This window comes from Capsicum annuum, chromosome 4 (genome assembly GCF_002878395.1).
Source record: "Capsicum annuum cultivar UCD-10X-F1 chromosome 4, UCD10Xv1.1, whole genome shotgun sequence".
Lineage (NCBI taxonomy): Eukaryota > Viridiplantae > Streptophyta > Magnoliopsida > Solanales > Solanaceae > Capsicum > Capsicum annuum.
Genome location: NC_061114.1, coordinates 150,484,679 through 150,556,767, shown reverse-complemented (window position 1 = coordinate 150,556,767; position 72,089 = coordinate 150,484,679).

Sequence of the window (72,089 nt, the reverse complement as noted above, 5' to 3'; positions counted from 1 at the left end):
CCATAATTCTAAACATAAGATAATTATCCATAATAAAGCAATCATAAACAAAGGAATCAAAATCATACCTCAAATCCAGTACTAGTCTAGTAATCAGCCTATCACGAACTAACTATAATAATAACACAATTCAGTAACCTGTTATCCCAAAAATCCAATACCTAAATCAAGCCCCAGAACCTGGAAGGTCCAATCAGCATACAACAAACTAAAATCAATACTCATCATCTACCTATACAACCCCCATAAGGCTGATAGATACAGGTGTATATTGGTGATAGAAAATGCGCATGCAAAAATGAATGTGGAGTATAATCAAACTACCATTACTGAAAAAAGTACCATAATATAACCTAGTGTATACACCTTCTTCATCTCGACGACTTGCAAAGGAAGGACTTACGACAACCTCTCTTCTTCAGAACAATGCCTCATAGACGAAAGGGCCTCTAGGAGGTTTGGGAGTACCAGTATACATTGACCTGGTCTCAATCTAGGATTTCCAATAACCATTATCATTATCAAACTACTTTTCCAGTACTAAATATATATATATATATAAGAGAGAGATACGTATATAGATACAAATATAGATAGATATATATAAATGCATAGGCTAGAATTATGGCTAAAAGATGTGAGTTCGAAATCCATTGCCCGTGGTAATCGAGACTAAAGCATCATAAAAGTGTAGAAAGGGTTGGGATTTCTCTCAACTAGGGTAAATAGTAAAAAGATAATCATGGGCCAGAATCTACCTCAATCAAATCTCTAAAACATTATTTTTAGTCTTAAAGACTCATAATTTATTCATTAAGATGGTATGATTCCCATTATTGAAGAATCCATTTTAAAGTTAAAAGTGGGATAAATCTCTTTTCAGGAAAAACAAGAGTAAAACCATATTTTAATTGGAATCATACCATTCACTATTTTAGTTAGCATGAACATACTGAATCTTTGCATACCATCACCAGTGTCTAAATAATATAATTATAAGCATCCAAAAGACTATAACCACGTCTTTTATAAGAATAAAATGCTTCCTAGAGTCTAACCAATATTGTAATCATAGTGGCCTGCCCAATAATATATATATCTGACATAACCATAACATCATAATCTAGACTAATGCTTCATTAGTCTTAACTATGTCTAATATTCTAGCAACCTAGGGTAATAAGATCCTAGAAGAACAATAAGTATTTCACCTTAAGGGTTAATCTCCCTTCTATCCCCAAAACTCATAAATTAGCTTATGTCATGGTGCTATACCCAATACTATATCCTAATATCCCTATCCAAATAAAAGTAGGAAGAAGCCTACCTCGATACAGAATCACAGTCCTTAAATCGCCTATAAATAGTTCATCTTCTCTCCATGATCCAAAAATATTGCCATGCTATCAAAATAATAATCTAATTATTGTTAGGAGTAAAACAAGACTCATATTTATATATTAAGGGTTGGGTCAAATTTTGGGTCAAGAATGGGACTATAGGGCCAGCAAATGAAATCCAAAATTGAATCGTCATGTGGTCCCTTGAAGGATAAGAAATGTGTGCTTAAAATTTGAGCACAAATGGAGCATAAATTGGGTTCAAATCAACCTTTAAATTTTATAAATTCAATACCTAATTTCTAAGAATTTACCATGAATTAGAATGGAAATTGAAGGTATAATTAATAGAAAATGACCAAGGAGCATTAGGCTAGCTTACCTTAGCTTATATGGGTGATTTCCACTTTTTCCTTTCTTTGAGCTCTCAATTTGGTGTTAAAATGGTGGAAGATATTATGGAAAATCAGGTGGGGAAAAGAGGATACAAAGACTACAAATGCCACTTAAGCGACCCATGGGCGTTAAAGTACAATTGACCACTAAAGTGCCAAAGAGACCCATGGGGAAAAGAGGATAAAAAGGCCATTGACCTCTTAAATAGACCACGACCATTAGGACAGGGCTGCTAAAGCAACCCATAGGCACTAAAGCGCTAAGAGATAAAGTGGCCGAATAGGCGCTTAAGCGGACCTATCAAGTGTTATGCACCAATTCTTACCAAGTCCAATACCAACTTCGACCAGGTGCTCTGGATATGTTCATAAACCCATGCACATAGAAAAACTATGCAATCGTACCAAATTCAATGTTTGGGACTCACTGAAACTATCAAAACTTTCATTCGAGATTATTTTGACTAAATATATGACCCACACCTTGTAATGACCCTTCTAGTCATTTTCCATATTTTCACTTATCTTTATTATTAGGGCTTCTTTGTAGCTACTCTAAGTTATTTATGACTTATTGGGTTGACCGTTTGATTACCAAGCAGTTCATTTGGTTTTTAAAACCATTTCCCTATATGGATGTCTTTACTAGTTCCAAATGGCTACCAAGTAAAAACATTCATAAAACAATCTCAAATAAAAATTTTACTAGACTAATAGATCTAAAATATAGATTTTAGGCTAGATTGACCTTTGGTTTGGGTTCCAATACACCTGACCTCATTTCGACCTATTGGTCGAAAAGTTGAAAATTGAAAAGCATAGATATAGGACCCATATTTGGTTGAAACAACCTCAGATTGAAAATCCAACTTTGCCAATGCATCTAGAACGTCTAATTTAGTGGGATTACATAATTTATTTATGAAAATTGGACTCTAAATGAGTCTCTAGACATTGGCCAAAATATTAAAAAACTTTATGTTTTAGTTATCATCTATGATTGATGAGGATAGCACAATTGCGATGCACACCCTATGGTGATCGTCCTTGTGTGATTGCGGACCATTGAGGACGATAGCTGCATCTCCTTTCCTAGGGGTCAATAAATATACCCATGGTTATCTTTTAGGCCATTTTTCCTTTTCCATTAAGAGCTGAAAACCCTAAATAGGTATGATAACTCAAAATTAAATATTGTGGATGCCTTGGGACCTTTTCTAACATCTATTATCATGATTATCATTTGATTTAAGGTAAGATTGCATCAAATTCGTAGTGAATTTCATTAGCTTAGACCCACAACCCCAATATAGCTTAGGGCTTAATTTTAGCCCCAAATTAGCCTTGTTTTTACACATTTCTATAGGGTTAGGATTCCTTGTTCATGTATAAACATTGGGTTGACCTCGGAAATGCATTTTCATAAATGGGAACCACTTGGGGTTTTAGGGGTTATTTTTAGACCGAAAGTACAATAGTGCATCATGGGTATCGTGAGACTCGTAATGATGAGCAATTACCATTTTGATAGTGTTATGTCATTTGGGGATTTTGAAGTATAGATAGACATGGGGTGAATGATGTAAACTTACGTACTTCAGCTTTGAGGTAAGCTTCTGCCTACTCTTCTTAGTAGATGATGTGTGATATATATTGCGTGTGAATATGAATGTTAGGATTGATTATGATTAGAATAACTTAGCCTTGAATATTGAATTTTGGGAATTAGATGAGGGTTTTGACCAACAAGTTGAAATATGTAATACCCTTTTTAGAATTGTGCTGCCTTCTCCCTAGATTGGACTAATTTTTAGCATGGATATTATATAATGCTTGGTTTGGGATATGTTTTAAGTGTGGAATCATAGTTAGCATAATTAACCTTGGTTGGTCTAGTCTTGTGATTGTGAAATCATATTTTGGGTTAGAATTGACATAATTACCCATGTTTCTAGATGAAGTCCCTATTTTAGGATTAGTTATGGCTTTACTTCACATCTAGAAGTTGAAATAGATACCTTGTACTAGTATGGTGTATAATTTGCCTTTGTATAAAAATTAAGAATTAGAGGTGGGCTTGTCCGGCATACTTAGGCTGAGACTTGTGTTAGTCTTATGGACTTAGTTGCGAATATTAGGCCTAGTTAAGACTGTTGAACCTTTATAATAAGCCTACCTCGTGACTTGGTAAATTGTGATGATGTCCCCTAAATTATGAGTTATGAGTCATGGGGTAAATTGTGATGTTGTCCCCTAAATTATGAGTTATGAGTCATGGATATTATATTCCTTATGGAAGTGATATTAGGCCTTTAGAGATGTTATTTCCTCCTAGCTATAATATTGTGCGTATAAAGATGATATTCCTTCTAGATATGATATTTGTCCCATAGAGATGCTTATCCCTCTTAAATATGGCAAATGGCCTTTAGAAATGATATTCATCATAGTCATGATATATGACCTATAGATGCGAGGTGCTTATTGATATCATGCCTCCTAGATTTGAGATACCTCCTATTTGTAAGATGATTATAGATATGCTTAATAGACTATAGAGATGTTTGTATCATATTTAGGCTATGACTTATACATACAAGATGTTTTGTTAATATGATTGTTGATATGAATTCCAAAAACATAAGTAGGCCTAAGGTCATGATTATAATGTTATGATTTTTAGGGCACATTGTTGGGCCAAATGCCATATTATGATATTGATTGAATATCCGGAAAGTATTAATCCTTATAAGGATATAGTTGTAGTTCATGAATATATATGTATGTGTGTATGTGTTTACAGACACATGTCTCCAGTATTGGATGGAGGAAGATGTGGTATGATGTTTATGATTTCATCAATTTGAATACTAGTGATGGCATGCATAGATTCGGTACATTTATGGTTGTTGCATCGATGATTGATTCGATTCCAATTAGATTATAATCTTATTATTATTATCACAAACTAAGGGCCAAAGCCCACTTTCTACCTTGAAATGGATTTCTTCACAATAATAACTACCTAACTTAATGAATAAGTTAAATGTGTAAAAGAGGTTAATAATGATGTTTCAAAGATTTTTCAAGATATATTCTGATCTATGATTTGACACTACTATTTACTCCAGTAATGAGATATTCTGACCCTTGCTACATGTTTATTATGATTTAGTCTTGAGTTCACTTTGGGCTATGGACTTGTTGATTTACACTCTTTTAGCTATGTCTAGGGTCCATACACATTAGGTATTTGGTTGTATGGAATAGCATGTTACTCATGTTGTTAATGTTATTGTTATTATCATTATTACAATCATTATTACAGCTAGTTTACGATAGATTGGTCATTGATTCAGTATCGAGATTTTGAGGTACATTTTCAGTCTCTCCTATCGTATGAACTCATTACTATGCATGATTAATTCACGATGAGACAAAAGGATTATAAACCCTGAGTATGATAGCATTATATCTGGATAGGTTTATGCTTTGAGTTAACCTCATATCTATGTATATATATGTATATCTATCTATATATAGCTATGGCATTACCATATATCCCTTCTTTTGTTTATTCATGTTGTATACCCATTTGGGCATGTGTATTTCTATATAATCTTCTTTTCATCCTTTATTTGTATATTGGCCAAGGATACAGGGTATAGTGTTGAGATTCCTAAGTATGGCTAGAATAAGATACTGCACCCTTATTACTTACTTAGCCCTATTACGTTAGTCTATTGGACACGAACAGGATAAGTGTTCTTTATTATCTCTTTAGATGGTTAGATGATTTTTGGACCCTTGGGGTGTAGTTTTCATTTTATTTATATGTTATGTATATCTGCTTTATCTTTGGAGCTCAGCTGGTAGTTGCCTACTAAATACCATTCTTGTGGTACTCATACTACACTTCTATAGCCTACAGATCATAGTACGAGTTATCGTCGTTGATTTGCTCATCATGCAGAGAAACCATAGTTCAGAGATTTAGAGAATGATACTGGCATTCAAAGTATTACTAATGTCTCTCTCATGTATTAGACTAGTGTTATTACCAGAAGTTGCACCCTTAAGCGCAAGATCTGAAGAAGTAGAAATCAGAACCTTATTAGCTCTAGTATAAACACTCGCAGAAGGAAAATGTCGCCGCATATGACCAAGCTGGCCATGGTTGAAGGAAAAGTTCCTCTCCTTATTGCAATAACCACGGTGAGGCTATCCACAGAGTCTACAAGGAGAATAGGGGGCTGACTAAACTTCGTTAGCCCAAGACTAGAACCCCGGGTCATAAACCTACTCTTAGCTTGAAAGTGACGACCACCAAAATACTTAGTATAAGGAGCACTAACATTCAAATCGAAACTCCCTCAATTCCTTTCCTTAGTCCATTGTTTCCTATCTCTCTCACTATCCTATTGATTTGCACCCCACCCTGAATATCGAAACTGTTTGTTTTGCCTCTCCCCCATCTTTGCCTATTTTTTTCTCCCACTAACATGACCATACTGCCATGACAGAGTGGTCACCATTAGGGTCAATAGATGAATAGAACGACAAAACTCAGCATTTGAAATATCTCCTTGGGGCAGTGGAGCATGAATATCATTTGCCCGAGAAGCCTAAGAAGAAATGGTTGGGACTGGCAAAATTTCATATGGGTAATCAGAAGTAGGGATTCTATACTGGGTATGTATTCCATATGTATAACGAGTTCCATTCATATTATCCTCAAGTGGGGCAAAGGAGTTTCCACAAGGATCAGACCTTTAAGGAGGCATGATCTGAAATATGAATAAATAGAATCAGAGGAGATTTCAAGACCTTAAACTCTATAGCCAAAAAATAGATCACAAGAAACGGAAAAATCCCTAAATTCCTCACAGACTATCTATTATAAGTGTGGCGCGCTACATACCCATAAAAGAGACTGTACTTGAGACGGCTTTGTGGATATCCAAAGACCATGAACCTAGGCTCTGATACCAACCTTTTCATGACCCAAACCAGGACCTGACTGTGACGGGTGTCCTAAGTCCAACATGGACCAGGGATCACCCCCTTTTCCTAGTAAAAAAAAAACATAATACAACTAGCAGCGGATGAGTTTCGAACGTATAAAAACATAGTTAAGAAACTAGCTCAGAAAGGGATCTAAGAATTTCAACAACCATCCCAATCCATAGTAATCCACAAGCCTCTAAGAAAACAACATCAATCTAAGTCAAGAGATGCCCCTAACGTTTTCCAAAAGAAATTAAAAGATAGTCAATGACATAGTGAAATTAAAATATAAAATAAATATCTTTCGAAGAATGAAAGCACAATACTTCGATATTACTCACAAGAAATATAGGGATCATCTAACACTGAGCAAAAAGAAGAAGTGTCTTTATTTCTTGTATTACGTGGGGATACAGCATCTGGAGATAGTTAGCGGGGTGAGCGCTAGCATGTAACTCAAGGAAAAGATAAAATAATGTCTTTATCAAGTTAATTCAAAACCATTCAAAAACCATTACACACAATAATATACATATATATATATATATATATAATACATCAGAATAGGGAACAAGGCTTAGCATGAAAGTAAAACATTAGCCTGGACAATATAGTTGTCCCATCATTAATAGCCGTGGCTATATGGGTCCATCTCTAGCCCTGTTAAAAGGGTCACAGTGTGTGTTAGCTGCATGAACCAGGATATCAAGAAAAACCATGGAATTCCCCGACCCTATGCCTATCTAAGATAAATATATATAATATAAACTATATGCATGGTTATCAAAACACCCATATAGACAAATGTGGTTTCCAATGTTCATCCTCCCTGGGACTTACACCTTTACGGTAAGCTACATAAGCCCCCATTAACCCCAATTAAAATAGTTTACACTTTTCTATTCATTAATCAAGGATCACCTATTAAGGCATCAACCACAAGTGTCGTCATACCATTATGCTTGCAAGCTTATAATTATGCCAGACTAATTCCATCAAATTAGGGGAATGCCACAATAAAGCTACGTGATTCACCGTATCACGAAGAGTCCCAAAATCGTATCCAGTATGGCAATGCTATTTCACCGTGTCGCGCCACCAGCCCAATTCCCAGTTATCAATTTCCAGACACACGACGCGATGTGCCGCATCGCGCCAAGGTCCTAGGTCGAAAAAAATTAATGAAAATTAAAAGTTTAATTTAGGGTTAAACTAGTTTTTTCCCATGATTTTAATGCACCCAGATATGGGATTTAATCCTTATAATGTTTTAAACCCATTCTTTATTAACTTTTCTCCAAAATCAACAAGCTTTCTCTCTCTCTTAGCAAACTTTAATCTTTAAGCCATCAAGAGAAAATCTCAAGACACCCACTAAGAACTCCAAGAACTTACCAATTCAGGTATTTTAGGTGTTCATCTATGGCTTTCTTTCACCCATAGAGTCCAAGAACTCATTTTTAAAACTACAAGTTTATAGAATTATGATTTCCATGCTTGAAGTTGATTGCATTCATGTTCATGATAGTAATTGGGCTTCAATTCATGACTAATTATCAGTTTTCATGAAATTAAAATAGTTATGTGATGAATTATATGAATTTCATTCTAAACCCTTGAATTTGCAAGTGGGTATTATATTCATGATATTCATATGTTGGCCATTATCATGTGAAATAATCCATGCTCTCCAAGGGTTTGCTAAAATGCCTATGTGAAGTAAATAATGGAATCATTATATGTCATTATGTGGTCCCAATCATATACAAGTTTATGCCCTACAAGTGTTTGATGAAATGTCTCTATAAATGAATTATTAATAAGTGGACATTGTTATGGTTTTCAAGATCATGCTATGCTTTACTTTCACGCTATCGAGTCTTGGGGATATCTAATACCCGATAATATAGCTATTTACCTAGAGCTACAGTAGCTACAGACTAGTCTCATTCATGTCACAAACAGTAGTACTCAATCAGTTACAGAACTTGGCAAAACTCATTATCAGTCTAGTTCAGCTCAGTATAATTAGTTCAATATTTGTTCTGTTGGGAGTAGGATTCAACACCGAGGGAACCCAAGGATGGGGCTTTACCTATCAGTAGAGGATGTGACCCTTAGAAGCGATCCTTGAATACTAGAACTACGTAGTTAGCATAAGTTGAGACATCAACCTGCTAGTTGAGGGTTGATGAGGTGTTTTAACCTGCCAGTTGAGGGTTCCACCGTTCTCATTAGAGTACCTGCCAGATGAGGGTAACTTTTCAGCTTGTATTTACCCATGGTACAGTACTGACACCCTTCCAGCTGGGGTTACAGATTAGACTCCAAATTTACTCAGAAAAAGGGCATGTCGATTAGATGATTATTTCCCATAGTTTTAGTCTCAGTTTCAGTATAGGTCTCAGTTCAGCCCTATAGAATTAGGGCTTCCAGACACAGTCACTCAGTATTAGTAAATCAATTATCAGAAATCTCAGATATCAATTATTCAATTATCAGAAATCAGTACTCAGCTTCAGAAAAGCTCAAAAATAGTATACATGTATATGCATAATATTTCATACTCAGTATTTACAATAGTTTCAGTTACTCTATATCATATCATTCAGTCATTTATTGTTCATACATGTGAACCCTTGCATTCATCCTTACATTATCTAATATATCAGTATATTCCATGTACTGACGCATACTCTTTCTTTGCGCTATGATATTTCATATAATAGGTTCGGATGCTCAGGTTCCCGACCGTGCATAGACAGACTCAGATTCAGCCAGCAGTATCAGATTTAGTAGCGAGTCCTTATCTATCAAGGATATGCTTTTATTTCAGTATTTTTAGTAGATTCAGTATTTTAGTAGTCGAAGTTAGTTGGGGGCTTGTCCCATCAACTCTAATTTTAGACAGTTCAGTTAGAGACATTTTAGACTAGACTTTCAGACAGTATTTTAGATGTTTTATCAGATATTATTACAGTGGTTATTCTTTATCAATATTTAAATTTTAAACCTTATGACATTTCAACCTATTTTCCACCTTTATTACAGTATTATTATTCAGCACTCACAGTAGATATCAGTCATGGGTTAGCTTGTGGTTCTTCAGGGTCATAAGTAACATGTAGAATCTGGGGTACATACTCGGGGCATTATATCATGCAACCGATATTCTCAAAGAACATAATTCAAAAAATCAATTTCTGATGAAATTATTTTGAGTTTCTACGAATTAAAGTTAAATTTAGTATTGGAAGTCATCATCAACTCGTTGTTCTGATTTGCTTCCTTAAAAAAGGTAAACAGCTCATTCACTTTATTTTTATTCTTAGATTGCTTTGTCATGATAAAATAAGAGTTGTTGTGATACTTCTCTATTCGAATTTTTTAATTCCTTTCTAAAATCTGCAATTAAGAGATAAAGATGTTATGTTTAAGAATATGTTTTGGACTAGCAAGACTGTGGTAGTGCCTTTTCAAAGTTTGGATATTCTACTGAGAAAATTGCCCTGCTTGTCATTAGTATGAGACTTTCTAGTAAGTGTCTATATCGCCTGGTTCCATGAAATTTGTTGTTGTTAACAGAAGGTTATTCCACTTCGATTTTATGTTCCTCGCAGATCTGCTTAGATGTAAATCCTTAGATAATCAATTTTTAGAGCCTGTTGTAATATAGTATACGCGTCCTAATGATTTATCCATGGTTTTGATGTTGCGAAGTATTGTATGATCACGCATGTTAAACCTCAAATTTTGATCCTTTTACTTGAAAGTTGTCGTGGCAAATTTAGTTGTTTGGTGAAGTTTAACATAAACAAATCCTGCCTGTTACTATGTATGAACAACGATTGATTTACCAGGGTGCCAGTTTTGTTTTAAGAATTCAATATTGTTAAGGTCGGCAAATTCCAAGCTAAATGCATAAGTTTTTGATCTTACATAATACATGAATTATGTTATGGCCTTAAGTTATTTATAGTTTCTCTCATGGAAAGCTTGGACTTAATTGTTCAATTTTCACCAATATTTGTTTCTTCAAGTTTCAACCATTTTTAAAGCTATTTTAGTTGGTTGATTTATCCATGTCATATAAATTACTTAGCAAAATAACTTTGACAACCTTTTTATGGTATCTTTTCCTTCATTTATCACATCATTGAGTAAATCGTTATATGTATTTTCTACCTTTTTAAAGTTGTGTTAAGAGCAATTGAATATCTACTAATTTTTATTTACTTCTCTTGTTTTTGTGCTTCTTGGTGAGTCCAGCTGGACTCCAACCCCCCTGCATTAACTCGGGACCAAAATCATCCTTACTCAAGTAAAAAATCTCCATCAAAATCCATCCAGGGGCTGGTATACACTGATATAATCCATATATATAAGATTTACAGGTTAAAAGCGGCTGACCTAAGTCAAGATATGAGAATTATAAAGCTAGGCACAAGCATACTAGGTTTTATATGCTGATATGCAGCGTATATACATGAAAAACGCAGAGAAATACGGATGGTATACAGATGGTATATACTTCAGAAAATGGAGTCAAAGTTCATAATTCAAAATCCATAAAGAATGGGCAGCTTTGTTGATGGGCCAATTAAGGGCCCAATTTCATTTCTTGCATTATTTTTGTAGCTTGTATTGTTTATTTGTGTTAACTAACATTTTAATTAATTAAACTAGACAAATCCCCTAAAAGTGTTGTCATTTTATTTTATCTTAGTTTCCTTTTACTTATTCGTAATTCCTTCACCTAATTTATATATTTTAAAATGCATTAAATTGGTTCCTTCAATTTTTTCCTTAACAAAAGTCTGTTAAAGATTAAGTATTTTGTTTGTTTTGTTCATATAATTAATGGTTTATTTTAGATTAAAGAATTTTCTCCAAAATCTGATAAACTAATTTATTTTGAAAATCAACTTTTTGAAAAAATATTAGCGAAGAACTTTTAAATAAATACTCTCTTAATATTTTATCTCTACATAATTGACTTTTTCTATAATAATTAATAATAAGAAAATAATTTCGTAATCTTTTCTTTCTCCACGAAAGCAAAATCGTTTTCCTCTTAAATTCAAAAAATTGTAATTTAGTTTAATTCAAATAAATCATTTTCTCATTTGAATAAATAAATGTCATTTTTAGATGTTTAAATAAATAATTTTAATATTTTCTATAAAATTAAATCTTTGCAAAAATTAGCTGCTTTAATTAGTTAAGTTAGTTCTTTTTTGGCAAATCATTTTAAACGGCCACTCCTAAGTGCCTTAAAAACCTTCTTAGGGTGTTAATTAAATCCTTACCCAGTTTCTCTAGTTTTAAAGGTTTATTTTTATCTTTGAACCTTTGAAACCCTTTTAAGTTTTTTTTTTAAAAAATTTTTTCTTCAAAAATCAAGTGACAACTCTATGAATTTTCTTTAAATTATTTCAAAATAATTTTGAATCTTTTGAAATAGTTTTAAGAGGTCAAAACCATTTTTTCACTAAAAGAAACCCGAAAAATGATAATACAAGAATGGAGACTTGTTGGGGATTTAACTAGGTTCTAACCAATTGTTTGAACTAACTTCTTTACTAATTATTCGAGTTTGTAATACTTGAACTGTTTGTTTTCTTATGTGTTTAAATTTTTCGTAAAATTTAAATTGTTGCATTTCATGGCATACTTCCACATTTGACTATATAAACTATTTTGGGGTTTCGCGGATGTCCCGGCCCCTATTTATCAATTCCAAATGAAGTGTTGAAAATGTGATAGTTTACACGTTAGGCTTTCGACGGCTGTTCATATTTCTAAACTCGAGTTGTCTACTTGGGAACCTGGTCATAGCCCACTCTAGACACCTAAGATAAAGAGAAATAAAAACCTTTTTTAGGCATGAGCCTAGGATGACCCAATACTTGAGGAGGGTGTTGGGTCCATTAGAAAAAATAACCTTACGTCTATTGACCATAAGTCAATAACAGACGATCATCCTTTATGTGATTGACGGATGTAATGCTAAATTGTACGGATGATTATCCCTTAGGATATATTTGGGGGCAGCGGAATATCTTACAAATGACATGTATACCATTCAAACGCTAGGCTTTTGGCTTGAAAGGTCCCACGTATGTTAGGACGTGTAATAACTGTTTATGTGCTAAAGTGTTTTGCTTTATCTATATTTGCTTGATCTGTGTGTTTAAATAACATATCCTTGACTTTAAAAAAGACCAGTCTATTATTCTATTTCAAAATCTTAGAGCATTAATACACATATAAGACTTGAAATTTGAACCCTTCGAAAATACCCTTAAAAGTCCATTAATTATATCCCTTCCAATTTACCCCATGTTTTATTCAAAATTTCTTTAGCTCATTGTCCAATTCAGATTGACTACGCTGCTCTTACAATTCGTTTCTCTCGCACTCAATTATAATTAAAGCTATCCAGTTACCTATTAATGGAAAGACTACGTTCTCTTTAAAAGAGCTTTCCGAATAAACCTTTTAGAATATTTATTTGTAAACACCGATTTCTTTAAATTACTTTGTTCATTCTAATTCAAAATCCATCAAATGGTCAAAGTTTTGATTATTCGGTCACTTCTTTCAAAGCATCTCATTCTCAAGATTTTGGACTAGTTTGTTTCAATCCAAATATATGTCATTTATTTCGTATATTATTTTGGTTAATTATTATGACCACAAACAAACATTTTATCTTTTGAGTATTTTTCTTTTCTTTTAGAGAGAGTCTAATTTGTATTGGTAGTCAAACTAGTCCGCTTCACAAAGATAAAAATTAATCACTGGCAGAACATCAGTATTTCACACGGTGAAGGTCAATAAAGCAACTACAGATTTGTCAGTCCTTGCTTGGGCTAATAGAAAGACTCGTTCAACTATGACTACTAGTTATGTTAATACAAGTACTTTATCTAAGTCAGTTCCCACCTTATTTGTGGTACTGGACCCGAGTGCCTCGATAGGAAGAGAAATAATCCCAGAGCTCATTGCCAATTTGGAGCAATAAATTGCCAAGCTAAGACTCATGGTGATGCAAAGTATAACACCTTCTCAAACTCCTCCAAACATGACTCTACCTCCCGGTGATTAACAAAAGGGGCCTATGTTTCTAACGTTAGAAGGATTTGATCAATAAGGTCATTTTGCTCATACATTCACTCCTCCAAAGGTTTAGAACATATTCTTGTCACATCATGTTCCGCCAGTATATACCTATGCAACTGCCCCACCAGTAATATTAACTCAATGGTTATACCGCTTAGATGTTAATCATTATGTTGAGATAGAAAATGATCCAAGAATATACAATGATGAGACAATGAACAAAAAGCTCAAGGCCTTGAAAGATGCAATGAGGAGTCTTCAGGGGCTTGGGAATAACTAAAGTGTAAAGTATGAAGAGTTGTGTGCATTTCTCAAGATTGAGTTGCCTCCTGGTTATAAGATCCCAACGTTTGAAAAGTTTGATGGATCTGAAAATCCCTTCTTTCATTTAAAGAATTATTGTGAAAATTTTATTGGCATGGACAAAAATGAAAGAATACAGGTCAAGCTATTTAGTCAAAGTTTGAGTTAAAAAGCTCTAGAATGGTACGCTAAAAAAGATGTGACCAAATGGCACTCTTGGGATGACTTGGAAAATGCTTTTGTAGATCACTATAAGTTTCATATTGATATCAATCACGACAAGATCTCCATCACAAAGTTAAAGCAGAAATCAAATGAGAGTTTTTGCGAATATGTCATACATTGAAGAGAAGAAGCGACCAGGGTACACCCCCTATGGATGAAGTTGAAATGATAAGTTACTTCATCCATGCACTAAATTTAGAATATTTTGATCACATGGTAACAATGGATGGAAAATATTTATTGAAATTGTCAAGACCAGACAAATGATTAAGGATGGCCTCAAGACAGAAAGGATAACAAATTTGATGGAACTGCAATCCACTCATAAGGGCTTATAGACTAGATATTTCAGAAATGGGAATAAAAAGAGAAGGAAGTAATGGGAATGTTGACTCAAGAAAATTCTTCCAACTATAAGAAACCTCATCGATATCAACCGAATGCTCGATATGCTTACTATCCAGTCTTCAATACACAGGATACATATTATTCTTAGCCTCCACCGTAAAACTATTAAATAATGCTCCTCATGCTAATCATGAAAGAAAGCCTCCCAAAATTTTCACATCGTTGGCAGAATCTCTTACTCAGCTTTTTGAAAGGTTTAAAGATGCAAAACTACTTCATCTGGTGGAAGCAAACCCTGTGAATACTTATGCTAATTGGTATGATTCAAACAAGCGATATGCTTACCACTCTAGAGTTATTAAACATAATACAGAGAAATGTATCACTCTCAAGCACAAAATTCAGGATCTGATTGATAGCAAGGTGATAACGCTTGAATAAGTTCTAGCTAAAGCTAACAACAATCCATTGCTCAATCACAAGAAGTAGTCATTGTTACTATCAATAAGAAAAAGCATGAATTTTTCTCAAAAGGCACACTTTAGGCATCCTTCTATCCCACATTTGGAAGTTTTGTGTTCTTTTCTTGTAATAATGCTTTCACATTTTATTTTTTTGTAATTACATTCCGTCGCATTATTTCCTTGTAATCGCACTTTATGATTTGATTTCTTTATAATCTCCCTTTTGGCTGTAATGAACTACTTTGACCTGATTTCCCTTGTAGGTTACGTAGGCGGCCTATGTCATCTTCGGTTAACATCTTAGAAAATTTATCTTTTCTTTTTATGAATGAAATATGTTCGGCGTGATTTCCCTTGTGGCATAAATAGGCGGCCTATGTTGGCTTCGGTCAACCCCTGAGAAAATTTATCTTTTCTTTTTATGTATGAACTACGTTTGACCTAAATTTCCAAGAATGGGATACATAGGCATCCTATGTCAGCTTTGGTCAACCACTTAGAAAATTTATCTTTTCATTTTATATATGAACTATGTTTGACCTGAATTCTCAAGAATTGGATACGTAGGAGGCCTATGTAGGCTTCGATTAATCCCTTAAAAGAATTATCTTTTTCATTTTATGTTGGAATTACCTTTCCTACCCCAATGGAATGCGTAGGTATCACACTATCTCGATCATAATTCCCATAACATTTTTATAGAAATTATAATAAAATTTTTGAGATAATCTTAAAAAATTCATCAGTGGATCCTTTCCCAAGTTAATTAAAGATGACATTGAAGCATGTAACTGGGGCAGAAATTTTTTAGAAGATCTCAAAAATTCAAAAAACTTGATATCTGATACAAAGTTGAAATCAGATATTGCTGAAGCTAAAATTGGAGCATAATATTTGAAGTTTTCTATGCTTAAAGTACTCTACATCAAAAATGACTCAAAGACTTTACATTTTAGACTGGGGCAGAATTTTTGAGAAGATATCAAAAATTTAATACTCATAAATGTCACAAGTTATAAAAAGTTTGAGAGTTATATGTTATAGAATGGGGCAGAATTTTTGGGGAAGATCCTAAAAAATTTCACAAAAGTTGTACTTCAAGATCAGAAGAGTTTGCAAATCAATGATCAACAATGTGAATTAGGGAACAAGACAATAACAACACAGTCAGACTCTAAAAACTATGAATTTTTCTTTGGATGCAGGAATAGTGAAGTCACAAAGTTGGCAATGTTAAGCATGACAAAAGGCATTATCAGGTCCTCTCTGGTCTTCCCATAATAATCCAGACAACTTTTCTCCTCTATTTTTTTCTAGATTTATGTTTTATCACTTTATTACGATCTCTAACACTTCCATTGATTTTATAGGGAAATAATGGGGCATAACAATGAAAATGTGAACATATTATCCAAACTACCATCTCTAAGTCATCATGGGTCAAATAACTTCATCTTTATCTTTAAACTCTATCTTATGTCACACTCCTGGCTTAGTTATATAACAAATTGTTGTGTTATTAATGAGTGTTGTTCAAGCTGTACAGGTGACGTTATGCAAGATCATCTCTAAAAAATAATGCAAAAGTATCTTCTCAAAGTTTGAGGATCTAATCAATAATCTCAGGGCATACACAAGTCCTTCGAAGAACTCCTGATTCAAAGGATGAAGTTCATTATATTTGGGTCGTCCACCCTTTCAAAAGGACACATCTTATTTTGTTCAACCACCCTTTATAAAGGACATATCTTATTATACTTGGGCCATCACCACGTTTAAAGTGATATGCTATGTTGAAGATAAGTTATACGTCTTTCAATGAGACACGTTGGACCATCACTCCATTTAAGGTGGCATATTACATTCAAGATAGGTCGACCGCCTTTCAATGAGACACGTTGGATCGTCACCCTATTCAAGTGGCACGTTTCAAAGAGACACAATGGGAAGTCATCCCCGTTCAAGTGACATATTATATTTTCAATAAGACACATTGGCCCATCACCCGTTGAAGTGACATGTTACAATCAAGATAGGCGTTCATCTTTCAGTGAGACACATTGGACCATCACTCCATTGAATGTGGAATATTAGATTCAAGATAGGTCATCCGCCTTTCAATGAGACATGTTGGATCATCACCCCATTCAAGTAGCACATTTCAAAGAGAGACATTGGACCGTCACCCCTGTTCAAGTAACACGTTATATTTTCAATAAGATATGTTGGGCCGTCATCCCGTTTAAGTGACATGTTACATTCATAATAGTTCGCCTACCTTTCAATGAGATACGTTGGACTGTCTCTTCATTCGAAGTGGCATATTAATTCAAAATAAGTTGTACATCTTTTTATGAGATATCTTCAATTGTCACTCCGTTTAAAGTGGTTGTGCAAATTGGTTCAACTATTTCAGCATAGTATGTTCAAACAGGTTGGCACTAATTTACGTTAGTGTATTGCTACATTTGCAACTAACTATTTTATTTGAGATGTTGTCGAGAGTATCCGAAAGGATAAAATTCTCAATCCAAAACCACAGGTATGGATGACTCCGAAAAGAATGCAGCACAACGTCAAACTTTTTCTTAGCAGCAAAGGCATGTGGGATATTTTAGGATATTCTGGTTTTAGTTTCACTCTCAGGATATTTCTAAACTTATAGTAGAAGTAACCTTCTCTTTCCTTCAAATTTGGGTGATAATGCATTTAGAGTTTTGGAAATTATGTCCAGGTAAATTCTTATTTATAGATGTGAAAGATCCCACATTCATGGTTAAGAGGTTACAAGCCTCTTTTCCTTAACATAATTGACTTGTCACTCATTTCGAGCCAAAGATCATCTAAAATAAAAGAACATCTTTTCCACCGATCGAGTCGAACAACAAGTAGTCTGATTCCTAAATATTGGGATATGTAGGTTGAGCTCTATGTTGAAAACTTGACTGCATTTCAACCTTCCCCTAATCCGCTTATTCCCCATCTTCTAATTTTTATAAATTTCAAAATCGGGTTAGCTTGTGGATTATTTGAAAATTGAGCTTAAAATAAAGCTTAATGAACTACAAGTGGCCTGAATTCTCATGTAATCTGAGATATGTAGAAGATCTGATACCGAGGTCGGGCCATAGCTCCCAGAACTCATGCAAAAACCAATCTTATCTGAGAGATAATTTTGTGGCCGGACAAAATTGAAAACGTCAAACTCTCTTTATCTAGATTACTCGCATCCACCCTAACCAAAAGGAGAGGGCAACTGTTGACACCGAATTTTTTCCCTCCACATTCCAAATTAGTTTTTGAATTTCTCAATTTTAAATAGTTTTAAAATATTTATTTTAAGTTATTTTGACTTAAATTTTGACCCTACCTTTTGAATTTAGGTGAAATTAATATTTTTAATGTTTAATTATACATGATTATATAATTCTCGATTTAAGAAATTGCTTTAGAATTTATTCAGAGTGAAAAGTTTGATTAAATTATAAATATTCTACTTTTCTCAAGATCGATCGAAAATAAAAAAAAAACTGATGACATAATGAGTTTCTTAATTTTTTAAGCAAAACAATTGTGACTTATTAAATATTTATTTTGAAATTATTGAATTTGAGAAACTTGTTAAATTAATTAAAAGTTAATTTCGTCTGAACTTTGTCCAAACAATTCAATTATAATCATTTTATTTATATAAAATTGCCATAATTTTTAATTAGACTCAATTCATCTATTAACCCAATATCCCACGAAGCCTAAGTTCACACTTAGACCAATTTTTTTCTCTTAAATAGTAGCCCAATAATTAACCCTAAAACCAGCCCAACAACCACCAAACAAATTACCCGGTCTAACACCTCCTTTCTCTTTTGTTTACCTAAATCAACCCAACTACAACAGCATCAGCCTACTCCATAAATACCCCTAACCCGGCCCAATTTCCTTTTTTGCCCTTTCCCCTTATATCCGTACAAACAATAGAAAACATCAAGAAACAACATCGACAAAATTGCAACCAACAACAACTGACAATACAATAGTAACAATATATTCCAACACCAGCAAGAAGTGACAACAACAAAAACCAATGCATAAATAGCTTGTTCAATGTCAACTACAATTTCAACTAAATTTTAACCTAGTGAACCCAACTTGGCAACTCGTTCCAACAACTTTCAATGACAACAACTGAACAACAGTAACCCGACACTAACAAACAAGTCAACAACGACAGCTCATCTCAAATTTAAAATTCAAATTTCTAACTTATTTTTCATTTTTATCCCTTCGATTTTCCCCAAAATAAGTCAAAAACCTCATATAAATACCTATGGCAAAACAGAAATGGGAGGATTTTTTGAGGAAATTGGGGATTTTGGAGGCGCATGCTTCAAACCTCACGCAATCAAAATTCTCAAAGAACATAATTCAAAATATTAATTTCCTATGGAATTATTTTGAGTTTCTAAAGATTGAAGTTAAATTTAATGTTGGAAGTCATCGTCAACTCGTTGTTCCGATTTGCTGCCCTAAAAAAGGTAAAAAACTCAATTACTTTATTTTTATTCTTAGATTGCTTTGTCGTGTTGAAATAAGAATTGTTTGTGATACTTCTTTATTGTGGTTTCATTTTAACTCTTTTCTAAAATCTGCAATTAAGAGATAAAGATGCTATGTTTAAGAATATGTTTCGGATTAGCAAGACTGTCATAGTGCCTTTTCAAAGTTTGGATATTTTATTGAAAAAATTACCCTGCTTGTCATTAGTATGAGACTTTCTAGTAAGTGTCTATGTCGCCTGGCTTCATGAATATGCGTTAATGGGAGTTTTTATTGTTAAAAGAAGGTAATTCCACTTTGATTTTATGTTTCTCGCTAATCTACTTAGATGTTAGTCCATAGATAATCAATTTTTAAAGCCTGTTGTTATATAGTATATGCGTCCTAATGATTTATCTGCGGTTTTGATGTTGTGAAGTCTTGTATGATCACGCATGTTAAACCTCAAATTTTGATTCTTTTACTTGAAAGTTGTCATGAAAAATTTAGTTGTTTGCTGAAGGTTTAACATAAACAAATCTTGCCTGTTACTATGTATGAACAACAGTTGATTTACTAGGGTACCATTTTTGTTTTACAAATTCAATGTTGTTGAGGTCGGCAAATTCCTAGATAAATGAATAATTTGTTGATATTACATAATACATGAATTATGTTATGACTTTAAGTTATTTATGGCTTCTCTCATGAAAAGTTTGGACTTAATAGTTTAGTTTTCACCAATATTTGTTTCTTCAAGTGTCAACCATTTTTAAAGCTATTTTAGTTGGTTGATTTATCCATGTCATATGAATTATTTAGCAAAATAACTTTTACAACCTTTTTATGGTATGTTTTTTCTTCATTTATCACATCATTAAGTAAATGGTTATAAGTATTTTATCCCTTTTTTAAGTTATGTGTTAAGAGCCCTTGAATAGCTACTAATTTTTTTTTCCTCTCTTGTTTATGTATTTCTTGGTGAGTCCAACTGGACTCCATCCTCTCTGCATATCGTTGGGACCAAAATCATCCTTACTCGAGTAAAATGTCTCCATCAAAATCTGTCCAAAGTCTGGTATACACTGATATACACCATATTTATGAGATTTACACGTCAAAGACGGCTGGCCTAAACCAAGATATGACGTATTATAAAGCTAGGAACAAGCATACGAGTTTTTTTTATTCTAATATACAGAGTATATACATGAAAAACGCATAGAAATACAGATGAAATACAGATGGTATACACTTAAAAAAATGGAGTCAAAGTCAATAATTCAAAATCCATAAAGAATGGGCAGCTTTGTTGTGGGTCAATTAAGGGCCCAATTTCAATTCTTGTATTATTTTTATAGTTTGTATTGTTTATTTGTGTTAGCTAACATTTTAATCAATTAACCTAGACAAATCCCCTAAAAGTGTTGTCATTTTATTTTATCTTAGTTTTCTTTTACTTAATTCATAATTCCTTAGCCTAGTTTATGTCGTCTAAAACACATTAAATTGGTTCCTTCAATTTTTTCCTTAAAACAAGTCTTTTAAAGATTAAGTATTTTTTTGTTTTGTTCATATAACTAATGATTTATTTTAGATTAAAAAAAAATCTCCAAAATCCTAGAAACCTATTTATTTTGAAAATCAACTTTTTCAAAAAAATTAGCGAAGCACTCTTAATTAAATACTCTCTTAATATTTTTTTTGTACATCATCGACATTTTCTATAATAATTAATAATAAGAAAATAATTTCGTAATCTTTTCTTTTTCCACGAAAGCAAAATCAATTTCCTCTTAAATTCAAAAAATTGTAATTTAGTTTAATTCAAATAAATTATTTTCTCCTTTGAATAAATAAATTTTATTTTTAAATGTTTAAATAAATAATTTTAATATATTCTATAAAATCAAGTTTTTCCAAAAAATAGCTACTTTAATTAGTCAAGCGAGTTCCTTTTTTTGTAAACCATTTTAAATGGACGCTCCTAAGTGCCTTAAAAACCTTCTTTGAGCGTTAATTAAACTCTTACCTAGTTTCTCTAATTTTAAAGGTTTTGTCTGTTTTTGAACCTTTGAAACCCTTTTAAGTTTTTTTCACTTGACTTTTTCTATAAAAATCAAGTGGCGACTTTGTGAATTTTCTTAAAATTATTTTGAAATTTCCTTGAATCTTTTGGAATTGTTTGAAGAGGTCAAAACCATTTTCTCGCCAAAAAAAATTCAAAAAAGAATAAAACACCAAGATGTCTTTAATAAAGACAATGACGAACAAATCCAAAAACTACCTAAACACCCAGTTCTTAAGATCCATGAATGCCTCCGGAGCATTAGTCAACCCAAAAGACATGACTAAGAACTCGTAGTGACTATACTGGGTATGGAAAGTAGTCTTAGGGATATCCACCTCCCTAATCTTTAACTGATGATAACCCGATCGAAAATTAATCTTAGAAAAGTACTTAGCACCCTGAAGTTGGTCAAAGAGATCATCAATCTTAAGAAGAGGGTACTTATTCTTCATAGTCACCTTATTCAACTAGCAATAATCTGTACACATTCGGAATGATCTATCCTTCTTATACATGAAAAGAATAGGAGCATGGAGAAACACTAGGGCAGATAAAACCCTTATCAAGAAGATCTTTTAACTGCTCCTTAAGTTCTTTTAATATTGATGAAGACATTTAATAAGGAGTTATAGAGATAGGATAGGTATCCGGTAAAAGATATATACCAAAGTTTATTTCCATATCGGGAGGAATACCAAGAAAATCATCTGGAACACTTTAGGAAATTTGTACTAGAGGGATAGATTGTAGAGAGGGAACCTTAGAACTAGAATCCTTAACCTGAACAAGATGATATAGACACACCTTGTAAATCAACTTTTAGGCTCTAAGATAAGAAATAAACTTTTCCTTAGGTAGTAGGGAACTCCCTTCCCACTTTATAACCGGTTCATTCAGGAATTGGAAACTGACCCTTCGGGCCTGATAATCTAGAGAATCATAGCATAAATAAAGCTAATCCATTCCTAATATCATATCAAAATCTAACATATCTAACTCTATCAGATCAACCAATGTCCCATGACCATACGTAAATACCATACAAACCTTATAGACCCTTCTAGCCATAATAGAATCACCTATTGAGGGTAGACAAAAAAAAGGGATAAAAAATTACACAGGGCTGAAACCAAAATGAATAGCCACATAAGGGGTCACATAAGAAAGAATTGAACCTGGATCAAGTAAACAATATACATCATGAGAGAAAAGTTTTAACATACTATCAATGATATCATAAGATATCTCAGATTCCAAGTGGGTGGCATGAGCATAAAGATAGTTTGGACTAGTGTCGGTACTAGAAGTAGCACCCTTTGTTGCATGAGCTGAAAAAGTAGAAACTAAAACCTTATTAGCTCTAGTAGCAACACTAGCAGAAGGACAATGTCACCGCATATGAACAGGATGACCATATTTAAAGCATATTTTCCTCCCCTTATCGCAAGAACCATGGTAAAACTGTCCATAAATTCTATAAAGAAGGAGAGGGTGTGGCTGACTGAGCTTCATTGGTCCAAAACTAGGCACCCTGGGTCTACCCACTATTATCCTGAAAGCTACGACTACCAGAAGACTTAGGATAAGGACCACTCACAGTCGAATGGGAACTCCCCCAAACCCTTTCCTTAGTCTACTGTTTCCCATCTATCCCACTATTTTTTATTCTCGCCCCATCTTGAATACCTAAAACTGCTTGTTCTGTCTTTCTTCTATCTTTACATATTTTCTTCTCCTACCAATAAGACCAGAATAGCGTGACAAAGAGGTCGCTATCTGGGTCAACAGATGAATAAAATGGTAGAACTCGATATTTGAAATATCTTCTTGGGATAGTGGGGAATGAATATTATTATCCCGAGAAACATGAGGATGACTAGTAGGGACCAGAGGAATTCCATGTAGGCAGTCAGGATCAGGGATGCTAGATCAAGTCTGTATTGAATAAGTAGGTTGAGATCCATCCACATTGTCCTTAGGTGGAATAGAGAAGTTTTCACGAACATCAAACCTTCTAGGAGGCATATTTTTTTAATTTAATTTTGGTATTTTTTAAATACATCACTAAAATTAGTCTTTACAACTATATGGGCTAACCCATATTAAATAACAATATATCAAAATTGAAAGAGACCAATCCGGGACCTGATCAAACCCAACACCCCTACATTATTACATATACCCTTATTAGTAGGGTTTTCTATTTTGATCTTCATTTCCTCTACAGCTTCTGCTAAGATACTTGAAAAATGAGTTACTCTCTCTTCAGCAATCTTCAGTTCCTGATGAAGCTTCTTTGGATCATCACTTCTACTCTTTGGTTCATAATGGTTGTTGTATCTTTCATCTTTCACGAGTAAGTACTTTACCCCTCTTATTATTTTATGAATCTGAGCTCCATTTAACCATGATCTTGTTCCATCTCCTAGTTAAGTTCTCCTGTGGATGGGAAAATACCCTTTTTGTGCTTTAATGAGGGTTTGAAGTCCCTGATAGCTGTTATCTCTCCAAGTAAGTGCTTCCCTCTTTCGTTTTCATTTATTCAGCTCATGATCTATCTCTTGGTACTCTGTACATCTCTAGTTATAGCAGGGAGAAAGATTTTGAGATACGTGGACCCATGAATAATTGGACAATAACAAGCTATTCAGGGGTATGCAATGTGAGTCCTAGTGATGGCTAAAGTAGTTTAGACTAGGTAGTGTTTCACCTTTTTGATCCCTTGATGGATTGTAAATATTACTTGTAACCAATGTAAACTGTAGCTTTGGTAGCCTTTTTACCCCATCTTTGGTGAAACTCTCAAATAGGGAAATTGTAATTTATCACTGTGAAGAATCTGCTTTCCTTTAGCTTCTAACTGTAGTATAATCCAAGGGCACTTCCTTTCTTCAGTAACTATTTTGAAAATAGCAAGGAAATCTATCTGAAATATTATTCTTTTATACTATGTGGTTAAACTATGTATTACTGCTTGTAACATGGCATAAGCCTCTACTTCTACATTAGTAGTATCTTCTATCTTAGACCTTCTAGCATAGATTAGATCCCCTATCTCATCCCTTAAGCAGTAAGCATATGAACTAATACCTGGATTTCCTATGAATGCTCCATCTGAATTATATTTGACCCACCCTTGTTTGGGAAATTTACATAGCACTTGAATAATCTTCACTCCTATTCTTCTTCTCTCAAAGTCCTATAAGATATATGGCCATGTATGTGGGAATATCTTCTGAGACCTTTTAAATTAAAGCAGCATCCAATATTTCAAGAAATATTGAATATTGCTCTTTTTCTGAGATTGCCTTGCCTTCATGCTTTCTGCTATTCCTCAATCTCCATAATTCCCATAGTATCATGCTAGGTAAAGCTTTGTAGTAATCTCTATCCCTGATTCTTACCTCTACTTTCCACCAGACTAGAATGGTTTCTCTTAGCTCTAGTCCTCTAATGTTAATACCTACAAAAGAAGAGAAATAAGATCATGTACTATTAGCAATGCTTGACCTTCGAAACACATGAGATATGGTTTCTTTGTATGGGGTTCTACAACACCAATATATTGATTGTCCTTGTATTCCCCATCTTTTAATCTTCTCCTCAACAGGTATCTTTCCTTTCCAAAGTTTCCATATAAAGAACACTATCTTGAATGGTATACCTTTAATCCATATATCCTTGAATACAATATTCTTATCCTCCCTGTGTTTAATGTACTGCTAGGCAGATCTTACTGTGAACTCTTCATTGGATTCAAGCATCTATATAGGTTTATCCTCCCCTTTCAGTTGCATGTTGTCACCCTTGTATCCACTATATGAGAAACAATCTCTGGAGTAAACAGTTGAAACAATAGTTGGTAATTCCATTCTCTATTTTGAATCAAATCCTTTACCTCCCAGTACCTGATATCCTATTCCCTAAAATATTGAACAATAATATATGATATAACACCCCAAATCTGGTACCCAAAATGCTACATGGTGCTCATGACCTCAAAGGACCACAAGCCAATCTATGACTAATATCTGTACCTGTACACTGTATAATATAACATAAAAATATAGAAACATACACTGAAAGGCCATAAGATTCAATACTAAACATAACTAAATAATATCACATCTGTGTGGGGTAATAGAATACCCAAAATAAAACTGAAAATACTGTAGTCTAAAATATGAGATTCTGCATCTCGTCTGAAAGCTTCTAATGTCTAAATAGTCTGAATAAGTAGTTGATGGGACATATCCCCCACTAACTCCAACTAATAAATTAATCAATGCGATAATAGAGAAATATCATATCCTCAAAAGATGAGGACTCACTTCTACTCTGACTGCTGAGAATGGAATTTACTGCTGATCTGGAACTCGTGTCTCTGAACCTATGGTGTAACATAAAAAGAAACCACCATAGTGCAATGCGTCAGTACAATGGGATGTACTGAGTATACATGTGAGGTAGGATATATGCAAGGCTTTACATGCATGAATAATGCTAACTGACTGTCTAACATAAATTTGAGAGTGCATGCATGAATACATAACTGTAACTGACATTGTGATAACCTGATTACTGAATCTGAATACTGATAACATGATATGCTAATAACTAATATGACTGATAATATAAAAGATTGTATCTAAATATAACTAATAACATATACGACTGTATCTGACAGTCCTGAATTTTATGGAACTATTTGAGTTTCGTGTTGTATCTAAGTTAACTGTATCTGACAGTCCTGAATTTGATGGAACTATTTGAGTTTTGTGTTGTATCTAAGTTGACTGTATCTGACAGTCCTAAAATCTAAAGAACTATCTAAGTTATATTACTGAGACAGAGTGATTGTATATGATAGTCTTGATTCTATAACATGAAACTATGGGATGTAGTTATCTAAATGACATGCCCTTGATACGCTATTATGGCTGAGTTGGGGTCCAATCTGTAACCCCAATTGGAAGGATGTTAATACTGCGCCACTGGTGAGGACAAGATATGGGTGACCCTTATCTGATAGTATCCCCTAAATGAGAATGGTGGGGCCCTTATCTGACAGTACTTATCCACCTCATCAACCCTCATCAACAGTGTTGATGTCTTAATCTATACTGGCTACATAGTTTCAGAATGCAAGGATGACCGCTGAGGATCACACCCTTATCTGATAGTGTGTGTCCCCATCCTTGGGTTACTCGATGCTAATTTCTACTCCCATTTAAATAGACACTGAACATGATTTAAATGAACTGAACATGGACTGAATTACTAAATTTTGTTTATTGACAAAATACTATTGATATCTGATTATTGACTGAGTTTATAAGATCATAGAGATTTCATGAGTCATACGACTGTCTGAACTCTAAAGATTCATAGATTGACTGAGAGTATCGTGAAAACATAACATGGCTCTAGGCATACAACTAATGTTTTCATGATACTACAGCTAATGTTTTAGGTATAAGTACCCCTAGGACTCGATGGAAGGAAACTGACAAAGCATGACTTACTTGAATACATAATAATAACCATGATACATTTATTGAAGTATTTCATCAAACATGTAATAGGCATGAACTTGTACATACATGGGGATTTCATGATATCATGCTAGTTAAACAATTTTCCTTCATCTAAGAATTTAATCAAACATATTGCAGGCAAAGTACATGTAAACATCATTGTATAATAATAAAACATCATGGTTCACTTCCAATTTCATCATTCAAGGGTTTAGTCATAGGTTTGTATGAATCTCTATATATAATAATTAAACCCATATAGAATTTATTACCCAACATAGAGTAGAATTCAACTTCTCATTTATCAACATGAACAAGAATAGCCCAGTCATGAAATTTATAGACAAGATTCATAAACTTGAATTTGGAAAAGGGATTCTTGGGCTTTATGGACAAAAGGGGTCTATGAATGAAAACTATGCATACCTTAGTTCATGATTTCGTGAAGATTGACGGTGAAACCTTCTTCAATTTGAATCCCCAATAGAAATCCTAGCTTGTTCTTAAGAAAAACTTAAGAGAAATTAGTATATTTTGGGTGAAGAATGGCTAAATCATGTATTATTGGGTCTAAATAAGGGTAGGAAATTGACCCTTTTAACCTTTGGATAAGTCTTGTAAATTCATTAAAATTTTCTCAAACTGGGCCCCTAGCGTGACGCGGCGCTATCGCGCCATGTCATTAGAATTTGACAATTGGGAAACTGAGGGATGGTGCGAGGTGGAGCCATCGTGTTGCCCCTTTCTTTGTGACTTGGAACTTTGGCGTGACACGGGGGAAATTGCTTTGAGATACTTGAGAAGTACAATTGCCATTTTCGATTGTGGCGCGGCGCGCCACTGACCAATATGGCGCTGTTTTACGATGGAAACTTAAAATAGTCATAGCTTCTTACCCGATTGTCGGATTTAAGCAAATATTTTATCGATGTAAAGCTTATTGAATTTCCCATATGACAAAAAGTGAAAGTATTGAAAAATCCTCATATTCATAATTAAATTTAGAATTTAATACTAGACATTCTTAAGATGAAATTAGCTAGGAAAAAGTATAGGGTATTACATATAAGCATCCCAGAGTTGTTCAATTGTCTAACCAAAGATTTGCATTTCCTTGATTTGTTTTCCAGAAAATATGGTATTCAATCAGTTCTCTAGCCTATAACATTTTCTTCCAAACCTGAGATCCTCTTCCAGTCTTCCACATAACCAAATTTGAATGCTCTTTTTTACAATATTTGTTACTCATATACTCTCTCAAAATAGAGGACTTAGTTCTAAAATTCCACCACAATTTGGAAAATAAGGTCATGCTTATATCTTGCAATAGTCTAAAGCCCAATCCTCTTTTCTCTTCAGGAAAACATAATTTTTTCCACCTTACCTAAAGTCTTCTTCTACCTCCAATATGATTGCTCCAAAAGAATTGAGCAAGCATTTTCTATATTAGATTCAACACATTAGTTGGTGGGTTCATTACTAAAAAAAATTAATTGGTATGCTTTGTAGAACATATTTTATTAATACTGCTCTTCCCCCATATGATAGCAATTTACCTTTCCAACTTTGCAATTTGCTAATGATTCTTTTTATTATGAACTGATAGTAATCCTTCTTCTTTCTAATTTGGAAAATAGGACAACCTAGGTAAGTAAAAGGAAATTCCTTTCTTAGGTCCCTGTAGCCACCTCAGCAATAATCACCACTCCTTGAGATACCCTTTTATGTAAGTATATAACACTTTTCTCTCTATTGATCTTCTGTCCTGATATGTTTTCATACTTTTCCAAAGTAGAGGTGACCTTTTGCAAATTACCTAACTCGGTTTTTTAAAGTATGATCATATAATCTGCAAATGCTAGATGAGTAATCTTTATGCTTCCTCTTTGCATTCAAATAACTTGAATTATTTTTTGATAACTAATGCCTTTAGTGCTCTGGACATAAGCTTAGCTGCAAGAATAAAAAGAGTAGGGGATAAAGGATCTCCTTGTTTTAAACCGCTATAAGATCTAAAAAAATCCTCTTGGTCGTCCATTCAACAATATTGAGTAACAATTGTTTCCTACTAATCTATAAACCATATCAATAATGGTTTTCTTGAACCCCAACTTTCTCATCACTTTAGTAAGGTATAAACAGTCTACCCTATCATAACCTTCATCATATCTAACTTGATCACCATGTTAAGAATATTACTTCTTTTCCTTATTTCAGATAAATTTCCTGAACCACCAATATATTCTCTGTAATGCTCCTACTTTGTATAAATCCTACTTACTCTTCAGAAATAATATCTGGTAATAACTTTTTTATTCTGTCATTTAAAATTCTAGAGAAATTTCTACTGACAAAATTACTTATTGAGATAGGTCTCATATCTGAAAATGAGTTCACTACCTATTTCTTTAGCAAAAGTACCAAGTTTGTATGAGTTACAAATCTTGGTAACTCTTGTCCAGAGAAAAAGGCCACAACCATTTGATGAACATCTTCTCCTATGATATCCCAAGCACTTTGAAAGAAGGCCCCTATCATCCCATCTAGTCCTCCTGTACTATTTTTATTTATGCCCATCACTGCATTCTTGACCTCTTGAATATCTGGAATAATATTTAATTGCTCATTGCGCTCCTCATTTACTAATGTTGGTAGTTCATCCAATATAGTAAAATCTTCAATTTCAGCTTCTTTGGAAAATTTCTTCTGATAAAATGCCACAGCAGCATCTGCAATACTATTCTGATCTTCAAGCCATTCCCTCTACTTATTTTGAATTCTTTGCACCTTTAACCTACTTCTTCTTCTTTTTATAATTGCATGAAAGAACTTAGTATTTTTTATCCATCCTTAAACCATTAAATTCCAACCTTTTACTTCCAGAATTCTTCTTCCCTCCTTAACTGTATATTTAGCTCTTCCTGTGCTTTGAATAATCCTTCTCTATTTGCACCTGTTGGATCCTCCTCAAATTGCTTTTATTTCACCTTAATAATTTCCTCCAATGTAGTAATTTCTTTAAAAATATTAACACAATATTCTTTGCTCCATTTAGTTAAAGAATTTTTAACCTGCTTCAGTTTATAATGAAACATAATAAAAGGGTTCCCTTGTACCTGTGTATGGCAATTTTCTCTTATGACTTCCATGCAAGCATCTTCTGATAGCCACATATTTAGAAACCAAAAAGAGTTAGAAATGTGCTCACTGATTGTGCTAAACCTGATTTGCATTGCAGTATGGTCTGATCCACTTCTGAATAAGTGTTCCACCTCCATTACTGGAAATAAATCTTTCAACTTTTCATTATAAATTACTCTGTCCAATATTTTTAATATGTATTCATTATCTGTTCTACCATTCCACCATGTATACTTGCTTTCTTTAAATCCTACATCCTCCAAATTACATAAATTAGTGCACTATATGAAATTTTCAGTCTCAACTATTGTTACTGGTAATCCCCCAAGATTTTCTACCTCACTTATGATAACATTGAAGTCACCATCCACAATCCATAGTTCTGTAACCCTTATAGCCATATCCTCCAAAGACTTTCATAGCATTACTCTCTCATTCATATTACATTTGGCATACAATAGTATTACTACCAGTGATATCCCTGTGTCTTCATTATGTAACAGTAAGGTGAGCTGTTGTTCCTCATCTGATATCACATTAATATTCACCAGTGTATCCACAAAGGCCCATATTTTGCCTGATGTATTTGATACTGCATGCTGCATTCCCAACCTTACCTTATATTTCTCTATATTCAACTTATCTTGAATGGTTCCATTAATCCAATAAAAGATAAATTGTGTATTCTATATAACGTAATTAACCTTGTGAATGCTTTCTTGGTATTCACTAACCTTATATTCCAAACTAGTGCATTCATTTGGATTTATGTTTGATTGACCTTCTTGTCTGCCTTGGGCTTGTCTTATCTACTTTGTATTGTCTTTTCTGTAATCCATGAGATGCCTTCATCTTTGTAATCAACATGGGTGATAAATTACCCTCTCTTGCTACATTATTTATATTTTTTCCCAAATCACCCTTATCTAATTCCTTCCTTCTAGTATTACATACTTGAATTTGGCTTTTTGCTTGTAGGGCTAATGGGATAACATTCTTAATAATTTCTAACCCCTAAGAATGTTGTTGTTTAGCTACCACTAACTCCTTAGACACCCCATCATCCTGCTTTTTCTGTTTCACAGCATCATCTGTTACTTGATTGTCTGACTCTGTTTTGTCTTTTACTATGTTTTCTGGTTTCACAACTTGTTGATTTTTGCTGGTTTCTTCCTCTCCAAATGTCTGTGTCACCCACTCTTTTGTAGTTACCTTTAAATTATTATTCTCTATTGGGCATTGTTTTTTCTCTTTCTTCTCCTTTTCTGTGTCTGCTAGGCTGTCTTGTACACATTTATTCTTCTCTTTTTCAACTTCTTTTGTATCCTTAAGTGCCTCAAAAGTGTTTGATATTTGTACTTCTTTCTTCCTTTTTGCTTCTACTTCCCCCATAATATGACCATATTAGTCTTTTTTGTACTTGTTCCTTCTGGTAAGCCATTGTTTCCTATATCTTCCTCTTCTTTGATAGCTTGTAGTAGCTTCTGCTTCTTGTTGTTTCCTCCCTGAATCTGTTATTCCTTTGATGTTCCTGCATCCTCCTCCTTATTATTTTTAGTTATCAGTTCTGGATGCACATTATAGTAAGTATTCTCATTATGTCCTTGTAGAAAATATTCCTTACAATACTTGGGCATATAATCATAGCGAATTTGAATCAATTTTGATTTATATGACTTGTTACATCATTCTCCTCATTTATTTTGATCCTTTGTGGTAATTTAGCAATTAAGTCCATATCTACTTTGAATCTAGTACAACTAGGTCTGGTTTTATTGTTTTTTTGCCATATCTATTGTCAATGGCTATCCTACAGCTAATGCTATTGAGAAAATAGCATCATTCATAAAAAATTCGTAGGAAGATCTGGAAACAAAATCCATGCAACTCCTATTGTCATTTCCACGTCTAGTTCAAACCACGGATCCTACTTCAACATTCTCATCTGCTAGTGCATGTCCTTTATTTTTATATAATATATTGATGCTGATAGCATATTAACGTAATCTTCCAATATTTCCAATTGAATCAAAATGTATCTAGCATCTAATACCACTATATTGCATGCACCTTTGATAGCACACTACATTGGAATAACTTTACGTAATCCTGTGATATCTGGTTTACCATGTGAAAATTTGCCTATGATTGCAAATTGAAACTTCTCATGCATGATCACATTCCTTATTTTCGATGATTTCCATGTTATGTTCGGCTCCCCTTGCATGATTACCACTGGTTTATGAGGAACCTTATCTATCTCCACAGTAGATAATTTTGATTTAAATAAATTCACTTACGTAGATTTCCTGGGTGTATCAGTATTATTATGTTGCTTCTCTTTATCTTTTTGTATATTATTAAGATCCGGTGGGTCACCCCCACCAATGGTAGAAACCATAACGGCCAAGAACAGTAGGGTTTCACTTTGCTAGAGAGAGAATTTTTTTTGAAAGGTTTTAGAGTTAAAATAAATCATTATTAGGAGGCACATAATTATATACATATATATAATATGTCGGGATAGGGAACAAAGCTAAGCATGAAAGTAAAATATTAGCCTTGACTGTGTAGTTGTCCAGTTATCTATATCTATGGCTATATTGTCCCAGGCCTCACCTTGCTGAAAGGATAACAGTGTATGTTAGCTGCACAAATTAGGATATCAAGAAAGACCAAGGAATGCCCTGACCCCACACCTATCAAAGATACATATCTATAATGTGAACTATGCATATGGTTATCAAGACCGCTACACTGGCAAACGTGGTTTCCAGTGTTCATCCTCTCTGGGACTTACACCTTTACGGTAATCTACACAACCCCTCATTAAGCCCAATTAAAATAGTTTACAAATTCTCTTTTATTAACAAAGGACCATCCATTAAGGCATAAACCACAGGTTTTGTCATATCATTATGCTTGCAATCTTAATATAATTCCATACCAATTCCATCAACATGGGTGAATGTCGCAACCCCCTTTTTTCATTAAATAAAGTAGGGGGAATGCCACACCTTTATTTTTTCACTAAATCAAACTTAAAATAAAAAACATGCCCAACAAGGCCTTCAAAACCCTTTTTATCCATTTAACCATTTATGCAATGCAATAGTTTAGGGAACTAAGCCAAATTATGTGATTAACTATAATTTAAATCCAATTATGCAAGTAGATTGAGGGAATACAATTTACGAAACCAAATTGCAAACCAAAATCATCAAATTAGGGGAATACCTCTACCCCTATCCCATTCACCATACCCATACAACCTAACGGGTTTCAAAATAGATAAATAAAACATGAACACTTGCATTAGAACTATGGGAATGCAAATCAAGTAACAATACTTCCAAAACTCTCAACCCAAACAAAATCCGTAATCAAATCCATATGAATAACCATTTATACACATGGTTCAAGTAAAACAAGTTTAAGGGAAGAGGTGCATGCCTGAAAGTATAATAATTAGGGAGATTAATCACCACTTATAAGATCTAAATAATCAATCTTTATAAAATCTAGCTTGTTCTTGAATTAGGGATTTGAGAGAGTTTAAGAGTGTGTTTGATTATGTTTATGGGTGATAATAAGGTCCCAAAATTATTTTATGGTCATGAGCCATAATTAAGGAAAGGGGAAGTGACCCAAGTTCCCCCAATTAAAACACAGAAGAAACTATCGCTAGTGAGTACGAGTCACGTCGTGACTATGAGTCATGTCGTGACTTATGACATCTGGTTACGAGTTGTCGCCATGACTCGTAGTCTGGGTAGAGACCCGGGGCCTCCTTACTGTTAACCCTATAAGTTGTACCCTACAACTCGTATATGAACCTTACAACTCGTAGGGTCCTAGTCATAACCACAGATGTGACATTAGTCACCTACTCTGGTTTGCCTATGAAAAGTACCCTTGACCCATATAGAGTCATTACAACTCCTGAAATCCCATTCATAGTAACAATAGAAACATAGGTTGCCCTCACTGTTCACCCTACAAGTTCAGCCCTCTGACCCATAAGTAGACCTTACAACTCGTTAGGTGAGTCATAGTCTAAGCAGTATGCTAAAAACTTAAGAAATTATGATGCAAATATCTAGGGTGTTACATTACCCCCCCTCCCCCCAGGATCATTCATCCCTGAATAAGTAGTCAAGGCATCTTTGGCACAATTGTAAAATAGATAAACAACCATAACTTTATTTAACAAAGTCAGAAAATAAAAATGATTAGGAAAACAAATACCTTAAGCACGACTGTCTAATATAGGGAACAAGAAAGGATACTTAGAATTCATGTCCTTTTTGGCATCCCAAGTAGCTTCTTCTACCTTATGGTTCCTCTATAGAACCTTTATAGAAAAAACTACTTAGTCCTCAAATGACAAACTTGCCTATCAAAAATCTCCATCGAGACTTTCTCATATGACAAGGAATTCAAAATACCAACACTCTTAATAGGAACAACCAAAGAGGATCACCCACGCACTTCTTCAATATTAAAACATGAAAAAATGGATGAATGGAACCCAAACTCGAAGGCAAATACAACTCATAAGAAACATTACCTATTTTCCTCAAAATTAAATATGGATCCATGTACCAAGGACTGAGCTTCCCCTTCTTCCAAAATCTCATCACTCCCTTCATAGAATACACCTTCAAGAACTCCTAATTAGCAACTTAAATCTCCAATTCTCTTTGCCTCACATCCGCATAGGACTCTTAGCGAATCTAAGCAGTCTTAAGTCTATCCCAAATCACCTTTACCTTATCCATGGTTTGGTGAACCAAGTTTGAATTGTACTACCTAGTCTCACCAACCTCAAACCTTCCAATAGAAGATCTACACCTCCTACCATAAAGATCCTCAAAACCAGTCATCCCAATACTCGAGTGATTACAATTATTATAAGAGAACTCTATGAGAAGAAAATAATCCACTCAACTACCACCATAATAAATCACATAGGCTCTTAGCATATCTTCCAAAGTCTGAGTGGTTCTTTCTGCTTGTCCATCTATCTAAGATTGGAATGTGGCGTTAAGGTTCACCCGTGTTCCAAGGCTTTGCTAAGATAAATGCGAAAACAAAGAAGAGAACTGCGTACCTCAATTTGAAATAATACAAATTGGAGCACCATGCAGTTTAACTATCTTTTTATAAAAACTTAGCATAATCCTCTATAGAATAGATAGTCCTTATAAGAAAGAAGTGAGATGACATAGCCATCTTATCCACAATGACCCAAATTGAATCAAACTGATAGAGAGACCACGGAGGGCCAGTAATGAAGTCTATATTGATTACCTCCACTTCTATATAAACAACTCAACCTCTTGAGACATACGACTAGGCCGCAAGTGCTCAAACTTCACTTGCCGACACATCATATACTTAGCCACAAAGTTAGCCTCATCTTTGTTCATGTTGTCCCACCAATAAATCTCCTTCAGGTCATGACACATCTTTATCGAACTAGGATGAACTATATACGTCGATTCATGAGCCTCAATAAAAACTTTTTCCCACTACCCATCATCATCAAGAATATATAATCTACCTTGGTACCTAAAGATACCATCTCTACTCTGTTGACCCATATCATCCTTAATCTACATCAAGATAGAATCCAAAACCTTTTTCTCCTTTACCTCTACACCTAGAGATGACTTCACCATCTCTTATACAATCACACCTTTATTCTAAAAACCCATAAAACAAACCCTAAGATTAGCCAAACGGTGAATATCCTTCACCAATCCTTGATTTTTCTCATCTATATAATATAATCTACCAATGGACAACATTATAAGAGCATCATCAACAGTAGAAACTTCACCCTTTTTCTGAGTTTACTTATTTAACAGTGTAGCAATTGAATAGATACTTTTCACAAACCTACTATAATACTTGGCTAAACCAAAGAAGCTTCGAATGTTGATTGGACTTATGAGTCTAGGCCACTTTTTAACTATTTCAACTTTATGTGGATCCACCGTGATCTTCTCACTTGAAATAACGTATCCAAGAAAGGTCACATCATCCAACCAAAATTCACACTTTAAAAACTTGGCATACAAAGGTTGACCCTTTAGAGTCTACAATACTATACGAAGGTGATTGTCATGATCCTCTTTACTGATTAGCTATAGAAATATAGAACTTTTGATGCTTAAAATAAGGAAAATATGCAGGTTTCAGAGGTTATTTTGTTAGATATGATGCTTTTTGAGTATATTTTGCAAGATATCATTTTTGAATGATAAGTTTGTGAAAAAGATTAAAAAATATGTTTTTGGCTACTTTTGGAGCAATTATGGTTATTTGGGACACTTTTCAGCTTGATCGTAATCAATTATTGTTTGAGACCCAAAGAAGAGCTGAAAAGATAACTCCCAACACATACTAAGTCAACCTACGAACTGTATGTGGGACTTATGGAATGCAGGTAGGCAAAGCAAGTGCCAAAAGTCCAAAATCCTAAGAGTTGAACATGCAAGAATTTTCCAATTGGTAACTGTAGTTTGTACCTGCGCTAAGGGCCTAGACCACAGGAAATACCTGCGCTGGATACTAGACCATGGGTATGGACTCAAAAGGCAAAGGTTGAAATCCTTCTTCTTATCCAAAGAAACTACAGAAGGTACATAAGTTATCAATTTTTCATTCAAAGTATCGGGTTGGTTCAACAAATAATGATAAGCCTCTGTAGTTGAAAAGATAAGAGGAACATAATCCTAGTGTTCACCTATGACTAATTACAACCAAATTTAGTATACTTACTTGCTCGAGATTACTACATTAAAACCCCCTATTTACTTTCCTTGTTCTGCCTACGGACTATAACTGCTGAGATCCACACTTCCACATGTTCCCTTGGGATTTGACCCTAACCTCTGTTGTGTTACTATACTTTGGTAGTGACCATATCATCATTGATAGGAGGTGTTGTTTGGACATCATCAAAGTCTATTGACGTGCTATAGAAATATAGCACTTTCGGTGCTTAAAATAAGGAAAATATGTTGGTTTTCAGAGGTTATTTTGTTAGATATGATGCTTTTTGGGTATGTTTTGAAGAAAATCATGTTTTGGATGACAAGTTCATGAAAATGGTGAAAAAGGATGTTTTTGGCTACTTTTGGAGCAATTATGAATGGTCGGGACACTTTTTGAGTTGATCGTATCAAAGCATGTTTGAGAATCCAAGAAGAGCTGAAAAGATGACTCCCTACACCTACTAAGTCAACTTGTGGACCGCATTTTTGATCTACAGACCGTAGGTAGGAAGAGCAAGTGCCGGAAGTCCAAAATCTTGAGAGATAAACTTGCAGAAATTTTCCATTCGGTACCTACGGTTTGTACCTGCACACAACGTCTGGACTATTGGTACTACCTATTATCGGTACAAGACCGAGTATGGACCACATATGGCAACGACCCTATTTTCTCCTATTTTATTCAATCTTTGATTTTAGGGTTTTCTCATGTACTATAAATGTGTTTTTAGTAGGAGTTACACACTTTTGAAATTCACAAATATATTTTGATTCCAAGATCCAATTTTGATCTTGGGATTTTATTGTATTGACTTTGGTTCATTAATCTAATTGTAGTTGTGGCTTTTATTACTTATTTTCGTTGAGATTTTATCTAATCTTTTGAATATGAATGTAATTGATTTCTTCACAAGCATGAGCGGCTAAAACCCATAGCTAGGGTTGTGGAAACCAGGCGTATTGATGAAGTTCGGGAAGTGCTTTCATTGTTCATAATCGATACCCATCCATGTATTACTTTATCTTTGTTATAATAGTTTTCTTAATGGGTGTACACATTAGGATCCCACCTAGATATTGCTGGTTACTCTAAAAGAGAAGTAGTGACTAGGAAAAGCTAAAGACAACAGTAACTTGGAGTTTAACTGTCGGTCCATGCTTCTAGTTTCTATCTTTGTAAGATAGTTAGGTTTCATCTTATAACTAGAGACTCAAAAGGTAATAGTAAACTGGGATCAAGACAAGGGTTAGTAAGACGACATCGTAAGACTCAAAAGGTAAAGGGTGAAATCCTTTTACTCATCCAAAAGACTGTAGAAGGTACATAACTAATCAATTCTGCATGCACAGTATCAGGTTAGTTTAATAAAGTACGATAAGCCTACGAAGATAAGAATATGGGGGAACACAATACTAGTGTTCACCTATGACTGATTACAATCGAAGTTAGTATAGTTTCATGCTCGAGATTACTACATCAAAACCCTTATTTAATTTTTGTGTTCTGCCTATAGACTACAACTGATGAGATCCATACTTCCACGTGTCCCTTAGGGATTCGACCCCAATATTTATTGGGTTACTATATTTTGATAGTGATGGTATCATCGTCTAATAAGAGATATTTTTTAGACGTCATCAAAATCTTGGCGCCATAACCAGGGAGAATAGTGTTGTTTTTTATTTGAAGTTGTTGCAATTTTTGGTTTTTTTCTTTTTGTTCTTAGTTGGGCATATGCATATGTATGCCTATGTATGCCAAGCACACGAAGTAGAGGAAATACCTTACTCCTACTAAATCTGAATCCAGAGAGGATCCTACAAACACTTAGTATGATGTCTGAGCAAAAAAGAGATAAACCTCTTGAAGGAGTTCATGATGTTGTACCTCCCTCTCCTCCCGAAGCAGTACAGGATATCATTGATCTACAGACTAGTGAGCTATTAGCTTAAGATAAAGATGAGAGGATGGCAATGGAAGAAGATCAGTGAGTAGCTAGGGAGGCATAGCTAAACAAGTTAAGACAAGCAGCAGACCGTCGAGCAACACTCTATAAAATCCAGAACAAAACTAAAGGTGCCCATGTTCAAGTAATCCTAGCATATTAGTATGTGCAGCCATATGTAGATGATGATAAAGATTGGAATATGTTGATCCAATAGAGACTAGATCCATAGTTCCTCCTATTTTTCCCCAAGGCATCCAATTCGATATCACGAGCGCAATGATCCAACTCTTTAATCTGAAGGGTGTGTTTACAGGTCTGCCTACATATGATGCAAACTTGCACCTTGATGATTTCCTAGGGATCTGTAGCTCATATACAAATCCAGGGGTGAATTAGAAATCACTTTGACTAAGGTTATTCCCTTTCTCACTTATATGAGAAACGTCTTTATGGTTAAGGAAACTGCCAAGAGGCTCTATCACTACATGGAATGAGTTGTGAAATTAATTCTTGAATGGGCTCTTTCCTCTATCTAGGATGTTTCACCTTAAGGGTGATATTTATAATTTCAGGTAGCTGCAGTTGGAATCTTTGAACAAGGCAAAGTTCAGGTTTAAGAAGAAGCTGGGTATGGTGCCCAATCATCGGTTACCAGCGATGAGCTTATTAGAAATATTCTACCGAGCCTTGACCATCAGCTCCAGAGCTATTTTAGACACCATATCTATAGGAGCTTTTATGAGGCTACACTGGAGGCAGCTTTGGAGATGGTAGATCAGATCTTGCTCACTAATCGAGAGTGGCAAAATTGGGAGGTTGATAGGGGATCTGTCACTTATGTCATTAGTGCCTCTTGCAACCAGAAAGTAGTTGATGAATGACAAGGCCCCAACACACACACAAGTGTACGTGATCTTATCAAGAAATATAGTGGCCTTCAAGAAAGAAGAATATCAATTCCACAGAGACTTGATTTAACAACAATTCGATTTTAGTCTAACTTTTGAAATTAATTTAGTGTAAGAGTAACCAAAAAGAGTTCTGAAAATTGTAAATTAGTCTGTTTATTCCCTTATCTTGGTTGTTGATTCGTAGGGGTAATTGAATAATCATGGTTTTCCAACCTTTAATCTTTTACCTAATATGAACATTACAACTACATAATTGATCGAGTATTTAATAATCCAATTAAGTTAATTAAAGCTATCATCCTACGTGTGAATCAAGTAATGCATCTAAGTACATCTCTATCCTAGACGCTAAGTTTAATTCTTTATTTTATAAAAGCATAAAAACTCAAACTTTGTTCATTCTCATGTTCTATCTCCCTATTCCCTCTCCCAGGATTAAAAGGTCGACAATATATGTATTTTATGGGTGATCAATCCATAAAGAAATTAAAACAAAAATAAACAAACAACCAAATATGATAAGCAAAAATTAATTGGATTTAATCCAAAACAATAGTAATCATGTTCTTGGATTTAACCCAGAGAGGGAGTTTTAGCCACTAATATTCATAATCACGATCCAAATAATTGAATACATTATATGAAAAATTAAAGATTAAATAAAAAATAATAAAACCTAAAAATAATCATGTAGCAGCAGCAGCTCCAAAGTCATGTCCTCTATATCTGTCCAAGAATTAATGTTGTTCCCATACATATTTTCCTTTCACGTGACCAGCTATTATGCAATATCTATTAAAACATTACAAATCCTATTATGATTAGAATGCTGCATAGATCCCAACAAAAAAAAGATACCCACATTTCCTTATTTCTAACCAAACCGTGTATATGTGGCTTTGACAACAATTTGATCGGTGTAGTGTATCATGCGACGCACAAAGTGGTACACTGAAATGAGGCTTGAGTCGCATACAAATAGCACGAATCCACTGGAATTTTATCTCCAAATATTTTCTAAGTCATACGGGCACTTAAATGGAGGGTGCGATGCATGCACATCCCACACACCTACTGGAAATTGCATCCAAAATTTTGGCTAAGTCTTTATCATCCCATCTTTTGTCTATGCCTTTTGTAGTGTATTTCCAATAAATTTGTGGCCTTTAAATTACCAATCTATCACCGCATTCAGCTCACAAAGCCTCCTACAATATCACACACCATATATTAAAGATCAAAACAACACAATATTTTGAACAACGAATCAAAACAAAAGCTAAGATAAAGTAAATTTGCAATGATCTTCCACAAATTATTTCTACTCTTGACTTTATCAAATTAATTTTTGCACATTACAAACAAGTTATTCCACTCATAATTATACCATTAAAATATTGGAAAAGATTAAACACATTAGAATCCACCAAAGCTAACTAGACACATACCTAGCTCAAGCTAGTAAAACTAGTTTTCCGAGTTGAACTCTAAATAACTCAATTAAGCACAAACTTGTTTGAAAAATACTTTGGACATTGTAAATACACACTTGGACACTTAAATGCTTATTTATATCAATATGAACACATTAAGCACACGAATTTCTCTAAAAACAAGGCTAAATAAGAAAAAATAATGATACCGAAGTGCATAAAATCACCTCAGATAACCACCCCACACTTAAACTCTTATTCATCCTCGAACAACTCGTTACTCTAAGCATAAAAATCTGAGGTGATGCTACACGTCTACTAAAATAAAGACACTCAAGCTAGTACTACAATGACTACACGGGATGCAAGTTTCTACACAAAGAACTCCGAAATATCCTAGCCTCAAGACTTGACTCACCAAAGTGGCAAACTCATGAATATTGCTCAATCAAAGACATCATACAAATTACCCATATTCATCAAACATGTGCCCTCACAATAAGAGATTTATCCATAATCACTCACATTTAAGAAATTTAGAACATGATGGTGTAATACCCTAGGAAATTTTTCATTGAAATTTTATGCGTAAACGTGTTTGGTTTTATCTTCTAGAATGAATTATAAATTTTTCGTACGGAATGTCTTATATTATTACACACCATTTCATAGAGTATCGAATAAGCTTTCCAACGATATATGGATCATTCAAAACAGACACCCGAGCAATGATTTATGAACATTTTGATCGAACCATGAATAGTAGTGAATAGTAAAATGTGCAGGAAAAAGTACTGAGGCCTGGCGTATTTTTGCTCCAAATTTAAATGATCATAACTCCTTGTACATAATTATCTGGGTGATCTACTATATATCAACGGAAATCTCTACGAGTCCTCTTTCCAATGGAATTGGTTTCAACCAATTTGTCTAGCGGAGCAAATGGTTATGGTCGATCTACTTCAGCCTATCAAAAGTAAATTTTTCGGTTAAATTCAAACGATCATAACACCTTGTACACAATAATCTGAGTGAGATACTATATATCAATGGAAATATACGAGAGTCCTCTTTCTAATGAAATTGGTTTTATCCAATTTGGATATCAGAGTAAAAAGTTACGGTTGATCTACTTCAGACTATCAAAACAGTCCACCAATGGACAGATTCGAGAATTATTTAATTTTTGGGGTGTTTTAGTCTTTTTTCCTCACCCAAAATCCGTCCAAACTCTATATTAAATCCTATTAGAAGCATTATATATTATATTTAATCAAATTCCCTAAAAAAAACCCTAAGCTCCTACATCCAACTTCAAGAACCTCCAAAGTTCACCATTAATTCTGCAAATTTATTTAAGATTCCATGTTCCTAGTTCAAGAACTTCAAGAACCTCCAAAGTTCGCCCTTAATTCTGCAAATTTATTCAAAATTTCAAGTTCCTAGTTCAAGAACTCCAAGAACCATCATTCAAAGGCACGATAAATATCTCAAAAATGAGTATCGATCTGAAGTTCATCATTCAAGGTATGTGGGGTTTTTCAACAAGAACTCTCTTTTGTTCTTATGACCAAAAGTAATTTTCTTTATAAAGGCAGATTTTATATGATTTTTTATGAATTTAAAGCATGAACCCATATATTATGATGATTATTACGAAATCTTGATATTTATGATTTTGAAAGATGAATTTACATGTGTGGAGATATAAAGCCTGAATCTTCAATGATATTTATCATGATTTTGATATTTGGACCGTGAATTCCCATTGGAAATTCTATTTTTTGAGAAAGTTTGTGTTATAAGCACGTTGATGTTAAATATTTGAGATATTTTGAATGACTTGACCATTTGGTCTTAATAGAGTTGTTTTGAACTCGAGTGTTAAAGAAATCCTCAACGTGGTTGATTTTGATCGATCGGAAGCATGATGGCTCCCAATGTATATTTATATGTTACTAAAATTGTTTTGTTGTGGATTGTCTTCGAAATGATTTGAGCTAAGTCTGAGAGAAATATTTAGCACCTAGTGGGTGCTATAAAGAGACCTTACTTCCCTAGAACTATGTGCCCCCATAGGAGTGAGCCTGAGGCTGATTTATATAGTGATTACTAGTTTATGTGGATTTGATATCGATAGTCCTACTCTGATGGCAAGGATAGGATAGCTCTACCTAACGTGGGTTGTACGTTGGACTCCATGTAGATCACATGGTTTATGTCGGTTATAGGATCTCTCAGTGTGTGTGTGTTTCCTTGTGTCTATGGTGAATGATGAAGTGATTTGAAACTGGAATTGTGAAAGTTATTATTTCGAAAGATTTAAACGATATTTACATTATGAGAATTGATATTTTTGATGAAATGAAAGTGATTGACAAATTATATGATGACTCACATGTGTTATTGTACTTATTTCATCCTCTCATGATTATGATGATTTTCTTCAGGCTATGTGAGTCTTTTATATATCTTGCATATTTATTATAAATATTTTTGAGTATAATGTTTATACAATGGCATACACCCCCCATATACTAGGTTCCTTTCCATGGTACTGACCCAGATCTTCGAATGTGGGCTGCATTTTCTCAGAATGTAGGTTCAGGTGCTCAGTTCCAAGTTCGACAATGATTCTTCAGGCACGCTGTTCTACATCCTCTGTTATGGTGAGTTCTTATGTTCTGAGGATGTGATGTTTGATGTTGGTTTCACAAAATCATTTACATTTGATAACTGAGTATGAGTCAATTGGGGCATGTCTCAATGGCTCGTTGGTTTTATTGATTTTCTTAGAGGCTTGTTAGACTAGTATAGATGTTGGGAGTTGACTAATAAGTCATATTTTGTTATCTTTCTAAAATTCTTTTATTCTTGGATGATGATTACTCTGTTTATATTTGTGGGTTTTTTATGGAAACCCCATTGATTTTTGTTGAACTGAATGAAAATGACTCAAAGGGTTAGCTTAGGGCTACACATAGCCTCAAGCACCGTGTGACGCTACATGACCCATTTTTTGGGGCGTTACAAACTTGGTGTCAGAGCCAGGTTTTAAGGTATCCTAGGGAGTCTGACAAGCCGCGTTAAGTAGAGTCTTGATCATCGGTGTGTAGATCACCACATCAATGAGCAAGATGCTACAAGATGTTTTAGGAAAATTTGTGATTCTTTCTTTCAAAAGTCTATCGTGCTTAAAGTGTCTCTCTCTGCTATTGATTTGTTCTCTCCTCTTTCATATATATGCCTCCACATCGAGCGAGAAGAAATAATGATGGTCAGCAACCTCAACCCGCTGACCCATTGAATGAAAATATGTCTCATGCTGAATTTCAGGCAGCCTTTCAGGTGCTGGCCCAAGCTGTTACTACAAATATTTAGGCCAACCCGGACCTGGCTCTATAACAACAGAGAGGTATTCAGCTGCTTCTATGAGCCATGACTTCATGTAGATGAATCCACCGTAATTCTATGGGTCTAAGTCTGATGAGGATCCATGGTTGTTTTTAGAGGAGGTACGGAAGTTTACCAGGTGATGCATATATCTGAGGAACATAGTGTGGAATTGGCTGCGTATAGGTTGAAAGACCTTGCTTATGACTGGGTTGTTGCTTGGAGGAAAGGTAGAGGTGAGGAAGCTGTCCCTATAACTTGGAAAAAGTTCTAGGATGTATTCCTGGATAAGTTTTTCCCTTTAGAGATGAGGAAGGCAAAGGTGAAAGAGTTTATGAACCTGCGATAGGGCTTTATGAATGTTAAGGATTACTTCTAAATTTCAATCAGTTGTCCAAGTATGCTCCTGACTTAGTGGCTGATAATCGGGCTAGTATGAGTAAGTTTGTGATTGGAGTGTCTAGTTTGTGGTTAAGGAGTGTAGGTCTACTATGCTGAATAGTGAGATGAATCTTTCTAGGCTAATGACTCATGCCTAATAGATTGAGGCAGACAAGATTAATGGGAGAGAGAGAGAATGAGAGGGAATAAGAGAGCTAGGTCCGATCTGCACAGACAGGGTCAAACTAGATTACAGGGAGAGAGTCGCCCTCAGTATCAGGATCATTTGTCTATGCCAGCACCATCATCTGCTAGTGCTCCCATGCCTAGAGGTAGGCAGGAGCAAGGTAGTAGGTTATATGCATCCAGGTCCTAGTACAGTGCTGGCAGTAAGCCAAATCATCCCCTGTGTCCTAAGTGTGGTAGAGATCGTTCAGGTGAGTGTTGGGGTTAGAAGAGGGGTTATTTCCAATATGGTTACATGGGTCACAGAGTTGGAGATTATCCACAGGATGGACTAGGGCATCATGACTATCGCCCTCAGACCCAGACTCTGACTGTTAGTGCTCTAGTTCCAGTGACTCGCCCAGTCCCAGCTCAGGGCACCTCTTCTAGCAATGCTAGCGGGCAGCACCAGAATAGATTCTATGCTTTACCATCCCGCCAGGAACCTGAGGACTCTCCCGATGTTATTACATGTATGCTTCGTATATTTTAGTTTGATGTGTATGTTTTTTTGGATCCTGGATCCAGTTTCTCATATGTTACACCTTTGATTGCTGTGAGTTTTTAAATGAGTCCCGAGATTATTCCTAAGCCTATCCTAGTTTCTACCCCAGTGGGTGATTCGATTGCTGCGCAGAAAGTGTATAAAAAGTGTCCTGTTACCGTTCTTCATAGAGTCTTGTTGGCTGATCTGATTGAGTTAGACATGGTAGATTTTGATGTGATTCTGGGTATGGACTGGCTGTATTCTTCTTATGCCTCTATTGAGTTTCAGACCCGAGTGGTCAAGTTTCAGTTTTCGGCTGCATCCGTATTTGAGTGGTCTGGTAATTCTGTGTCACCCAAGAGTCATTTTATCTCTTACCTCAAAGCTAGAAAGCTTATTTCTAAGGGGTGTATTTACCATTTGGTTAGAGTCAAAGACACTAAATCTGAGACTCCAACTCTCCAGTCTATTAACATCGTCAATGAGTTTTCTAATGTCTTTCCGGATGATCTCCCAGGGATACCTCCTGAGAGAGAGATAGAGTTTGAGATTGATCTTCTTTCTGATACTCAGCCCATTTCTATTTCTCCTTACTATATGGCCCCTGCAGAACCTAAGGAGTTGAAAGAGAAACTCAAATATCTAATAGATAAGGGTTTCATAAGGCCCAGTGTTTCTCCTTGGGGTGCTCCTATGTTGTTTGTGAGAAAGAAAGATGGATCTTTGAGTATGTGCATTGATTACCGCCAACTGAATAAAGTCACCGTAAAAAGTAAGTAACCCCTTCCGAGAATAGATGATTTATTTGACCAATTGCAAGGTGCAAGTTATTTCTCAAAGATAGACCTTCGTTCCAGCTATTATCAACTCAAAGTTAGGGAGTGCGACATCTTGAAAACCGTTTTCCAAACTCATTATGGACATTTTGAGTTTCTTGTTATGTCTTTCGGGTTAACTAATGCCCCAGCAGCTTTCATGGACCTCATGAATTGAATGTTCAGACCATATCTGGATATGTTTGTCATAGTGTTCATTGATGATTTACTGGTGTACTCCCGTAGTGAGGATGAACATTCTGATCATCTCCAAACTGTCTTGCAAGCCCTTATAAATCACAAGTTATTTGCCAAGTTCAGTAAGTATGAGTTTTGGCTAAGGTTAGTTGCTTTTCTGGGTCATATCATTTCTTTCGAGGGTATTATAGTTGATCTCCAAAAGACCAAAGCTATTAGAAATTGGCCTACACCTATTTCTCCAACTGATATCCAAAGTTTTTTGGGTTTAGCTAGCTATTACCGTCATTTTGTTAAGGGTTTCTCCTCTATAGCATTTCCTATGACTCGGTTGACCCAAAAGAAAGTAAAGTTCTTGTGGTCCAAATCTTGTGAGAAGAGTTTTTAGGAGTTGAAGACACGACTCACTTTAGCCCCTGTTTTGACTTTGCCTGATGGTGTTGATAGTTTTGTGGTGTACTGCGATGCTTTGAGAGTTGGGTTGGGTTGCTTATTGATGCAGAAGGGTAAGGTGATAGCTTATGCTTTTAGACAGTTGAAACCCCATGAGAAAAATTACCCCACCCATTACATTGAGTTGGCTGCTATTGTGTTTGCTTTGAAAATCTGAAGACACTATTTGTATAGTGTCCATGTTGATGTTTTCACTGATCATAAGAGTCTGCAGTATGTGTTTACCCATAGAGAATTGAATCTTAGGCAGAGATATTGGTTAAAATTATTAAAGGACTATGATATAAGTGTGCTATACCATCCGAGCAAGGCCAATATTATGGCAGATGCCCTAAGTAGAGTGTCCATGGGTAGTGTTTCGCATGTGGTAGAAGGTAAGAAAGAGTTGGCTCATGATGTACATCGTTTGGCTAGATTGAGGGTTAGGTTGTTTGACTCTGCTGAAGGTAGTATTGGGGTTCAGAGTAGTTCTAAATCCTTCTTGGTTGTCGGAAGTGAAGGAAAAGCAATACTTAGATGCTAGTTTGGTCAAACTAATAAATTAATTAATGACATAATAACAAAATAATAATGTCCACGGGGGATGAGGACTCACTTCTAACTCTGACTGCGAAAATTGGAATGCTACTGGTGCTCGGGAGCTCGTGTCTCTAAACCTATGGTATAAAACACCATAGCGCAAATGGGTCAATACTTTGAATGTATTGGTATACATGTAAGGTAGGGGGAATGCATGGGTTTCATATGCATGAATAATAATACTAATAGACTAACTATCATGAGCATGAGAATACCTACATGAGATATAATAACTGACACTGATACCATAATAACATAATTTTTGAATCTGAATACTGATAACTTGAGTGACTGTATCTGACAGTCCTGATTTTGATAGAACTATTTGAGTTCCATACTAAGCTGAGTTGACCGTATTTGACATTCTTGAAATCAAAAGAACTATCTGAGTTCTTAACTGATACTAATACTAAAACTATGGGATGTAGTTATCTAACCGACATTCCCCATACTAAGCTAATTGGTTTCAAACCTATAACCCCAGTTGGAAGGGTGTCAGTACCGTGCCACTAATAAAGACAACTGTTGTAGAGTCAGTCCTAATCTAGCAGGTGACCCCTAGGATCAGTCCTATATATATAAATGTGCTAATGGGTGATCCCTGAGTATGTCAGTCCTATCTAACGGGTGACATCTCATACCTACACTGGCTACATAGTTCTGGAACTTAGGGATTGCTTCTAGAGATATCAGTTCTTTCTAGTGCGTGAGTCCTCATCCCTAGGCTCGCTTGGTGCTGAATCATACTCCCATCTGAAAGACACTGAACTGATTAACTGAACTAAACTGATACTAGTGGTGTTTTTTAGTGAAGCTAAATTAAGTTTACAGAGTTCCTTTGACTAACGAAATGCTATTGAGTTTTAAGAACTGATTGATTGTACTGAAGTTACTGAGATTTACTAGGAATACTGAGATCACTAAAATTACTGAACTATTGAGATTACAGAGATTTCCTGAGCCACATGACTGACAGAGTTCTATAGATCGTGACTTGTCTGAGAGTATTGTGAAAGTTGACAATGGATCTAGGCACACAGCTAAATTGTTGGGTACAAGTACCCCTAAGACTCGATAGAATAAAACTGACAAGTCTTGACACTTTTGATCACATAACCAGTATCAACAAATTCATAATTTCATAGTTGGGAATTTCATGAAGCACATGATCATCATAACATTGTAGATGTATAGTAATGCATATAAACATTGTACAATTTCATGCTTCTAATCTCATGAACATCTCATCAAGCAATCACAATGCATAGGTTTAGCATGGGAAACATCTTAATCAAGTAGGTATAGCATAACCTAAGACACATGAGAAAATCTTGAAATATGGAAACTAAGAACTTGATCATTATTTATTCATTGGGGCATATTATCAAACACCTTACATGTACACCTAGGGCATAGGTATGATCATCAATTTAATACCACATGGTCCCACAATTTAACTAAATTGCATGAATTTCAACTCCATACTAACGTAGTTTCATGAAAACATGATAAAAATGAAAATCTTGGCAATCTTACAACAATAAAAACATGAAAATAATCAATTTAAAATAAAATATCATGACATAGAGTTTAAAATAGTGTTCTTGAACTTCATGGATGAAAAGAATCCATGAATCAACACTGTGCATACCTTAGTTTCTTTTATAAAGTTTGACGAAGAGAAATTCTTGAACTTGAATCTTCTATGAAAAACCCTAATGTGTTCTTGAGAGGATTTTGAGAGAATAGAGTATATTTTTGTGTAATAGAGGCTCAAATCCATGTGTTTAAGCTTCTATAGGGTGGGGAAATTGACCCTTTTAACCCTAGGACACATATTTTAATTTTTGTGAAAATTTCTTGATTTTCATCCTTAGCATGACACACTACTATTGCGCCAAGTCACTGGAAATGGACAATTGGGAATCTGCATGGTGGCGCGACATGGAGCTATCGCGTTGCGACATTGTTTGAGACTTGAGAGTTTGGCACGATGCGCCACTATCATGGAGAAACACTGGAAATTGACAATTTCCATTTAAGCTGGCTCCACGATGCACTGATTACGCAGGTGATACACTATCTCACTAAAAGGGTTCTAACTCTTCACTCGGGTGTCTGATTTGGGCGAATTTGGTATCAATAGAAAGCTTATTCAATTTCCCATATGATAAAAAGTGAAAATCTTGAAAATAAAATATGTATAAAAGTGGATTCATTTTTAAAGCAAGTATTTATCATTTTTAGGATGATTTTAAGCTAGGTAGAAGTATGGGATATTACAATATCCCCCCTTAAGAACATTCGTCCTCAAATGAGACTGACTGAAAGGGGATAGATGATTAACTAAAATACGTAAAAGACATGCACTAGAACAACAAGATTTACTGACTGACATGACTGATAAGCTTAGTATATTATACGCAACATGCATATCTGATGCATGGATAATTGATTCATAAATGCATGACTGAGTATTATGATGAATTGAGTTTTCTCAAAATGAGAATTCATATCTGAGGCATAATTACCTAAGTGAACTGATATAAGAAGGTAGGACTAAAATATGCAAGGGTACTTCGTACCAAGCTTGTAATGAAAATATAATACCAAATTCGCAATGGTAGTTTTGACTTGGAACTGAGTAGGTTCAGGCAGAACTGTTAAGTATACTAAAAGTACTGATGAACCCATGATTATGATAGAAGTATGCATATATGGGAATATAAAACATGACTGATACTGGAACCTGGTGCATGAGCTGAATTTTGTGAACTCAACTGAGCTCCTAAATACATGGCTCACGACTGAGGTTGGGACTTTGAGGGTCAACTTATGAGTACCCTCTACTATATACTAGATTTGTAATCTGTAGAGAAACTAAATTTAAGGCATCAGAGTATTGAGGAATTATGGGGTATCTCCCCCTTGGGATACTATGTCCCTCTAAGAAATGGGAATCAGTCAACCCCTTAGGCTAATTGAGTAAACTTAAGAGAATACACTTTCACAGTCATGGTGCCCAGCCTGAGGTTGATGAATTCTAACACCTTAGATTCTCTAAGCTCTTGGGGAAAGAATCTATCGAAGAATGCAGTGACAAACTCATCCCATTCTATAGGCCCTGAATCATCTGCCCTTTCTAACTTCCATACTTAAACCAAGTGTGAACAATATCCTACAACTAATATGCAGCTAACTCAGCAATCTAAGCAGTAGTCACCCCCATGATGTCAGTCACCTTCTACACCTGATCTAGGAATTCCGGAGGGTCTGCATACGCCTTAGACATGAGAAAGGATGAAGGGTTCATTCAGGTGAAGTCCTAAATTATGGCTGTAGCTGAATTGGACACTGGGTTGGATGGAATGATAGCTGGTCGTTAATTCTAGGTAGCAACCGACTGAGTAAGAGTAGTGAATGCAGCCCTAAACTCTGCATGAGAAACATGTTCGCCTAAAGGTTCTTTGGGCTGGGGGGCTAATTGATTCCCATTTCATCTTTTAGGAGACATGTTCTGTAGAAGAAAGGGAGAAATAGATTAGACTGAGAAATTTACTTAAGGTTATGCTCACTGGCACGACATAAATACTGAAAGAAGGGAAACTGTTCCAAAAACATCTTATAGCCTCCTGCACATAAATGTGGTGCGCAACACACCCATGCACAAGACTTTACTTGATGCGACTTTCAGGCTTCCTAGGACGCTATTGAACCTTAGGCTATAATACCAAGTTTTTAATGCCCTGGATCTGGTACTCGAAATGCTACACGATGCTCATGACCCCGAAGGACCATAAGCTAACCCATGACTGAAATTTCTACCTGTATACTACATAATATATTGTATAATACGGAAACATAACTGAAAGGCCATAAGGTTCAAAACTATAAAATAACATCTAATAAAAATATAAAATCTGGGTGGGGTATGAAATACCCAAAACAAAACTGAAATAAGCTATTTGAACATACTATTGTCTGAAAAGCCTCTAAACATGACTGTCTGAATAAGGAGTTGATGGGATATGTCCCCAACTAAATCCAACTACTAAATTAATTAATGACATAATAACGTAATGATTATGTCCTCGGGTGATGAAGACTCACTTCTACCTTTGACTGCCGAAACTAGAATGCTACTGGTGCGCTGGATCACGTGTCTCTAAACTCATGGTATAAAACACCATCACACAAATACGTCAGTACTTTGAATACACTGGTATGCATGTAAGGTAGGCTGATTTCATGGGGTTCATATGCATGAACAATAATAATAACAGACTGATTATCAAGAGCATAAGAATACATGCATGAGATATAATAACTGACACTAATACCTTAATAACATGATTTTTGAATCTAAATACTAATAACTTGAGTGGCTGTATCTGACAGTCCTGATTCTGATAGAAATATCTGAGTTCCATACTAAGCTAAGTTGACTGTATTTGACAGTCCTATAATTTAAAGAACTATCTGAGTTCTTGACTGATTTTAATACTGAAACTATGGGACGTAGTTATCTAACCGACATGCCCCATACTAAGCTAATTGTGTCAAACCTGTAACCCCAGTTGAAAAGGTGTTAGAACCGCGCCACTAATAAAGACAACTGTTGTAGAGTCAGTCCTAATCTAGCGGGTGACCCCTGGGATTAGTCCTATATATATAAATGTGCTAATGGGTGATCCCTGAGTATGTCAGTCCTTTCTAACGCGTGACATCTCATACCTACGCTGGCTATATAATTCTAGAACTTAGAGATTGCTTCTGTGGATCTCAGTCCTATCTAGCGGGTGAGTTCCCATCCCTAGGCTCGCTCGGTGTTCATTTCTACTCCCATCTGAAAGACACTGAACTTATTAACTAACCTAAACTGATCTAGTAGAATTATTTTGCGAAGCTAAACAAAATTTACTGAGTTTCGCTGACTAATGCCATTCAACTGAGTTCTGAGGACATCCTAAGAGTCCTGAAGTTACTGAGATTTACTAGGAATATTGAAATCACTGAGATTACTGAACTACTCAGATTTCTGAGATTTCCTGAGTTACACGACTGATTGTGTTCTATGGATCGTGACTTGTCTGAGAGGATCATGAAAGTTGACACTGGCTCTAGGCACACAACTAAATTGTCGGGTACAAGTACCCCCAGGACTCGAAAGAATGAAACTGACAAGGCTTGACTCTTTTGATCATATGACCAATATCAACAAATTCATAATTTCATAGTTGGGAATTTCATAAAGAACATGATCATCATAACATTGTACATGGATAGTAATGCATATAAACATGATACAATTTCATGCTTTTAATCTCATGAACATCTCATCAAGCAATCACAATGCATAGGTTTAGCATGGGTATCATCTTAATCAAGTAGGTATAGCATAACCTAAGAGACATGACAAAATCTTGACACATGGAAACTAAGTACTTGAGCATTATTTATTCATTGGGGAATATTATCAAACACCTTGCATTCACACTTAGGGCATAGATATGATCATCAATTTAATACCACATGGTCCCAAAATTTAACTCAATTGCATGAATTTTAACTCTATACTAATGTAGTTTTATGTAAACACGATAAAGATTCAAATCTTGGCAACCATACAACAATGATAACATGAACAAAATCAATTCAAAATAAAAACATCATTATATAGAGTTTAAAATAGGGTTCTTGAACTTTATGTATGAAAAAATCCATGAATCAACACTGTGCATACCTTAGTTCTTGATTTTTATGAAGTCTGATGGAGAGAAATTCTTGAACTTGAATCTTCTATAAAAACCCTAATGTGTTCTTGAGAGGATTTTGAGAGAATAGAGTATATTTTGGTGTAATGGAGGCTCAAATCCATAATTTTAAGCTTATATAGGGTAGGGAAATTTATCCTTTTAACCCTAGGACACATATTTTAATTCTTGTGAAAATTTCTCGATTTTTTTCCTTGGCACAATGAACCACTATCGCGTCAGTCATGGGAACTGGACAATTGGGAATCTGCATGATGGAGCGACACGGAGCTGTCGCGTTGCCACGTCATTTGGGACTTAGGAGTTTGGCTCAATGTGCCACTATCGTGGACCAACACTAAAAATTGACAATCACCATTTAAGATGGCTCCATGACGTGCTGATTGCTCAGGTGATACACTGTCTTAGTAAAAGGGCTCTAACTTTTCACCCGGGTGTCGGATTTGGGCAAATTTGGTATAAATAGAAATCATATTCAATTTCCCACAGGATAAAAAGGGAAAATATTAAAAATACCATATTTATAAAAGTGGGTTCCTCTTTAAAGCAGGTCTTTAACATTTTTACGATAATTTTAAGCTAGGTAAAAGTACGGGATATTACAATATCTCCCCCTTGGGAACATTCGTCTTCAAATGATACTGAATGAAAAGGGAGAGATAATAAACTAAAGTACATACAAGACATACACTACTAAAACATGATTTCTTGACTGACATGACTAATAAGCTTAGTATATCATATGTAACATGCATATCTGATGCATGGATAACTGATTCTTGAATGCACGACTGAGCATTATGATGAACTGAGTTTTCTCAAAATGAGAATTAATATCTAAGGCATAATTACCTGACTGAACTGATGTTCGAAGGTAGAATGAAATATTCAAGGGTACTTCGTACCAAGCTTGTAATGAAAATTTAATACTAAGTTTGTAAAAGTAGTTTTAACATGGAACTGAGCAGTCTTAGAAAGAGATGTTATGTATCCTGAAAGTACTGATAAACCCATGATTATGCTATAAGTATGCATGTGTGGGTATATGAGAACATGATTGATACTTGAACATGATGCATGAATTTAATTTCATGAACTAAACTGCTCCCCTAAATATATAGCTCACGACTGCGGGTTGGGACTTTGAGGGTCAACTTATGAGTACCCTCTACTCTATACTGGATTTATTGTGCGAAGAAAAACTGAATTTAAGACATGAGAGTATTGAGGAATTATGGGGTATCTCCCCCTTGGGACACTATGTCCCTCAAAGAATGCTCACCTTATTAAGATACTAGGGCGATGCACAGGGCATCAATGAACTGATTCATGACTGAATACCTGGGGTTTGAAGTTGAGACATGACACCAAAATTGGGCTGAACTTACAATCGCTAGGATTTGTTACCTCGAAATGGTCTTATTCATGAATCTTGGGATAATATAACTAAATGGAAAGTTGGAAAACAAACCATAGGAATTTGACTATCTGACTGCTAAATGAAATAGCTAGTTTTACTGACTAACTCATGCTGAAAAATCTTAAGCTAAAATGAGAGCAAGAGGTCTAACAATGTATATCATGAGTATGAAGGACCTATAACATACCCGAATCTAAGCGAATTTCCTTGATCATGGCGAGCCTAAAGAGCATAAAACCTATTCTGACGCTATCCACTAGTGGTACTGGATGTGACGCCCTACTGGCATAAATATTTACCCTTCTGAGCCATTAATCTACATTCTTGCAGCCTGTGGCCCAGCTTACCAGATCCATAACATACATCACTGCCTATTCTATATATAGCTAGGTTATTCCTACCACACTCTTCGCAAAGATGATAGGTAAGACTCCTGTTCTTACTAGCCTAGGCCTCAGAGCCTAGCGACTCATCACTATGGTCATTCCAAAACTTGGGTACTGGTGCACTAGCTAAAGATGGTGTTGGGACTAAAAACTTATGACTATAATGATAACGGCTACCACCCTCCGACTTAGGCTGAGCAAAGCTAAAACTATCTATTCTTTCCCTCTTATTCTGCTTTTCCTTCGTCTTAATCTTTTCTCTTCTATCTGTTGAGCATGGGTCATAAGACTGGCTAAAGTCATGTCACTATTCAACATGGCAGATCTACACTCATTAACGATGCTATCATTCACCCTTGACATAAACTTACTCATCGTGGCCCTACTGTCTGCAACCACATGAGGGGTATATCTGGATAATTTTCACCATCATGGTGCCTGAGGTTGATAAATTCTAACACCTTATCTTCTCTAAGCTCTTGGGGAAAGAATCTATCTAAGAATGCAGTGACAAACTCATCCCATTCTATAGGCCCTACATCATCTGCCTTTTCTGACTTCCACTACTTGTACCAAGTGTAAGCAACATCCTGCAATGGATATATATCAATCTAAACACTCTTAATAGTAGTTACCTCCATGATATTAGTCACCTTCTGCACCAGATCTAGGAATTCCTGAGGGTCCTCATCTGTCTTAGACCCGAGAAAGGATGGAGGGTTTATTTGGGTGAAGTCCTGAATTCTGGTTGCAGCTAAATTAGCCACTGGGTTGGCCAAAATGACAGTTGGTCGTTCATTTTGAGAAGCAACTGACTGAGCAAGAGTAGTAAATGCAGCCCTAAACTTTGCATGAGAAACATGTTCGCCCAAAGAATCTTTGGGCTGAGGGGTTGACTGATTCCCATTTCTTCTTTTAAGAGGCATATTCTATAAAAGAAAGGGAGAAATGGATTAGACTGAGAGATTGACTTAAGATTATGCTCACTGGAATGACATGAATACTGAAATAAGGGAAACTATTCTAAAAACATCTTATATCCTCCTGTACATAAATGTGGCGCGCAACACACCCATACACAAGACTCTACTAGATGCAGCTTTCAGACTTCATAGGAATCTATTGAACCTTAGGCTCTGATACTAAGTTTTTAATACCCTGGATCTGGTACTCGAAATGCTACATGATGATCATGACCTCGAAGGACCATAAGCTAACCCATGATTGGTATTTGTACCTGTATACTGCATAATATACTGTATAATGCGGAAACATGACAGAAAGGCCATAAGTTTCAAAACTATGAAATAACATCTAATAAAAATATAACATCTGGGTAGGGTATGAAATACACAAAACAAAACTTAAATAAGCTATCTGAGCATACTGTAGTCTGAAAAGCCTCTTAAATATGACTGTCTGAATAAGGAGTTGATGGGACATATCCCTAACTAACTCCAACTAATAAATTAATGACATAATAATGTAATTATCATGTCCTCGGGTGATGAGGACTCACTTCTTACTCTGATTGCCAAAACTGTAATGCTACTGGTGCTTTGGAGCTTGTGTCTCTAAACCTATGGTATAAAACACCATAGTGTAAATGCATCAGTACTTTGAATGTACTGGTATGCATTGAGGTAGACTAAATTCATGGTGTTCATATACATGAACAATAATAATAATAGACTGACTATCATGAGCGTTAGAATACATGGATGAGATATAATAATTGATATTGATACCGTAATAACATTATTTTTGAAACTGAATACTGATAACTTGAGTGACTGTATCTGACAGTCTTGATTCTGATGGAACAATCTAAGTTCCATACTAAGCTGAGTTAATACTATCTGACAGTTCTAAAATCTAAAGAATTATCTGAGTTCTTGATTGATACTTATATTAAAACTGTGGGAAGTAGTTATCTAACTGACATGCCCCATACTAATCTAATCGAGGTCCAAGCTATAACACCAGTTGAAAGGGTGTCAGTACCGCGCCACTGATAAAGACAACTATTGTGGAGTCATTTCTAATCTTATAGGTGACCCCTGAGATAAGTCCTATACATTTAAATGAGCTAACGGGTGATCCCTGATTATGTCAGCCTATCTAATGGGTGACATATCGTACCTATGCTGGCTATGTAGTTCTGGAACTTAGGGATTACTTCTAAGGATCTCATTCCTATCTAGCGAGTGAGTCCCCATACCTAGGCTCGCTCGGTTCTAAATCCTACTCCCATCTAAAAGATACTAAACTGATTAACTGAACTGAACTGATACTAGTGGTATTGTTTAGTAGAGATAAATTGAGTTTACTGAGTTCTGTTGACTAACGAAATTCTACTGAGTTCTGAGGATTGACTGAGATCATAGAGATTACTGAACTATTGAGATTACTGAGATTTCTTGAGTCACATGATTGATGGAGTTCTATGGACTGTGACTTGTTTAAGAGTATCGTGAAAGTTGACACTAGCTCTAAGTACATAGCTAAATTGTCGGGTACAAGTACCCCCAGGAATCGGTAGAATGAAACTTAAAAGGCTTGACACTTTTGATCACATGACCAATATCAACAAATTCATAATTTCATAGTTGGGAATTTCATGAAGCACATAATCATCATAACGTTGTACATAGATAGTGATGCATATAAACATGGCACAACTTCATGATTTTAATCTCAAGAACATCTCATCAATCAATCACAATGCATAGGTTTAGCATGAGAATCATCATATTCAAGTAGGTATAGTATAACCTAAGAGACATGACAAAATCTTGACACATGGAAACTAAGTACTTGATGATTATTTATTCATTGGGGCATATTATGAAACACCTTGCATGCATACTTAGGGCATAGGTATGATCATCAATTTAATACCACATGATCCCATAATTTAACTCAATTGCATGAATTTCAACTCTATACTAACGTAGTTTCATGAAAACATAATAAAGATGCAAATCTTGGCAATCATACAACAATGATAACATAAACATAATCAATTCAAAATAAAAGCATCATGACATAGAGTTTAAAATAGGGTTCTTGAACTTTATGGACGAAAGGAATCTATGAATCAATACTGTTCATGCCTTAGTTCTTTATTTTTATAAAGTTTGATGGAGAAAAATTCTTGAACTTGAATCTTCTATGAAAAATCCTAATGTGTTCTTGAGAGGATTTTGAGAGAATAGAGTATATTTTGGTGTAATGTAGGCTCAAATCCATGCGTTTGAGCTTATATAGGGTAGGAAAATTGACCCTTTTAACCCTAGGACATGTATTTTAATTCTTGTGAAAATTTCTCGATTTTCATCTTTGGCGCGATGCACCACTATCATGCAAAGTCACTGGAACTGGCAGTTGGGAATTTGCATGGTGGCACGACATGGAACTATCGCGTTGCCACTTTGTTTGAGACGTGGGAGTTTGGCGCGATGCGCCACTATTATGGAGCAACACTTGAAAGTGATAATTGCTATTTAAGTTGGCTCTACGATGCGCTGATTGCTCAGGTGATACACCGTATCACTAAAAGGGCTCTAACTCTTCGCCCGGATGTCGGATTTGGGCAAATTTTGTATCGATAGAAAGCTTATTCAATTTCCCACATGATAAAAAATGATAAAAATTAAAAATCTTGGAAATACCATATCTTTAAAAGTGGGTTCATATTTAAAGCAAGTCTTTAACATTTCTCGGACAAGTTTAAGCTAGGTAGAAGTACGGGGTATTATACCTAAGAATGAACGCCCTAATATGATTGATACCTGTTCGTCTATCAAAAATTGAAGAAAAAAAAGGTTAGCAGGAATAAGAAATTTGCCAACCTTTATGAGGACATCCTCAATTATTCCTTCCGAATATACCATGGAACCGTCTGCTAGCTACAAAATAGAGATTGGGGCATCAAATTTGTACTTGCTCATAAATCACTCAATACATGAACCTATTTACTCCTATTTGAATTAGGATGGAAAAATTCCCTTGATCTTTTAATTTCTTGGGAATTTTTTGCGTCATTACCTCACTAAACTCTTCAGTGAGTGATGTTGCCCCTACATATTGCAATTTTACCTTTTTCGCCACCACATCTCTTAAGTACTTTGCATACTTAGGCATACTCTGCAAAACATCTAGCAAAGGTAAGTTAATATGAAGCTCTTTGAATGTATCAATGTACTTTTTGAACAGGGCATCCTCATTCGCTTTTTTGTACTTTTGAGGGAAAGGTAATGATAGCGTCTTCTTCTTCTCTGGTTCAACAACTTTATCTTTCAAGTACTCAGACTTTCTTAAATTTTCAGCAACTTCTTTGGGAACCTGTTTGGTCACCATATTAGCATGAACTTCCTTTGTTGCCTTAGGAAGTTCTCCTTCAAGCTCCTTACCACTTCTTAAGGTGATTACCATGACTTACTTCGGATTTTTTGTATCATTAGGTAGACCACCTTGAGGATGGGTATTTAATACTTGTTGTATCTACCCAACCTACAACTCTAAATTTCTCTGGGCTACTTTCTAATTCTATAATCCTGCTTTTTGACTGTTCAGATCTATAATCAATTGTGTTTGACTCGCTAAGATTTATTTCAACATCTCTTCTATTAGGCTCGTAGACTGATTTAATTTGGCCTGTGGCTGTGGGGCATTCCATGGTTGATTAGGTAGTTGAGTTTGCCACTTCATTTTATAGGTACTACCATAATTTACCCTTTGAGTATTGCTTACATACAACACAGATTTTGGATTTTAAGCACACATCTAGCCACATGACCACTATTTTCGCATACTTCATACCAACCTGCAGATTGTGGGATGGCTTAACTGAGGTTGTAGGTTGTGTTGCTCCTAAATTTATGCTGTTGAATGATGTGTTTATTCAATTATACAATGCAGAAACCTGAGCTGATAGGGTTGTAAATTGGTCCACCTCCAACACAACCATATTTCTTTTTGTGGCACTACTAGAATCTGAATGCCACTTTGGATTTCTTTGTGTTATGCAGTTCAGCAATATGTACAGCTCATCATAAGTTAGCTCCAATGCTTGACCACGTACGGCTAAATCTAACAAAATCTTTGTATTGTGATCAAGAGCTTCTACAAAAGTATGAGCAAGTACCTCAGTAGACTATTGGTGATGTGGAAAATCTCAAAAAAGATCCTTGAAGTATTCCCAAGAATGATAAAGGTTTTCATCAGGCTTCTGTTTGAAGCTCACTATCAAACTATGGAGTCTTCCAATCTTGCCTTGTGGAAAGAATCTAATGAGGAACTTTTTGGGTAAGTTGTCCCATGATATGATTGAATTGGTCGGCTCCGCATTCGACCACCTTTTAGCTTCCCCAAAAGTGAATAGGGAAATAGTGTCAAACTCACATAATTTGGAGTCACCCTAATTAGAGTGAATGAATCTGTAAGCTCAATGAAGGTCTGCAAGTGGACTTATGGATCCCGTGTGAAAGCCCTACAAACTGTCCACTGCTAATAAGAAGCTGCACCATATAGTGTTTCAACTCAAAATCCCCCCTAGCTACCGGTCTTTGAATTGGGGAAGTAAATTTTGTTGGGAGTGGGACTGCCACTTCCCTAACCTTCCTGCCAGTTTCTTGTTATTTAGCCATAGGAACAATATTATCTTTGCCTTCTTAGATTTGAGGAATTCTAGGAAGAAGGATTGCTTCTCTCCTACATTGATGGTAAAGTTGCTCGGGTTTCGAGCTTAGTTATACCAATTCCTGATCCCTTGCCAGCTTATAAACTTTAATCCTGTCTCCTGCAAATACAAAAACAAGACCAAGCGTAAAAACACCAAATAAATTTAAAAATAAACTAAAATAAGCAATTGTCAAATAACAAGTCCCCGACAACGGCGCCAAAAACTTGACAGCGTACACGCAAGTGTACGTGGTCTTATCAAGTAATATAGGGGCCTTCAAGAAAGCCGAATATCGATCCCACAGAGACTTGATTTAACAATGATTCGATTTTAGTTTAACTTTTAAGATTAATTTAGTGCAAGAGTAACCAAAAAGAGTTTGGAAAATAAAAATTTAAACAATGCGAAAATTAAATTCTTGGAACAATCAATGGAGTAAATCCCAGGGTTAAAGCACTTTAAACAATAATACTATGTTATTGAAATTAATCTGTTAATTCGCTTATCTTGGTTGTTGATTCGTAGGGGTAATTGCACGATCATGGTTTTTCGACCTTTAATGTTTTACCTAATATGGACATTACAACTACATAGTTGAGCGGAGATATAATATTCTAATTAAGTTAATTAAAGCTATCATCCTACGTGTGAATCAAGTAAGGTATCTAAGTACATCCATGTCCTAGACGCTACGTTTAATTCTTTATTTTATAAAAGAATAAAAATCTAAACTCTATTTATTCCCATGTTCTATCTCCCTATTCCCTCTTCCGAGATCAATAGGTCGACAATATATGTATTTTATGGGTGATCAATCCATAAAATAATTAAAATAAGAATAAACAAACAACCAAATATGATATGAAGAAATTAATCGGATTTAATCCAAAAAAATAGTAATCATGTTCTTGGCTTTAACCCCAGAGAGGGGGTTTTTAGCCACTAATATTTATAATCACGATCCAAATAATTGAATACATGATATGAAAAATTAAAAAATAAATAAAAAATAATTAAACCTAAAAAAAATCGTGTAGCAGCAGCTTTTCCAAAGCCGTGTCCTCTATATTTGTCCAAGAATTAATGTTGTTCCAGTATATATTTTCCTTTCATGTGACCAGCTATTATGCAATATCTTAAATCATTACAAATCCTATTAGGATTAGAATGCTGCATAGATCCCAACAAAAAATGATACCCACATTTTCTTATTTCTAACCAAACCGTGTATATGTGGCTTTGACAAAATTTTGATCGATGTAGTGTATCATACGACGCACGAAGTGATACACTGAAATGAGGCAAGCGTCGCATGAAAATAGCACGACTCCACTGGAATTTTGTCTTAAAATATTTTCTAATGCATACGAGCACTGAAAAGGAGTATGCGACGCATGCACATTGCATGCACCCACTGAAAATTGCATCCCAAATTTTTGTTAAGTTTTTATCGTCCCATCTTTTGTCCATGCCTTTTGTAGTGTATTCTAATAAAATTTTGTCTTTTAAATCATCAATATATCACCACATTCAGCTCATAAAGCCTCCTACAATATGAAACACCACATATTAAAGATCAAAACAACACAATATTTTGAATGATAAATCAAAACAAAAGCTAAGATAAAGCAAATTTGCGATGATCTTCCACTTATTATTCCGACACTTGAATTAATCAAATTAAATTTTGCACATTACAAACAAGTTATTCCACTCATAATTACACCAATAATATTTTGGAAAAAATTAAACACATTAGAATCCAACGAAGCCACCAAGACACACACCTAGCTCAAGCTATTAAAACTAGTTTTCGAGTTGAACTCTAAATGACTCAATTAAGCACAAACTTTTTTGAAAAATAGTTTGGACATTGTAAATACATACTTGGACACTTAAATAATTATTTATATCAATATGAACATGTTAAGCACACGAATTACTCTCAAAGCAAGGGGAAATAAGCTAGAATAATGATACCGAAGTGCATAAAATCACCTCAGATCAATGAAAAATAACACAAGAGATTGTGTTGCTAAGAACTGATCTTAGGATACTTACAAAGCTGCTTACTGCAGGGACTTCCAAAAAGGTAAATCCAATAGTAGCACAGGGGTCAGCTTTCAAAGCTAACGAGTTTGTAGGAGGAAGCAAATTATTTAGATCGTTAGTTGGTGGGTTTTTGACCCCAAAGGCAAGGGAACGAAGGTCAGAACTATTATGACAGATACAAAGACTATAGAAAAAAGTGAGATAGTGACTGGATAAAGAAGGATAACTATAGAGAGAAGGGAGATACGTACACTCTACCTGGCAGATGTTATGCAGAATCCAGAATGGAAGAGATAGTGACTAAGCTGGTAAAGGGTCAGCAAAATCAAGAGATCAGCTTTAAGGAGATTAAGGCCAACATTTTAAGATTGAACCAGAAGGTCGAGTCACATGCCACTGCTATCAAGTAGTTGGATCACTAGTTTAGGCAGATGTCAGCAACTCTAAACTAGAGGCAGCCAGGTACCCTTTCGAGCAACACAATGCAAAATCCTAAAAAAAGATGGTCATATACTTGCTATTACCACAAGGAGTGGTATCACTACTATGGATTCCCCATGACCTGCTGCAGAAGCTAGTGATAATGAGACAACTGCTATTGAGTCTGAGAAGGTCATAGGTGATAAAGGTAAAGCTGTTGAAGACAAAGGTTAGGTCCAGTTGTTAATCTAGAAATCAGACAGATTAAAAGACCTCCCCCACCTTTTCCTCAGAGATTGAGGCAAAAGAAAGTGGAAGGTAATTTCAAGAAATTCAATAAAATGCTAAAAAAATTGAGCTTAAATATACCTCTTCTTTAAGCATTGGAGAAAATGCCTGGATATGCTAGGTTCTTAAAAAACTTAGTCACAGGAAAGAAAGGAGATACATTTAAGGATATTAATGGTATGCACCACTGAAGTACAATCATGACTAGATCTTTGGCGTAGAAAAAGGGTGATCCGGGTGCATTTACTATACCATGTACTATTGGGTCATCCTATTTTTCCAAAGCCTTGTGTGATTTAATAACCAACATTAATTTGATGTCATTGGCCGTATTCAAGCAACTGGGATTGAACCCTCCAGAACCGACTTTAATAAGGCTATTGATGGCTGAATTCATAGTGAAGAATCCTGTGGGAATCTCTTTTGATGTGATCATGAGGGTGGATAGTTTAATGTTTTTGACTGACTTTGTCATCCTGGATTGTGAGATTGGCACTAAGATGCCCATTATATTGGGAAGATACTTTGTGGCCACAGGCAGAGCTATAGTTGACATAGAGAAAGGTGAGCTGAAATTTGGAGTCAATAATGAGAAGGCTATATTAAACATCTGAAGTGTAGGTAATTGATTATATTGATGACCCTGGATATTCATTTGGGTATCTTAATGAATTTTGAGTAATTAATATACCCGCGTCATGCCATGATGTTAAATCAACCACTACATGGGAGGCAATTAGTGGGCCTGTTAGTGAATTTTAAGTAACCAGTATAGCCACATCGTGCCACAACGTTAAATCATGCGTTGAGTGGGAGGCAACCCATTATTATTAGTATTCATATTTTTGTTCTTTTTTTTATAGATTTTTAGCTTATGGACTTACCCGGAATATGTTAAAAAAATTTCTACATTTATCAATTTCAAGGTAAGGGGGCTATGTGATCAACCCATCATGATCACAAGTCCCATACAGTAAGTTGAGTAATAAGCCAAAAAGTTGAAATTTTAAGGATGAATAAAATTGCAAGGTTGTGGACTTTTGCATCTATTTTTACTTTAGGGACATCAAACTTAGGTTACGGGACCATAAGTAGCTGAAAAAATATTGAAATGCCAAGTATGTACTGTAGGAAAGTGGGTCAAAATTTTTGGTCCGGCACATACACCCAGCACCTGTTGGCCACGGATGTAGGCGCAGGTGTAAGACGCAGGTAGTTGCTGCGGATTGGATAATTATGGACCTAATTTTTAACTTAAATTTTGGGCCTACCGGCACTTATATATGGCCTAAAAAATCCCCCCACCTATATTTAAACAAGCTTAACCTCATTCCAATCCTCAAAATGTCACTTTTCTATTCGAATTCAATCTTCCCTCTTAAAACACAAACTCACCTAACACTTAAGTAAAGGCTAAATTATCACGTGTTTGAGATACTAACTTGTTCCAACATGCTAAAACACATTTAAACTTTGGTTTGCTTGACTTCTTCATTATTCTCTTTCGGTTCTTCATATAAAAGGTAACTTTCTTGGCTCATATTTGTTATGTATTGATCTATCTATTGTTTAAAAAAGTTGATATATGTATTTCATTAAAAATATATAGAAACTATTATGCTTGTATGTATAAGCCTTGAAGTAGCCTAAAATCATAATGTAGGACCTTTTTTTGAAGTAAAATCTAAAGTTAGGCCCAATCAGAAGTTGAACTTGAATGGATGAAAGTAATATCAATAGTTGAGCATGTTTGTTTGCTTTGAAAGCTGTGATTTATGACAAGTATGTGTACATTGGACTTATTGGTATTTCAAATAGGTTATAGGAGTCTGAAAATTAAGGAAAAATTCAAAATTTTTGAATTTTCGGTTTTTTTCAACTTTTGCTATCCCTCACTTTTGTTGGAAACTAACAACTAGTTTTTAAAGTTCATATGGAACCAAAGGTTGTGAAGAAGATGAAGGTCGGGACTTTGAGGAAATAGGCAGAGGCTTTTGAGCCTAGTGGTTTAGTGGAGGAGTATCCGAGGCAGTGCCATAGAGACACTGTCATTGAGGTGACATGCAAGGTCACAAAAGGACATACTCGCTAGTCTGCTCAGTCAGCTGCATCCAAGCACAGGATAAAGTCAGCCAGGATATCATTATAACACACTCCTCTACCTATTGATGATGATAATGAGGAGGAGGTGACAAAGTCTGAGTCTACTCCATAGGTTGTCGCTCAGGACCCCCATTCTGAGGAGGGGTCCGAAGATTTATCCGGCGAGGTAGAGCCATCAATGTTACCCCAGTCGGATGAGGTTATCGCTACTTATGTATAGCAGACAAATGTACCCCAGTCTTAGAAGGGTACAGAGCAGGCTACCCACAATGAGTCAGTACAATAGGGGCAGAGTATCGCTCCTGCATATGCTTCGGATACACCTCCTATAGAGGGTCATCAGTGATAGTACGTGCTAAGGATGCAGGAGATATTCACTATCGACAGTCATATTTGGGTGCCAGGCAAGACTATGAGGTATATTTATAAGGAGCACTGGATTGATCTATTAGGGCTACATTGAGTACCACAGTTATGGGTAGTATTTGATAGATATCAACTAGAGTGGATGACTTGGACACTCAGTTCTTACAGCCCTGCTATGGTACAGGAATTTTATGCATCCTATAGAGCTACCGTGGCCCTAACTATGTGCAGACATATAGGCCTGATCAGATTTGCTAGGCAGCCATAGCTTAAGCATACGCTGGTTAGAGGGCTCAGAGTTGACATATTGACAGAGACTATCTGTAGAGTTATCTTCGACCCAGATTTCATTACTCTTGCATCTACAGTAGAGCGCGACCACAGATTAAGTATCACACATGATTAACATCTTATGCAGGAGCCTAAGCATCGATGTAAGAGGGTTAAGATGGCTAGGTGGACAACAAGATATATTCACCTTTGGGTGATGTGACCCCATGAATTAAGGGGCATGATATGATCAAGAAAGTCCTATTGATATTTGAGACCAACTTCTAGTAGTTGCTAATTAAATACAAACTGATACCCACTACTTTGGATAATACATTGATATGGGAGGGAGTTGCACTATTACTTATATAATGGTTGGTTATGCTATTGATTTTGCTGCCATCCTAAGGTATGAGTTACATGATAGAGCCTTTGGTGAATTGACTAATCTGTCATTCCTTTGCACGATTTAGAGGCTATAAGATGAGGCTGGTGTGCTTGAGTAACCAGGTATAGACGAGGGGGTACTTGCGATGGCTACTGGATAGACTAGGACTATAAGGTATCTGGCATGTCTAGGCTCTTCTAAGAGATCTAGATAGCAGGCAGAAATACCATAGACCCAGACTGAGGGCTTAGAAGTTTTTCCAGAGCCTAATGAGTCACATCTAGGTGATGTGGGTATTAGAATTAATATAGAGATAGGAAAGTAAAGAGAAGCTCTAGACTCCAGTACGCAGGGTGAGGGGACACCGACTACTTCTTTTTCATCCATGAATTTGACCTTAGAGTCGGTGGGTGTACCTTTAGAGCCTACTCACCCATCCACTACAGCTTCTGCTTCAAATATCATCACTATATCTAGCAAGTTTTTATAGAGCTTAGTGGACAGTTAGAGGGACAGTGATACTAAGGTGAGGTTTGTTGAGACCGAGATGACTACTTTCTACGAGCAGATAAGATTGGGGTTTAGGATTTGATTTGAGCAGGAACAGGTCTGATGGAAGGCCGCACAAAGTACTGCACTATCTAAGCTATGTGCCGACTTCCAAGCATGGCTCGATGAGTTTGAGAGATGGGTTACTACTTGATTTACAAAGATAGATGCTCCGGATCTAGACCAAATAAGAAGGGAGTTTGATATATTACGAGTAGAGGCATGCTTTCTCATAGAGAGCCGTGTTGTAACCACACCCTCAGTTATACCCCAGATGGTCTAGATATCACCTCCACACACACTGAGGCAGTTTAATTTCTTTACGGAGGGTAATTGGGAGGTCCTAGTAGTTGGGATCGAGTGACTTACAGGATTTTAATTTACCATATAACCAAGCCATTAAATGGCCAGCATGATTTGATGGAGTCTGCATTCATCGATAGGAATAGGTGTACATATATTATAGTGGGTGCATTATCCAGTAGTGCACTGCCACCACCACTTTATCTGCCAAACGACTACAGAAGGTACATAACTTATTAATTCTGCATGCAAAGTATCAGTTGCTTTAACAAAGCACGATAATCCTATAGAGTTGAGTAGCCAGGGGGAACACAACCCTAGTGTTCACCTACAACTAATTACAATCGAAGTTAGTATAGTTACTTTCTCGAGATTTCTATTATCAACCCCCCATTTACTTTCCTTGTTCTTCCTGTGGACTACAACTGCTGAGATCCATACTTTCACGTGTTCCCTTGGGATTCGACCCCAAACTTTATTGGGTTACTATATTTTGATAGAGACGGTATCATCATCTGATAGGAGGTGCTGTTTGGACACCATCACTCTTTCCTAGAATATACCAAGATGTCAACAATAAACACAATGATGAACAAATCTAAAAACTGCGTAAACACTTAATTCATATGATCCATGAACACTGTCAGAGAATTATTCAACCCAAAATACCAGACCAAGAATTAATAGAGACTATACTGGGTATGGAAAGCAGTCTTAGGGATATCAACCTCCCTAATCTTCAACTGATGATAACTTGACCAAAAATCAACCTTAGAAATGTACTTAGCACCCAAAAACAGGTTTAAGAGATCATTTATCATAGAAAGAGGGTACTAATTCTTCACAGTTACCTTATTCAACTGGAAATAATGTATACATATTCAGAGGGATCTATCCTTCTTATGGACAAATAGAAAAGGAGCACTCCATAAAGAAATAATAGGACAGATGAAACCCTTATCAGAATGATCCTTTAACTGCTCCTTAAATTCTTTCAATTTAGACGAAGCCGTTTTATGAGGAATAAAGATAAGATGGGTATCTGGTAGAAGATCAATCCCAAAGTTTATTTCCTATCGGGAGGAATACCAGGAAGATCATCAAGAAATATTTTAGGAAATTTGTCAACCATAGGGATAGATTGTAGAGACAAAACCTCAGAACTAGAATCCTTAACCCAAACTAGATGACATAGACACCTCTTGGAAATCAACTTCCAAGCTTTAAGATAAGAAATAAGCTTTCCCCTCATTACTAGGGAAATCCCTTCCCACTTAATTTCTACTTCATTCTAGAATTGGAAATTGAACCTTTGGGTTCAATAATCTAGAGAAGCATAGCATGAGTGAAGCTAATCCATCCCCAATATCATATCAAAATATAACATATCCAACTCTATCAAATCCACCAATATTCCCCGACTATAGAAAGATACCAAAAAACCTCTATAGACCTTTCTAGCAATAATAAAATCACCTACTGGGGTAGATACATGAAAGTGATAAAAAATACACTCAAAGTTGAAACCAAACTAAATAGCCACAAAAGGGGACACATGAGAAAGGGTAGAACCTAGATCAAGTGGATAATATACTTCACAAAAGTAAAGCTATAAAATTCCAGTAATGACATCAGGAGATACCTCAGATTCCTAATGGTGGCTAGAGTATAAATATAGTTTCGACCAGTGTCAGTACCAGAAATAGCACCCTTTAGAGTAGAAGCTAAAGAAGTAGTAATTAGAACCTTATTAGCTCTAGCAGTAACACCAGCAGAAAGACAATATCATTGTATATGACTAGGCTAACCACAGTTAAAGTACAAGTACTTTCCCTTATCATATGAACTACGGTGAGCTAGTCCACGAGTCTATACGGAGGATAGGGTAGAGATGACTGAGCTTTATTAGCCCAAGAGTGGGCACCCTGGGTATTAAACCCACTATTAGCCTGAAAGAGATGACCATTAGAAGACTTAGGATTAGGAGCACTAACAGTCAAATGGGAACTCCATCAATTCCTTTCCTTAGTCAACTATTTCCCATAACTCCCACTATCCTGCTAATTCGTATCCCACCCAGAATATTGAAACTTCTTATTCTGCCTCTCCCCTATCTCTGCTTTTTCTCTTCTCATTCCAATAGGACCAGACTAGTATGACAACAAGGTCACCATTAAGTTCAACAGATGAATAAAATGATGGAACTCGACATTTGAAATATCTCCTTGGGTAGTGAGACATGAACATCATTAGCCTAAGAAGCCCAATGAGGACTGGTAGGGCCTGATAGAATTCCATGTGGGCAGACAAAAGTAGGACACTAGACCGAGTCTGTACTCTATAAGTAGGATGAGTTCCATCCATATTTTCCTTAGATAGGTCAGAGGAGTTTCCATGAGCATCAGACCTTCGAGGAGGCATGGTCTAAAATATGAATAATGGAATTAGAGGAGATTTTAATACCATAGATTATATAGCCCAAAAAATAGATCACAAGAAAGGGAAATATTCAAAAATTCCTCATAGCCTCTCTCTTATATGTGTGGCACACTACACACCCACAAAAGAGACTCTACTTGCCATGGCTTTGAGGACACCCAATGACCATGAACCTAGGCTCTGATACTAAGCTTGTCATAGCCCAAACCAGGGCCTGGCCATGACAGGTATCCTAAGTCTATTGAGGACTAGGGACCACCCCCTTTGCCTAGTCCAAACATAACACAATACAACTAGTAGTAGATGAGTTCCGAACATATAATAAAATAGTTAAGCAACTAGCTTTGAAAGGAATTTAAGAATTTCAACAACCATCCCAATCCATAGTAATCGACAAGCCCCTAAGAACAAACATTAATCTAAGTTGATACATGCCATAAGAAAACTGACATATAATCTATGGCATAGTAAAACCAAAACATGAAATAAGGGTTTTACAAATAATGTAAGATCACCACTTCAAGCTAACTTACAAGAATTATAGGGATCACCTAACACTATACAGAAAAAGAAGAAGTGTATTCGTTCCCTACATCTCATAAGGATACAATATCTAGAGATAGTTAGTAGGGTGAGTGCTAATGTGTAACTCAGGGAAGGGATAAAATAATACCATGATCATGTCAGTCTAAAATGATTCAAAACTTAATAAATACAATTATATACGTATATAATATGTCATGGCTAAGAAAAAGGCTTAGCATAAAAGTAAAACATTAGCTTTGACTGTCTACCCATCGATATATGGGTCTAGCTTTCACCTTGCTGAAAGGGTCCTAGTGTGCGTTAGCCACACAAACTGAGGTATCAAGAAAGATAATGGAATGCCTCGACCCCATGCCTATCCAAGAAATATATATATAGTATAAACTATGCATATGGTCATCAAGACCTCTATGCTGGTAAACAACGTTTCCAGTGTTCATCCTCCCTAGGACTTATACCTTTATAGTAAGCTACACAACCCCCATTAAGACCAATTAATATAGTTTACACATTAACATTTATTAACGTTAAGGCATCAACCACAAGTGTCTTCATACCATTACGTTTGCAAGATTATAATTATTCCATACTAATTCCTTCAACTTAGGGGAATGCCACAACCCCCATTGTTCATTAAATCAAGTTGGGGGAATGCCACGCCTCCCTTCTTTCACTAAATCAAGATTAAAATAAAATACATGGCCAATAAGGACTTTAAAATACTTTTTATTCTTTTAACTATTTATACAATGCAATAGTTTAGGGAAGTAAGTAAAATCATGTGATTAGCCATAATTTAAATCCAATTATGCAAGTGGGTTGAGGGAACAAAATTTACAAAACTAAATTCCAAAACAAAATTATCAAATTGGGGGAATATCTCGACCCCCATCGCATTCACCATACCCATGCACCCTAATGGGTTTTAAAATACATAAATAAAATATGAACACTTGTATTAAAACCATGGGAATGCAAACCAAGTAACAATCTTTCCA